At 39.8% G+C, this 72089-nt stretch overlaps 1 protein-coding gene across 1 annotated transcript; it reads left to right on the top strand.

Annotated features, from left to right (window-relative positions):
• Window positions 1-29925: 29925 nt before the first annotated feature.
• Window positions 29926-58248, top strand: LOC120550662 (germ cell-specific gene 1-like protein). Its single transcript, XM_039787309.1, has 5 exons — window positions 29926-30363; window positions 31429-31476; window positions 34519-34671; window positions 53313-53424; window positions 56718-58248. The coding sequence occupies exons 1-5, from the start codon at window positions 30063-30065 to the stop codon at window positions 57016-57018; spliced, it is 915 nt and encodes a 304-aa protein (XP_039643243.1). The 5' UTR covers window positions 29926-30062; the 3' UTR covers window positions 57019-58248.
• Window positions 58249-72089: the final 13841 nt, after the last annotated feature.

Here is a 72089-nt window from a genome sequence, read left to right as displayed (position 1 = left end):
GATAGACTTATTTGATGTAACATTTTCAGTTATTCTATTCCATAAAGGTATGTATGCACATCAGAGTTTAAAAATCTGCTAATCCGCTAGCATCAATAATGCACATAAATGCGATTACTTTATTGTCATTGTGCAGAGTACAAGTACAAAGACAACAAAATGCAGTTTGCGTCCAACCAGAAGTGAAACAAAATCAAATATGTATAAGTGTAAGTAATGAACATGTACAGATATGTGCAATGTAGTAGGAGTAACATAGTAGTAAGAATATAGATGTATATGCAGGGTATTAACAGAATATATTATAAGAAAAACGGAATGAATATGGATATTCAGTATGAACCATATAGACAGATATGTGCAGTGTGGTAACAGTACCATTGTAGTGCAGAAACGGTAACGTAAGAATAAGTGTACTGTATGTGCAGGAGGAATAGTATGAAGTGCAGTAGAATATGGCTATATATAAGTAGTTACAGTATGTACATTAATTATTTTGATACAGTTTATTTGTGTAGAAAACACGACTATAATAGAAGTGTATAATAATATAATAGTGTTATAAATTACTCTCATCTAAACATACTCTGGTCTGTTGGCTTGGAGAGGGCCATACTCCTGCCTGAAGTTGAGGTATGCTACCTGCAGCGAGAACGGGTTGAGGCAGCAGGCATCAAAGCCGGGATGGAGCGTCAGGCAGGTAATGTCCGTGGCCGGGACTAAACCCTCAGCTAGTGCCCAGTAGGCATCCACCTCTCGACAACACATGCTGTCCGCCGCCGACGCCATAGCCTCATGTCCGCACTAAACACCTAGCCAACAAAACGACTATGTGCTAGTGCTAACCTGCTTCTCTTAATACATCCATGGCTCTGATGGACTCCACAGCTGTCTGAGCATTAAAATCTTTGGTTGTAGAATATCACAAGACAAAACGTTGCTGGCTTAAATTAAGACAATCTACATGTATGTTTAATCTAAAACATGGTCGAAAGTATGTTTGCTAAAGCAGATTTTTTGTATTACACCAATGTACTAGCTTAGATGAACCAGAGTTAGGCACCATACTACACACTAACTCACCAAGTCACTTGCCCTATTCGCCACTGGTTCGCAACTCTACTTCTCTCTTCTGCCCATTGTTCCTCCCCCTGATCTCCCCCTGACCTCTATCTCTTCTAGGAGGCTCATAATTATAGGCCTGTGTGCCATCATAGGCATAATCGCCAACGTTGGAGAGCTCGGTTTCTTCATCCACGTCCATTGTAATTTCAGCATGAACTTGACCAGACTCCCACGCGTTACGTCACTTCCAGTCAGTGATAGATAGATGCGGAAGTTATTTTATCACAATTTTATCTCAAAATATCGTTTATGACGGTTATATATTCCTCCAGTTTTGAAAATATAGTTGTTTATCATTAATATACACTATGCTGTATAGGGGTGTCCAACCTGCACATTGCTCTTTAAATCCCGACTATGGCGAGGAATGTTGCTAGGACAAATTTCACCCTGCTTCACGCAACTTTTTCTTGCGTAACAGGTTTTATAAATGAGGCCCCTGGATAAAGTTTGAGAAGTGTATTAATATACACAGAAATATGGCATACATACAGATAAAGCACAGGTATGAAAAATAACAACTAAAATAATAAAGTGTGCACATAAAAGAAACCCTTTTCAGTTCTATGACCTCAATTGTTCTTTGATGACAAGAGTTCAGAGATGTTCAACGTTGGAGCCCATATTAGTTTGGTTTCTGTTTGTCCTACCACCATAAAGAAGGAATCCAGGGCAATCCGTCTAAGTTCAGAGTCTCGATCCTGTAGCTTGCCACCCAGCCAACTGAACTGGGAATCTCTAAACCCTGGAAATTTCTGGGATCTGAGTCGATTTGATGCAATATTCCGCTGTGGACCGGACCTCCCCTGCATGGCGTTTCTCAAATCTCCACCTCCTCCACCTGTAGATAAAGCCAAATAATTTATCTAAAATACTATTCAGTAATAAAATCAATTTCTTAGGCTACGATGAAAATAGAATGAGGTAATATTTTAGTCATTATATTTTAGCATTTTTCATTAGTTTTTATTTCGTTTTGACTTTGTGTTTTGAAATTCAGTGCAGTTTTAAAGCAGGTTTGCTAGTTTAGTTTTTATTAGGGCTGGGCAACAATGGCTGATTAATCGCATTGTTACATTATAGGTCATTTAGCTGAGGCTTTTTATCCAAAGCAACTTACAATTGCTACATATCAGAGGTTGCACACCTCTAGAGCAACTAGGGATAAAGTGTCTTGCTCAGGGATACATTGGTTGATGTATGCAGTGGGAATCGAACCTGGATCTCCCACACTAAAAGCACTTGTCATATCCACTGCGCCACCTACTGCCTCTTCTTGAATCAGAGGAGGCAGAAGAACTGGGTCAACCTATTACGTTAGAGGAATTCAAATCAGCGTTAAAAACAGCTAACAAAGGGAAAAAAACGGGATTGGATGGAATTCCATCAGAACTTTTACTACAGTACTTTAACATACTAGGAACTATCATTTTACAAACTTTAACCTCGGCAATAGAGAGGGGCACCTTTCATCAACAAACCAACACTTCACTGATTTCGGTCATATGCAAAAAGGGCAAAGATCCCACAGAGTGCTCAAACTACAGGCCCATCATCCTCATTGGGACTGATATTAAGCTCTATTCCAAAGTCTTGGCACTACGCTTAGAAGTTTTTATTGAAAAGCTAGTCCACCCCGACCAATCAGGTTTTATACCAAAGCATCACGCTGCAGACAATATATGCAGATTACTCCATGTAATAGAAGAAGCCAAAAATCTTCCAACAACGGCAGCAGTTTTATCACTGGACGCGGAAAAGGCTTTTGACTGCCTAGAGTGGAACTACTTCTGGCAAGTAATGGAGAGACTTGATTTGGGAGTCAAATTCATTGACATGGGGGGGCTCGAGACAGGGATGCCCGCTATCTCCCATGCTATTTGCGATCTCTCTCGAACCGTTAGCCCAGGCCATAAGGCAAAATAAAATATGTAATGTCAGATTAAATCCAATAACAACTCAATATCATTATTTGCAGATGATATCTTGATTGATATCTGACCTTGAGGACTCTGTTCCTTTTAACGATTAATAGAAATCTTTAACGAATTTGGCTCAATCTCCGGCTATAAAATCAATTGGAATAAATCTAATGTTCTTCTTTTGAACAACAGACAGGTGACATCAGCTATTAGTGACACAATACCAACCCAAAGCAAAATTACATATTTGGGTATCACCATTCACGCATCGCTACAGCAAATTTTCCAAGATAACTATAAAAACTATATTAAATTGTGTTCAAAGGGATCTGGCCAACTGGTCTGCGCTGCCGGCATTGCTGCAGTCCAGGATTGCTGTTGTTAAAATGAACATAGTTCCTCATGTGAATTTCTTAAGTACAATTATCCCCTTACCCCCACCAATACATTTTTGGAAGAACCTTGATAGTGTAATTCAACAGTATATTTGGAATAATAAACAACCTAGGCTAAAATACTCTACTCTGCAATGTACCACAAACACGGGAGGCCTGGCCCTCCCTAACCTTAAAGGGGTGATAGAATGCTAAACTGATTTTACCTTGTCATAGTTGAATAATGACAGTTTAGTGGGTAACTAGGACATACATAGAACCTCTAAATCCCACTGACACCTCTTTCCTCTGCAAATCTCACTATTTGAAACTGCCTCTGAAAACGGGCGAATCTCAACGAGCCCCATAGTTGACGTCAACTGTTGCGGCTCCTCCTCATTTGGCTCTAGTCTCTGTGTTTGTCACGCCCCAACATTTGCATAGGCTACACAACTGACCTGAGATCAGTTAGTCTTCTGAATCTACGTCATGAAGATCTCAGAAATTGTATACATTGTTCATGTGTAAATTCACTTCTGAGACTTTTTTATGCGAGAAATCAACTATGTAGAGGTCAAATATGGGCCGTTTTACGAAAATTGATGTCTAATTGCAAATTTTGTCCGACTGTGTCAGAGTTCAGAGGCCGGTGCTGCCTGTGTTGCTACCTCGCCGCCTGGCCTGCCTTCCTTCACAGACCCCGGCCTGCTGTGAGGTAGATGGAGCTCAGTCACGGCTGGAAACCCACAGCACTCCATACCCGCGCAAAGTCACCGTTTTGGGCTAATGGACTACGAAACGCCGCTGCTCTGACAGAGCTCCAGGGCCTGCAACTCCCCTCTTCCTGCTAGCTAAATGCCCGGTGTATGTGAGTGAAAGCGTGGTCAGCGAGCTTGTTACGCCAGCATTCTCTTACCACAGGTTCCAGTTACTCTTTTAATGTATGTAATTATAATGTGTTGAGTTATTTAAACAAACGATTGGGGAAATAAACGCCGCTTGTCCGTGAGTCACACATAGGCTTGAAGGGACAGTCGCAGCTAACGAAACCCTTACAGTTCACAAATATTCATTAACTTGAAATCGGACACCATTGTTAGCTTTATAAGACATTTAGTTAGATGTTGTATAAGTGGCGTGACAGAATTCAAACTGTAAATATACTCGAATTACGACCAAAAATGAAGCTAACTAGCCGCAATCTTGTACACATAAGCTTGAAGGGACAGTCGCAGCTAACGAAACCCTTACAGTTCACAAATATTCATTAACTTGAAATCGGACACCGTTGTTAGCTTTATAAGACATTTAGGTATGTTGTATAGCTAAGTGGCGTGACATGTGTCAGAGATTGCTGGTGTAACAAGCTCGCTGACCGCGCTCTCACTCTCACACACGGGCCATTTAGCTAGCAGGAAGAGAGGAGTTGCAGGCCCTGGAGCTCTGTCAGGGCAGCGGCGTTTGGTAGCTAGTCCATTAGCCCAAACGGTGACTTTGCGCGGGTATGAGGTGCTGTGGGCTGCCAGCCGTTCCGGAGCTCAATCGAGCTCACAGCAGGCCGGGGTCTGTGGAGGAAGTCAGGCCGGGCGGCGAGGCAGCAACACAGGCAGCACCGGCCGCTCAACTCCGACACACAGTTTTACCAAATGTGCAATTAGCCATCCATTTTCGTAAAACGGCCCATATTTGAGCTTTATATAGTAGATTTCTCGCATATAAAAGTCTCAGAAGTGAATTTGGTAACGAAACATTGCAGTGTCTGGAATATGAGATTCTGTAGCGTCTCTAATGTGTGTAATGGGGATTCGCTCAACCAATCAGCAAGCGTCTCTAATGCTTGTGTATGGCAATTCGCTCAACCAATCAGTGCGCGTCTCTACGTGTGTGTACGGGGATAAGGCTCAACCAAGCAAATATTTATGACCATACCATATTTGGAAGAAAAGCTCTTGTTACAAATAGGGCCAAAACACAGGGATGCATAAGAGCCAATAAAATATCAACCAGGCCATTTTCAGCCCAACTAATGTTACATACCCCATTGGGAGACCATAAGGAACAGTGTGAAATACCCTATATAATCATTCTATCACCCCTTTAAAGTATATCACAGAGCCTTTCAGCTACGGGCCCTCAGAGTGTGGATGAACCCCTTATCTACAGTCCAATGGAGAGAAATAGAGCAAAACCTCACTGGAAGTCTAAGACTGCAAGACCTTGCCTTTGCAGGTGTGTGTCCAAAAAAGTGTATGCTAGCCTATGGCCCTATTATCACCAACACGTTGACCAACTTTACAGGTGGAAGTGGAAGCAGCAGCTACGCTACACCAATAAGTGGCATTTGAACACCCCAATTTGGCACAACATGCACTTAAAGGTCCCATGGCATGAAAATGTCACTTTATGAGGTTTTTTAACATTAATATGAGTTCCCCCAGCCTGCCTATGGTCCCCAATTGGCTTGAAATGGTGATAGGTGTAAACAAAGGTGTATCCTGCTCTGCCTTTGAGAAAATGAAAGCTCAGATGAGCTGTTCTGGAATCATGGCTTTCAAACGAGAAAAGTGGCAGTTGGTCAAGGCCACACCCCCACCCTCCACCTTACCCCTCCCTCTCTCCTCCTCAATAGCTACAGACACAGAAATGGCATGTTCTGAGGAAAGCTCATTGTGGGACTGGCTCTAGTGGCTGTAATTCTGCACCAAGGCTGAATTTCGGGAAAGAGACTTCAGATACAGTATTAGGGGACCACTAAGGTCTATAGAAAAGCATCCAAAGAGCACCATGTCATCGGACCTTTAATGTCTGGTAACAGACCCTTTGTTTGTAATCAGTGGAGTGACAGAGGTATTTATACTTTAGACCAGCTATTCAATGAGGAAGGTATGTTAAATTTTGAAGACTTGAGAGCTAACTTTGAGGTCACTAGGACATCCTTCTTCCTTTATCTTCGCTAAAGATCAGCCCCAAAATGTTATGGAGTGCCATGCGGCGTCTTGAGACGCACCGATTAATTAAATGGCTTGTTGATTCACCTGTGAGAGGATTGGTGTCCAGGATTTATGCTAAATTGATGCAATAATAATAACTCCCAATAGTAAAGAAATGGGAGCGAGAGCTGAGCCATGAGGGGAACGTAATTAATTGGGAGACAGTTTGGGACAACATTTCCCACTGCTCCAAGAACCCAAATCACCAGAAGATCAACTTCAACATATGCCATAGGACATGTCGTACTCCTCAGAAGAGATACGTCTCTAAAGTTATTCCTACTCCCTATTGTACGTTTTGTCAACCTGAACAAACTGGAACTTTCCTGCACATGGTCTGGGAGTGTGAACAAGTGCATGAGTTTTGGAATAAGACAACATCAATAATATCTGATGTGATAGGATGTCGAATTCCTACTGAGCCGAATGTTTTGTTACTTAATGATGACTCTAAATTACATCTGCTTGGCAGACAGAAAAAAATTTTGCTAGCCAGCTCAACTGCAACCAAGAAAATGATAGCTCAGCGCTGGCTCTCCCCACACTCACTTTGTATAAAACAGTGGTTGGCGTACTTCTAGGACATAATTATGCTGGAGCTCTCTACAGCAAGGATTAACAAAGCCAAGTCATCGACTATAGACCTATGGAAAAACGCAGCAGCACAGGTATCAGTCCTAATGACCTAAACACCACAAGAGTTAGAGGAGAGCGACTAGGCAAGTGTGATTTTAGTTTTCTTGTATATTGGTTTCTTTTGTTTTACCCGAGACTGCAGAGGGTGGTGGGTGGGAGAGGGTTTTGGTTCTTGTATGATTGTATTTGTTTGTTCTGTATGTTCTATATTCTAAAATATAAAAATAATAAAAAATTGATCATAAAAAAAACACATTTCAGTCAGTATTTTGTATTGTTGACTTATATCACAGAAATGTCTTAATATTTGTGTGTACTATAATGCCGTTGTTTTGCTTGACTCATATCTCCTAATGTTAGTTTGACTCATCCTTCACAAGCAATCTAGCTAATTTAGCACACAGCAGCAGAGCATAACGTACGGTCTATGCAGCCAACATGTCATCTGAACAGGTCTCGCAGCACTGTAGCTAAATTAGGTCTTGCAGTGCGAGACTGAACAGCAGTAGGCCTACCTACATGTCACACTACAGTAGAGCCACATGTACGTAGTTTTTCATACTTTGGTTACATTGCCGTGTTTTTTTACCTGAATTCTGTTGATCTATTAGCTTGCGAAGGAGCTATCCGTTGCTAACGCTAATTTATCTCAAAAAGCAGAAACGTTAGCTAACTACTGCCAAGATATGGTTTCACTGAAGACCAGAGAGGTGTTGTAAGACTTGTCAAGTGTTGTCATCTCAATGTGCATAGTGTTGAGAAATGTTAAGACGTGTTTCTTTGATTGATGAGGAAGGATTGAGGCTTGGTCCAATGAAGACTAAACAAAAGATTTATTTAAACAGAATTACATAACAAAAACAATATTACACTGCAGTGGACTGAAAATATGCTTCTCCCTTGTGGAGTCACATCAATCAGCCCTGAAAAACCTCAGTTTCACAATTATATTCTTTAGAGTTGTGGGTTGTTCCTCAAATGAAATCTATCCCTATTGGTCAGATGATAAGGCGCACCTCTGAATTCTCAGGTTACTCCAGGTCAGGATGAAAGGTTTTGATGTGTGAATGTCAACTTACAAGAATACACATTTCTTTGTTCTAATCAAGCCTGGCCCAGCAGGGGGCTTGGCTCAAGTCGGAGCCAAAAAGATCTCTTCCTGCCGTGAAACAACAGGTTTCTTTCAATATGCTAAATGTTTGACTTTGAGCTGATCTTATCTGACAGAGACAGAGAAATAGAAGAGAGAGAGAGAGAGAGAGAGAGAGAGAGAGAGTATGAGGTGTGAAATTGCAACAGTATTTGATTCAATCCTTTTTGCCTAACCCGGCTGCAGCATACATGGAATGTGAGAACAAATGAAAGAACATTGTTATCAAACATCAGCATTGTTTTAACTTTTTTAAACTCAACAATAGTATATCCTTATTTATTTTTTAAGTATTTAAAATTAAACCATATCTTGGCAGTAACATTAGTTAGCTACTGCTTTTTGACATAAATTAGCTAATGTTAGCATTAGCAACGGATAGCTACTTTGCAAGCCAATAAAATATAGCCTTGGCAAACAGAAATAAGGTTAATAAAACACGATAACTATTTAACCAGTATTACAAACTTCTTACATGTGGCTGTATTGTGACATTTTAGGTTGGATGCATAGACTTTATCCATGCTGGGCTAACGTTAGATTGCTTGTGAAGGATGACGTTAGTCACACACGGAGATATGTTATTGTAATTCAAACACAATGGTGTTATGATTAACACAACTATTAAGGCATGTCTGTAATATACTGGTCGGTCAATAATATAAAATACTGTAGATCAGTGCTTTCCAACCTTTCTGGTCTGAGGTTCCCCCACAGCCCTGTCATATTAACTTACATAGCTTGCCCTATCAATTCCCAATGTGTTCACACAATTTATTATATTAAAGTGAATATTCTTACATTTTCATGCAATTGAACTGTAAACATTTAGGTTGGTTTGGTCAGAAATTCTACTAGCTAGGCCTACTACTTGAAGTGTGGTTAATGTTTCGACAGTCATCCATTACTTGGATTAATTCATAATACTTCTGCTCCTCCTCTGATAAGATTTGTTAGGCTACACTCTGCTCTGAAAAAACAACACGGGTAACTAGATCAGCCACAAGGGGCGAATGTAGTCTTCCACAATGCAAAACTGCATTTGGAAGGACATCATTCTCCCTTGTGGCTATAAATCAGTGGAATACTCTTCCTACAGAGCTAATTTCATGCACTAACTTGCACTCATTTTCAAACTTAGCAAAACATTGGTTGTTAACAAAGCAGACTTGTGTGTTTATGGGAGGGGGGGGGGTAGCTTTAGATGGTGTGATAGGGGGACAATAATGTCTGTAGATTTTTCTGACTTTATGTATTGTACACTGTAAATACTTTGGATTTTATTGCGCCATCTAACTGCCCAGGGACTAAGGGGGGAAACTAGCAATTTGCTACAACCTGGCACAAGACATCTATTAATGTTTTTTGTGCACTGTCCCTGTTCAAATAAATGAATTACAATTACAACTTTTAGCTAATTTGAAGATATGTGTTTCCTTTCAGTTGCGATCTCATTGGAGATGAACAGCCAATCAGAATTTACCTTTAATTCTCCGATTGGTTGGTTTTGTGGCACACTTGTAACGCTGTGAAAATTTGAGCGAGTGTGTCAAGAGTTGAGCGTGCAGAGAGTAAGAGGTTGAAAGCGAGGGAGACATGACCGGAGCCCAGCAGCGTCTACCTGCGCGCAGAGAAAGAGTTTGAGAGAGCACATGAGTAAACTGCGTGAGAGAGGTTATTATTGCATGTTAATATGGATAATAGCAAACATGCCAATACATTTATTGAGCACAGAATACAGTTGGTTTTAATTTGCTAAAACTAAATAATTTTTTTAATTTCTGTTCAAAATGCAATGTAATGTGCTTGCAAAATATAGTTCTCTGTGCTTAAAACATACAATTACTCGCTCAGGAATGAGGCACATATATAACGCCATGGGGACGCTGGGAAGAATGTGAAGGGGGCTGAAATTGACCGACCGTATTGTATCGCTTTAAGGAGTACAGCAGCATGAAACTGTGTGTGTGTGTGTGTGTGTTGAATAGGGTGGTGTAGGTCAAAAGGAGGGGGAGGGAAAGGAGGAAAGAATGATGAATTTTAATCTCACAGGACAAGCGTTTGCAGTCCCCCCACCCCTCAGCACTCCACCGCCACACACACACACACACACACACACACACACACACACACACACACACACAATCTATTTTACTGTTATTCATATCTACTGCATGTAGTCAGAGGAAATCACTGATGGACGTCACAATGTGCCATGTATCCTCTCAGACAAGCAAACACTCATATGTAGAATATTTGCATAAAGATAAAACTCATCACATTCGGGACAAGCTGGGTATTTTCCCACCTCCAACAATTTAACCACCATCATTGATTTCTCTCTATCTTGGTCCCTGATTGAATGTGGTCTTGCCTACCCTGACCCAATACCAACAGAGCTATTTGTATTGTTTACAAGAAGGGGATGAGCAGACTCTTTTTCCTGAGGAAGCTGAGATCCTTCAATGTGTGCAGCAGAATGTTGGAGATGTTCTACCAGTCTGTTGTGGCCAGCGCTCTGTTCTCCTCCGCCATCTGCTGGGGCAGCAGCATCGGACCCAGCGACATAAACAGAATGAACAAACTGATCAGGAAATCTGACTCCATTATTGGCTGCAAACAGGACACATTTGAAGCTGTGGTGAAGAGGAGGTCACTGAACAAACTGTTATCTATCATGGAAACCCCGACCACCCTCTCCACCCCACACTGGTCCAACACAGGAGCACCTTCTCTAAGAGGCTCTGACAGCTTCGATGTCACACGGACCCCTACAAGAAATCATTCCTACCACAGGCAATAAAACTTTTTAACACTTCATCACTGAGTGTTAGATAAGACTCATATACATCACAACTGCACTAAGTGCAACTTGCACAATAGGTTTATTTACATATTTATCAATACTAGTTAAGTAGTTGTACATTTTAGGGAAATCCAGCAGATTCCGAGATTCCGGAAAAGGTATTCAGTTGGATCCAGTGTGTGTCCAGAGGTTGAGTTCGAGAATCCAGAGCCGTGTGTGCAGGAGTGGAGGCGGGAGTCTGACCAGGCCACTAGGGTACAGGAAAACAGAATTAGCAGGTAACAAGTTATAAAGAGGCTGGAAGTGTAACTGACTGGGTAGAGTAGTTTACGATCTGGCGCCAAGTGACGGAATGAACAGTGTATATCAAGCAGAGTGGGATGAGGCTGATGAATACTGCCCTGCAAAGGCAAAAGACCTTAACTCCCCAGAGTGTGAAACTGAGAAAAATGACTTTAAAGTGTCTTTGTTGTCTAGCCAAATGTATTATAGGTAGGACACTGGAAATCAGGCTATTACCTGTTTTAATGAAGATAAGTCTGTACATAAAAAAATCTTGAAAATCTCAAACTTGACCTGTATTATCTGCCAACAAATAAAGAGCCATGCCAAGGCTTTTCCATAATAATCAATATACTGTAGACTACAGTATATAGATTATAGTTGTTGCACTATGACAATTAATTGCACTTTATTATTTTGTTCTATGCTCTATTGAACATGTTTTGTATGTCTTGTTATGACATTTTGATATTTTTCAAATATTTAAAATAAAGAAGTTCAGGGATGTCGTTAGGCCTATATTTTAAGCTACCCCAAAATGTTTCTAAGCCCCCGCAAATAATAATAATTATTATTAATTAATTAAAAAAAAATTTTACGGTGCACTCTATATAACTGACTACTTTGAATCAATCTTCCTTAACCATTCATCTGTTTGTGTCGTCATGCACTGCAGTCTGTCTGTTTTATTTATATTTCACGAACTGTCAGCTGTTGGAAAAGGTAGAGACAGAGGCTCAACGAGCCCGCATGCACGTAACGGTATGTGGACGAGCGAGGTAGAGAGTGACTGAAAAGAGAAGAGCGCCTGGCGGCATTAAAACAAAGCAGTAAATCCGAGAAATAAACGGGGAGACTGGAGGAAGTCTCTCATGGGTCCTTTGTTCTAGACATCCTACTACAAAAATGCTCAGGAAACTTTAGTTCCGAGTAGCGAAAATGGAGGAGAAATTAATTGTGGCGGTTGCAGCATTTCCAAATCTATATGACCCATCTTTGTTGTCCTATAGGGACAATGACCAACGTAATTCTGCCTGGAGGGGGGTGGCAGAGGTTGTTGGAGTCCCTGGTGGGTTTTTTGAGTTTATGTGTAAAATAAAATGTTAATTCAACAGAGTTGTAATGGTAGCAGGCAGCACATGTGCATCTGCAGATGTTCTCATATGCTAGTAGTACTTATGATAGCAGGTAGGTTGGTAGGTAGAGAGATTCTGACGGACTTAAAAAAAGGAGGTAGAGTACAAAACAGAACAAAACAAAACAAGATTCAGGCACAGATGGAAAGGGAGGGCGGCGTGGGGCTACGGATAGGCAGAGGTGAAGAGATGGGTCTTGAGGTGGGACTGGAAGATGGTGAGGGACTCAGAGGTCGGATGGAGAGGAGACCAGCTTAGGTTGATCTGAGGGACCGTGAGGGTTGGTACGGGGAGAGGAGGTCAGTGAAGTATGAGGGGGCCAGATGGTGGAGGGCTTTGTAGGTGAGGACCAGGATTTTGTAGGTGATCCGGTGGGAGATAGGGAGCCAGTGGAGTTGTTTTAGGACTGAAGTGATGTGGTGCCAGGATTTGGAGCGGGTGATGAGTCGGGTGGCTGCGTTTTGGACCAGTTGGAGTGAGTTGCAGTAGTCCAGTCGGGAGGAGATGAAGTTGTAAATGAGTCTTTCAGCAGCGGGGGGTGTGAGAGAGGGTCTGATTTTGGCAATGTTGCGGAGGTGAAAGAAGGAGGTTTTAATGACTTGATGGATGTGAGGCTCAAGGGAGAGGGTGGAATCAAAGATAACGCCAAGGTTGCGGGCCTGGGGAGATGGGGAGACAATGGTGCCGTCGATGGTGAGAGTGGGGTTATTGGCTTTGCTGATTGTGGATTTGGAGCCTATGAGGAGGAATTCTGTTTTATCGCTGTTGAGTTGGAGGAAGTTGTGTTGCATCCAGGTTTTAATAGTTGACAGACAGAAGTTGATGTGGGAGAGGGGAGGATTGTGGGGGGATTTGGTGCTGAGGTAGATCTGGGTGTCATCGGTATAGCAGTGGAAGTCCAGGTTGAAGTGGCGGAGTATCTGACTAAGAGGGAGGATGTAGATGATGAAGAGGAGGGGGCCGAGTATGGAGCCTTGGGGAACACCTTGAGTAACTGTGGCTGTGGCAGAGGTGTGGTTATGGAGAGAGATGAAGTGGGATCTGTTGGATAGGTAGGAGTGGAGCCAGTTGAGTGCAGTACCTTCGATACCGAGGTCTTTGAGTCTGGTGAGCAGGATGTTATGGCTCATGGTATCAAAGGCTGCACTCAGGTCAAGGAGGATGAGGATGTTGAGGGAAGTTGTGCGGCGACTATACGTTCCACGGTTTTAGACAGAAAGGGGAGGTTGGATATTGGGCGGTAGTTGTTGAGGTTTTTTAAGGATTGGGGTGACAACGGCAGTTTTGAAGGCAGAGGGGACAGTTCCAAGGGACAGTGATGAGTTGAAGAGGTTAGTGAGGTAGGGGCATAGGACGGGGAGGCAGGACTTCAGGAGTGGAGTAGGTAGGGGGTCAAGGGAGCAGGTAGTGGGTTTGGAAGAGCTGATGAGTTTGGAGATTTCAGGAGGAGTGACCGGGTCAAACTGGGAGAGGAGGCAGTGAGGAGAAGGGGTCGCGAGGTCAGGAGAGATGGGGAGAGGAGGGTCCATGGTGGGTGCTGGAGTAGATCCTGGGAGGTCAGATACAGGGGATAGAGATTGGTAGATGATGTTGATTTTGTTAGCGAAAAAGTGGAGGAATGAGTTGCAGAGATCCGGAGTAGAGGTAGGGAGGGTGTTGGTCTGAGGCTTATAACTAAACAAAAGTAAGTGGAAAAAAGATAACTGACAATATATGTATTGTATATACACGGAATGAAGAGTTTAATGACAAGGGTGGGTTAGAACAGGTGAGTTGTCACAAGGGGTATCTAGTAGTGTAAAATCCCTGTAAAATGTTTATTTAGTGTGGTTGTTCAGGCTAATAGGGCTCTATGTTTTTCCGAACAGTATAAGAGGAGAAAATGCTGTGTGTCAACTACCCTGAAGAGGTAGTTGGCATCGACCACTGCCTGGATGATCATGTGCTTCCCATCCACCGAACCAAGACAGTTAGGGAAGTTCCAGCGATGGCTGAACCCTTCTACAATGGCACGTCAGTCCTCCATGCATGGTGCAGGCAGGTACTCAGGCAGCAAGTCATCCCAGATGGCAGCTGACACCTCTTTCACTACTCATCCCACAGTGCACCCTGTAACTGCTGGATATTGTCCTGAACGAACATCCTGTTGAGAGGTATCTGTGAAGATATGAAGACATATTGAGTTACATTTGCATGTAATATATTCAGGTGGTACACATTAACTAGTATATGTAATCACTGTTTTAGATATCACACTGTAGCCTATTGCCCTCATAAGAAAATTTGAAAACAAAAATGTAGTGGTCCTAACATGATCATATACTACTCATTGAAATACCATATTCACTTTGAGTAGCTATTCATGAAACAAAGTGTGAGTGAACGTCCACTACTCAATTCAACTAGTATTGAAAATAAAGCGATGTATTCCGATAGTAAATCAACCTGCCATAATCATTCGATAACTGTATTATCTGTGTAGGTGCAGTAGCCTACCGTAGACAAATAGCAAGGCGCTGAGCAGGACCAATTGCCTGAAAAAAAAAGGTGTTCACACCCAAAAAGGGTCCCACTCGTGCCAGCAGCTCGTCGAACAGCTCCTTGGACAGTCTGAAATGTTCCCTGAACATGTCATCGTCAAGCTGGAGCTCCATCACAAGGCGGTGGTACTCCCCACACTCCCGCTGGGCAACTTCACTCCGCATAGGGTGAACCCAGTGGCGACGACGTGGCTTCTTCCTCCGGAGGTAGAGCAGAACAGCTACAATGATCCTTCTCTGTTTTCGATTCATGGCTAAATGACTGCTCAACGAAATCCATATTTCTACACATCACTTCTCCCTCCAAATTTCAAAATTCAAGAGGGAAGAAGTTGAAAAGTGGATCTGCGGCGTTTTTTTACTGTTGATCAGTGTAAAAAAAATTTGTTGCATTACAAAGGCAAGGATAGACAACAGGGGTTTAATGAAAATATGTTATAGGTTGCATTATAGGAAATGTAGGATTCAGTGTTTTTGAAGTTTGGCACATCTCTTTATCACACTCTTCATTTCACGTCATCAATGTATCATTAAACACAATTTCAGAAGGTACAATGATCATATATATGTAAGCCGCGTGAAATGGAGAACCCCAAATAAGCTACTAAAAGCTTTTTGGAGGGGGCCCGATAACAATAAACAAACAACAGATAATATACAAACCAAAAACTCAATTTACCATAGACACAAAATAGACAAATACAGAATACAACAGGATACAGACTAACAAACTATAGCACTTATGGAATAATCAACAATAATATGTTATGAGTCATTTTTCCTTGACACTTTTCTTGAAGATGGAGATGGAATGCGACACTTTAAAGTTTTCCTCAAGCTCGTACCAAATCTGCGGTCCCTTACTATGGAGGAAATATTTATTCATAATTCAAATTGAAAGTCCAAAGAGAAATTGAAAGTCCAAAGAGAAAACAAAGCGAGATCAAATTAAAAATATAATTTTTTTTTAATTTTCCATTTTCCATTTGGCTTTGGCTTTTGAATTTAATATTTGGCTTTTGAATTTCAATTTAACATTGGCTTTTAATTTTCATTTAATATTTGGCTTTTGAATTTCAATTTAACATTGGCTTTTAATTTTCATTTAATATTTGGCTTTTGAATTTAAATTTAACTCCTTTAACCTATTAACTCGATAATAAAGCCGTAAAGTAGGCTTTCAACTCAGGACAGCGCCACTTCTCACAAATACAGATAGGATTGGAGATGAGAAGTTTAACTGACAAGTAACCGCGATCAGCTTCGTGGGAAATTAAGAATCAATGCCACCGACATAACCAATCACACTGTGGCAGACTCTCCTCTTAGCACCAACTGCAGTGTTTAATTGCACGGTATCAGTGGCTATGAATGGTGTTGATTTTGGATTGAAAAAGTGGGATAAAAGAGTTACATTTGTCCACTGTGAAGGTTGTAGAAACTTTGTCAGGTGGGTTAAGATGTTTGTTTATTGTAGAACACCAGGGGAGCACTTGTGGCGAAAAACATCATAATCGGATGTTGAACAAGAATGTCAAGTTATGTGCTGATAACATTTATTTTGGCCGAGATATGATATGATATGTGTGTGGTAGCTAGCTAGGAAAACTTGTTTGGTCGTCAAATGCACACACTTTAACATAGCAAAATTCTTTGCATAACCTTTGGTCAGGTCTATCTGGAGATCATATCTACAAGGTTACGTGCAGATCGGTCGCACGGCCTAGGACGAGTTCGAAACGGTTGGTTTTGCGCATTGTGCCATATTGCGGAAAAACTTTTAAGCGGAAATGGGCGTGGCCTATATGAAATGATTCAGCTGGATCCAGGGAATACGTGGATGTAAGAATTTCTAATGTGCCATGTGTAATGTGGGAGTTAAAGACAAAAAAACATTATAGCGCCACCTAGTGGTCCACATGTGTAATTTTTGGTAGGTGTAGTCCATGGCCCATTGTCCATCTGCCCTATAAGTTTAAAGTTGTTCACATTAGTGTAAGTGGTAAATTTAGACATGGGTCCCATAGGCCACGCCCACTTTGACCCCTCAGTACCCCACTCTAGGGTTGGCCTCAGGATTGGCCCTAGATGGTACCCATCAAATTTTGTACGTTGTGGAGTTATAGGGCCAAACGTGTTTTTTCTGCTATAGCGCCACCTAGTGGTGGAAGTGGGTGAATTTTTGCGCCTGAGGTCCTTGCAGAGTTTCAGACCAGTCCTGAAAACGGCAACCCCCCACTATGAACGGTTTAGGCTGTAGTCGGAGTTTTAGGCGGAGAAGAAGAAGAATAATCAGTAGAAAAACAATAACACAGCTCCATTGGAGATGTGAACCGCGTTGCCTTGCAACACGCGGTTCCCATTCCCCCTCGGGCTTGGACCCCTAATAACACAATCAGGATTCAACAGGCTATCTAAAGCAAGCAGTAATAGCTAGTAAAATCATTTGATCAAAAATGAAGAAAAATCCATTAAACTTACAAAAAGCTGCTCATCATTTGAAGAAAAATTACATCCACCTTTCTTTCATTAACTTTACATCTGAAACTTGAAACAAACTTGAGCTAACGTTACTGCTACAGTAATGTGACACTAGCTAGTTTTGCTTCTCGGCCACAGTATACTAACTGGTCTTTAAAAATGCCGTTTTAGGTGCAGATTAAGCCATCTAAAATGTGCCCTTCCAACCAGAAGCCAGCCAGCTATCAGCTAGTTGCCTTCCATTCTCCAGCCTACTTCAGTCACCCCCCTCCTCCTGCATCCTGACAGGGTGTGTCTAAATAAAGATCGTTGTTTGGATTAAAACACTCCCGAGGAACGAACAAGCGTTTCCTGGGTGAAAGGGTTTTGTTTTCGTCGCAAAGTGAACTTTGCTCTCCGGGTTGAGCGGTGTTGACATCGCATTGTGCTGTTTCATTCTGAGATTATTTTCCATTGAATATTGGTACTATATTCATGAAAGGGGGATTTATTTATTTCTTGCATGTTTTGTTTTGTTGTGCATGATCAAAAAACATCCTCTTTGCTTTCTTCATAAATCGCACCCTGACAGCGTCCATATAGGCTACACCAGCGGATAGGTTAGTCCGCGGATAGAGTCATAAAAATGAACGTTCTGATTAACAGTTGTGGGTGAAATCAAGTTGTGGGTGAAATCAAGTATAATCAATGAGGAAAATATAACTGAACAGAGCAGAGCTGCCGTTTCTTATTATACATCTTATTTTACGTTTTATGTTCACATAGGAGTTATGTTAAGTTACTGTGGATGAAACCCAACATTTCCTGATTTGGCTGGTTCAAAATAAAAGCATTGATATAACAAAATAACGGGGGACTGTTAATGTGAAAAACAAATAGGAAATGAAACCGTTCAACAGCCGCAGCTTTGACCACTCAGACACTTTTCTCAGTGCTGTGGATATATGGCAATGTGACACTAGGCTAATATAAAAGTAGACGACATTAAGAGCAGGAATGTTTGTAGTAATATCATGGTAAATTCTCGGAGGTTTTATGAAACTAAAAATAATGTTATTGGATACCGGCTGCAAGCAAGGCCAGAGACCCCCGGGACAGGCAGCACAGGGACACAAACAGCCAGGCCTGTTTACTGAGCCCTTCAGTAGCATCAGAGGGAATGGTTTTTCATACCCTTGCGCACAAAATAAGATCACAAAAAGGGCACTTATTTTACACAGTGTGGGCTGACTGACACACACTATGAGATTCTGCCAGACAGAGTTTTTGTTGTTGTTGTGAACTTCAAAGTTATTAGGTGGAAGAAGTCCTGCATTAAGAATAAGTTAAAGTACAAGTTATCAGCCTTAATAACCATATAAAATACAAATACGTACACATGAGTGTTGATGGAAAAAGAAATAATGAATGAATAATATCAGGGGAAAAAAGAAGCTTTTCCACAGGTCGAGTCGAACCTGAGTGGCCACGATATTGGTAGCCTATATTGAGAATGGAATAATCTCAGTTTGCATAATGCAGTTCATATTTTTTAAGAATATTCACTCACTTGTACTTAGTCATTCATAATCACACTAAGGTATATGCCTACAGTATTCATCCTATGTGTAAATTATCAGAACAATTACTGCACCGGGTGGCAGCTTAAAAATATGTTTTTCTGAAATAGCACATTTTACACTGCTAAGAGTGCACCAGTTTAGTGTGAGTTTAAACTGTTTGATACACTATCTGGCATGTAGGGTGGGGGTTGTTTTTCTGCTGCTAGCACTGAGGGTGAAGTGTTAATGACCCATCACCAACACAAAAGGATACAGACACTCTTATTGAGGAAAATGCAAGAAACATTTCACCTTCAATGTTGCATAGCTGACAAGGGTAGCCTTTGAGCAGCACAGTGAATTCACATTTTTCTCAGTCTATATTAACTAGTGAAGTTGACAAAGCAGCAAAACATCTTTCATTTTATAATTTAATTTGGCTACAATGTATGTAAAATTGCCACCGTAGGAACATGGTTATATAGCCTAGCCTTTGAAATGACCGTCATTTTAACCGTGCACGGGTAAAATAGTGCACGGGTAAAATAAACAAATGTAGGCGTTATGTAGGGCTAAATTACGATAACTAAATAGACTAACTAAAAAAAAATAGCTAGAGTAGAGAACAATTACTACAGTAGTCTATAACTATAGACATCATTGACTTGGAATGAACTTGATTTCCTTCCTGTCTCTGGAGGATTGCTTCAGTGTAGTAAAGCTTAATTTAATGTATAATAAATGATGGATTAAGTCACTCACTAATCTTTGTGAAGGAAGCGCCATCTCATGGTGAAACCCTGCAAGTGAATGAATGGGTGTGGTTACAGGTGGAGCTTGGCAGTGCCGGTTATGCTGCATTCTATTGTGCTCGGAAATTGGAAACTTCCGACAACGAAAGCTGCAAAGAAACGGTACGTTAATCGGGCTGGGTGCTACATTTCAATACTGCTAACTCACAGTGGTGGACCAACAGACAGAGAATGAAGACCATTCAACTTTGAGTCCAAATTTAAAAAAAATAAACTTACACACCACACCTACAACAGGACCGAGCTGATGCTGGCTGAGATTACATGTCAACCTCTTCCATCGACTGCAGTCGGTCTGTGTGCAACTCAGGTGGGACACAGACACCTGACACCCGGTCTGTACTCCCTGTATTGAACCACCCTCTCTCTGAGTCGATTTTCGGGACAAACATTCAGGACGCGACAGCTGGCTTGGCTCTCATCTCCGCCCACAGCAGCAGTCAGGGCGCAGCCAGCGGATTTGGCAGCGCCACTAACCCGGAGAGAGCTTCGGGGATAGGACTGCCACTTGCCATCCTGGACTTGCTCACTCCCTACCTTGGGCTTCTGGCAGGCCCATACCATATCTTATGGAGAAGGCAGCACCACCCCTTATTCCCCTTATTTAATCAATAAAGGGCGTAAAATTTGTATAGCCTCAAGAGTTGCTGAGGTTGGTTTAGATGTTAGCACTGTTAGCAAAGTTGTGTCAGATAATATTTTAGCAATGTGAGGCGCTGCACTCGCTTGTAGGGGACGGTCGGCCCTTTCCTCCCCGGGTGAGGCGAATAAGGGGAAGACGGTGCTGGCCGCTCTTCCTCAGCCTCCGCTTCATCAGCTAAGGTTATATCACATTCTGCCTCAGTGGCTAGTAGGGTGTTTGTGTCACATAGGTTAGATTGAATGCTATCGCTACGTGGCTAACCGTGCTAATACAAGCAACAGTGCTAATGCAGACAAGACGGCCTCACTGTGGAAATCATCGCGCCTCCCTGATAGCCTTGGTGAGTATTCCCACTGGCTGCGTTAGCACTGTTGACCGTGTTGGCACAGTTAGCCACATTAGCTAGCCAGTGCCTCCCTGGCTCTATCATTTCCACGGCTGCGCGTATCCCCACACACGGCCTGTATCTTCATGGATATATTAGCTCTTAGATCATTAGCTCATCTTAGATAAATTGCTATCAGTGTGGACTGTGAAGGCATCACACTGGTAATGTACTGACGACACACAGTCGACACCTGCCTGCAATTACACCTTAGTGCCAAAGCTGCCGCTAGAAACAACCTAACTGAAATCTTACGGAAAACAACTTTAAACAGCAGAGGGATTCACTCAAAATTCTGAAGGCCTCACAGCACAAAGGGGAAATCTGATTGGATAAAAGTTCTAATTTATGAAATGCACTGGAAGCTGCACAACCAAGGTAGAGCATAGCAATGCTATTAGGTAATAGACTTGTGGGAACGGACTTTGTAAAATACAAATTAAATTAATAAATATATACATTTTAGAAATTAATATATTAAAAATATAATTTTCTGATTCTGACAATCTCTTGGCCAGCAGATAAGTCCTTGCTGTATGAGGGGCCGTTTAGGCCATATATCAAGAATGCATGCACATACTCACCTCACACGCACACACATAAAAAGCATGCACATATATTTTATATATCTACAGTCCTTATTTCATGTTGGTTTATGCTCAGTCAGAATCTACAGTTATGACTACAGTTATGACTGAGTGCAGAGGCCGCCCCTCGGTACAGAATCACTGCACAACAGATCAGTTATTGTCTGGCTATTGGCATGAACTGACAAAGAATGTCAGTTTTTCATTGTTTATCTATACAGTCCTGATTTTCTGTTGGTTTTGGGAACGAAAAAGACATTTGCACATTTTTTGAATAATGCTCCTCAGTGTGTTGTTGCGGAAATACAGAGAAAGGCTCCAGATGGCTTGAGTATAGAAAGACTCTATAGAGAACGACCATGCAAGAATGGTTTCTGCTTTTCTGTTTGTTTTCAGCTTAGGTGACGAGCCAGCAAATAGAGATGGTGTAAATTCCTTACAGGCACTGTATGTGTATTTCCGCACCATGCTGAGGGACTATTAGGCCTTGCAGCAAAGTAGGGATTATAATGCCCTGGTTCCATCTACAGGGACTGGGATTGAATCACGACCTTCCAATTGGTAGATGACTGCTCTACCAATCGGAAGGTCAGAGGTTAGATCCATGGCCAAGCATTACCATTTCGAAGGGTCCTTGGACAAGACACTAAACCCAGGTTGCGCCTTGTATGGCAGCCTCAGCCACCATGGTATAAATTTTATGTGTGAATCGTGCCTGTAAAATCGGTTTGAGTAGTCGTTAAGACTAGAAAAGCGCTATATAAATGTAGTCCATTTACATTTATAAGCCTTACAAGAATATATACTTCTCCAGCATTGGGAGTATGCTGGAGTATGACCAACATTTCTCTGTACAGGTTCTCATTTGACATAGTTGTATATTCAAGGATTTGAAGGTGCATTGTCACTGTCTGTATTAAGTATGATTCCAAGGAGCGATACCATTCTTTGCCAGTTCATGCCAATAGCCAGACAATGACTAATCTGTTGTGCAGTGATTCTAGACTGAGGGGCAGCCTCTGCCCTGTCATAACTGTAGTCATACCAGGAAATAAGGACTGTAGAAAAAAATGAAAATAATATATAAACCTATATAACATTCAGCTCAGGGGTCTTCAGTGTTTTTTAGGCCAAGGACCCCTTAGCTGAAAGAGAGACGGAATAGGGACCCCCTACTACTGTACATATATTGTATAAAATTGAGTTGCATGTTAAACTGGGCCGGATGGATGAAAATGAATAGATATATAGTATTTATACATCATGTTTTAATGTTAAACATATATGTGGAAAGCACAGTGAATTCTTAAGCCTAACTGTATGGCTACCTATATTAAGCTTATCTTCAATGTGTAAATGAAATGGTTTTCTTTTCACAAATAGGCCAAATTATCTTTCCTAATAATAGGTTGGATTCATATTATTGTATATTTTCAGACATATTTGAATTTTTGAAAAAAGAAACTTTCAAAAACATTTTAGACATAATATGGTGGCCCCACTGCACTTACTCTGAGGACCCCCTAGGGGTCACGGACCCCCTGTTGAATATCTCTGATTTAGCTGATGCTTTATCTAAAGCAATTTCCATTCACACACACAGATGGGGCAGCATCAGCAGCAATTTGGGGTTTAGTGTCTACCCTTAGGACAACTGGAAAGATTGCAAGACTTGGGATCCATTTGGAAGACATTTGCATATTAGCGTGTACATACTACTTCTTTTTAGCTGACACGCAGACAACTTTTTATCTTGCACACAGACAAGTTTTTGTGAGAGAAAGTAGTGACAACAAGTAATGTATGTTTATGCTTTTTATGTGTGTGTGCATACTTTTTTTGTGTGTGCGTGAGAAAGTGTTATATGTGCATGCTTTTAATGGGTGTGTGCGAGGTTAAATTGGTGTATGTGCATGCTTTTTATGTGTGTGCATGAGAAAACGTGGTGTATGTGCATGCTTTTGATGTGTGTGTGAGGTAAAATTTGTGTATGTGCATGCGTTCTTGATATATGGCCTAAACGGCCCCTCTTAGTGCTGGCCCTGGTGGCCCACCTTTGCACTTGTATATGTAAAAGGAAATTAAACCTATATATCAATCTTCACTGGAACAAATAATTTTAAGTAATTAATAGCCTTGATACAAGTGAACTGCATCATTCTGCTTTGTTTCAAAGTACTAAGGCACGAACATTCCTTAAATAAAAGCAGCTGCATTAAAACAAAATGGCTTACCAAGTAGGACAAAAGTTGGAAAAGAAAAGCAACATTTGATAATGTTATATATTTTTTAGGACCGCGGTGAAGATAGTTTAATATTTGACATTCGTCGGTTTTCGCGGATGTTACCTTCAATAGCTCCGTGTCAATACTTCGATTTCCCCCAGTTTCTGGGTATGTTGTAGAGCTTATTTAGACAGACGTTTCACACTTATTTTTAACTCAAAATCACCAAAAATGTGGACACAGTTTAGAGCGCAAAGAACTGAATGTCTGTCCAACGCGCCCGTCACAATAGGCGTACTTAGGGACCGTCGTAAAATTGCAACTCCACTAATTTTAATCTTCATTAACTTTTTTGTTTTACAACATAGACATCTCAAACCACTTCCATTAAAGAGGAGGAGAGCCATTAAACATTTCACATTTGTGAATTAGTAAAAATAAATGAATGTAAATAAAGATGTAGGCTAAGTTACCAATAAATATGGTAGTTTCAACCATTTTCTAATTAATGAATATATTGACATTAAACCACCTGTAATATGTCTCAGACATCTTATCACAACTTTCACAGCTGTTGGTTTGTGAAAAGGTAGTTAGCAAATCCCATAGCATCCTCATCAGTGACCTATAGTTTATAAATGCATATTTATAGCTTTTCAATTTAATGGCTTGCTCATTTTTTATATAATCACATCAAACCACCTGTAATATGTCTCTGGCATCCTATCACAAGTTTCACAGCTGTTAGTTTGTGAAAAAGTCTTTAGCAAATCCTATAGCATCCTCAATGCATATTTAAAGCTTTTCAATTCATTGGCTTCCTCATTTTTTTATATAATCACATCAAACCACCTGTAATATGTCTCTGGCATCCTCTCACAAATTTCACAGCTGTTAGTTTGTGAAAAAGTAGTTAGCAAATCCCGTAGCATCCTTATCAGTGACCTATAGTCTATGACTGCATATTTAAAGCTTTTCAATTCATTGGCTTGCTCATTTTTTACTATAATCACATCAAACCACCTGTAATATGTTTCAGGCATCCTCCCAGAACTTTCACAGCTGTTAGTTTGTGAAAAAGTCTTTAACAAATCCCGTAGCATTTAAAATGCATATTTAAAGCTTTTCAATTCAATGGCTTCCTCATTTTTGAATATAATCACATCAAACCACCTGTAATATGTCTCTGGCATCCTCTCACAAATTTCACAGCTGTTAGTTTGTGAAAAAGTAGTTAGCAAATCCCGTAGCATCCTCATCAGTGACCTATAGTCTATAAATGCATATTTAAAGCTTTTTAATTCAATGGCATCCTCATTTATGAATATAATCACATCAAACCACCTGTAATATGTCTCTGGCATCCTACAACAAATCTCACAGCTGTTAGTTTGCGAAAAAAAGTCTTTAGCAAATCCTATAGCATCCTCAATGCATATTTAAAGCTTTTCAATTCAATGGCTTCCTCATTTTTGAATATAATCACATCAAACCACCTGTAATATGTCTCTGGCATCCTCTCACAAATTTCACAGCTGTTAGTTTGTGAAAAAGTCCTTAGCAAATCCCATAGCATCCTTATCAGTGACCTATAGTATATAAATGCATATTTAAAGCTTTTCAATTCATTGGCTTCCTCATTTTTTTATATAATCACATCAAACCACCTGTAATATGTCTCTGGCATCCTCTCACAAATTTCACAGCTGTTAGTTTGTGAAAAAGTAGTTAGCAAATCCCGTAGCATCCTCATCAGTGACCTATAGTCTATAAATGCATATTTAAAGCTTTTTAATTCAATGGCATCCTCATTTATGAATATAATCACATCAAACCACCTGTAATATGTCTCTGGCATCCTACAACAAATCTCACAGCTGTTAGTTTGCGAAAAAAAAGTCTTTAGCAAATCCTATAGCATCCTCAATGCATATTTAAAGCTTTTCAATTCAATGGCTTCCTCATTTTTGAATATAATCACATCAAACCACCTGTAATATGTCTCTGGCATCCTCTCACAAATTTCACAGCTGTTAGTTTGTGAAAAAGTCCTTAGCAAATCCCATAGCATCCTTATCAGTGACCTATAGTATATAAATGCATATTTAAAGCTTTTCAATTCATTGGCTTCCTCATTTTTTTATATAATCACATCAAACCACCTGTAATATGTCTCTGGCATCCTCTCACAAATTTCACAGCTGTTAGTTTGTGAAAAAGTAGTTAGCAAATCCCGTAGCATCCTTATCAGTGACCTATAGTCTATAAATGCATATATAAAGCTTTTCAATTCAATGGCTTCCTCATTTATGAATATAATCACATCAAACCACCTGTAATATGTCTCTGGCATCCTATAACAAATTTCACAGCTGTTAGTTTGTGAAAAAGTCTTTAGCAAATTCTATAGCATCCTCAATGCATATTTAAAGCTTTTCAATTCAATGGCTTCCTCATTTTTGAATATAATCACATCAAACCACCTGTAATATGTTTCAGGCATCCTCCCAGAACTTTCACAGCTGTTAGTTTGTGAAAAAGTCTTTAGCAAATCCTGTAGCATTTAAAATGCATATTTAAAGCTTTTCAATTCAATGGCTTCCTCATTTTTGAATATAATCACATCAAACCACCTGGAATATGTCTCTGGCATCCTCTCACAAATTTCACAGCTGTTAGTTTGTGAAAAAGTCCTTAGCAAATCCCATAGCATCCTTATCAGTGACCTATAGTATATAAATGCATATTTAAAGCTTTTCAATTCATTGGCTCGCTCATTTTTTTACTATAATCACATCAAACCACCTGTAATATGTTTCAGGCATCCTCCCAGAACTTTCACAGCTGTTAGTTTGTGAAAAAGTCTTTGGCAAATCCCATAGAATCCTCATCAGTGACCTATAGTCTATGAATGCATATTTAAAGCTTTTCAATTCATTGGCTTGCTCATTTTTTACTATAATCACATCAAACCACCTGTAATATGTCTCAGGCATCCCCCCAGAACTTTCACAGCAGTTAGTTTGTGAAAAGGTCTTTAGCAAATCCCATAGCATCCTCATCAGTGACCTATAGTCTATAAATGCATATTTAAAGCTTTTCAATGCAATGACTTGCTCAATTTTGAATAAAATCACATCAAACCTCCTGTAATATTTCTCAGACATTTTATCACAAATTTCACAGCTGTTAGTTTGTGAAAAAGTACTTAGCAAATCCCGTAGCATCCTCAATGCATATTTAAAGATTTTCAATTCATTGGCTTCCTCATTTTTGAATATAATCACATCAAACCACCTGTAATATGTCTCTGACATTCTCATCTACAAATTTCACAACTTTTGGTTTGCAAAAAGTATTTAGCAAAGCAGAATCCTCAACTGCATATTTAAACTTTTCATTTCATGGCTTTCTTCCATTTATGAATATAATTACATCACTGAAATCACATCAAACGACCTAGAATATTTCATACTATCACAACTTTCACAGCTGTTAGGTTGTGGGGAAAAAAACTTTAAAATACATTATAAATATACCTGTTCGTTGGCTATTTAAAATATATTTAAAGGTTATTAACATACTTATTTTATTTCTGAATATATTGACATCAAAAACAACTTGTAATGCCTCAGACATCATCTTATCACAACTGTTTGTTGTTTGTGAAAAAGTCTTTAGCAAATCCATTAGCATCCTCATCAGTGACCTATAGTCCATAAAATGTTTAAAGATTATCAATTTATCAAAAATGACTTATGTAAAAAATATTTACAAAGAAAATGCACACCACATCATAGAGGCTAACCTGTTGTGCTTTTGAGACAAGTCTACCTTGCTAGAGGGCCTCCTTATGTACTCAGGCCACGTCGCATCAGAATATTAAATTCTGTGTTCAGCAAAAAACTGAACAGCGCAGACTGCCATGTCGCGGTGCCAGATTCCCCCACAGGAAAACACAGCCACACTCCACAGCTGCCAGCACCCCAACCACTGTGTCCAATCCAGCCACCAGCCAACGGCAACGCAGCGCCCCACACATCGATGCTCCAGGCACCAAAACAAGGAAATGAAACCCCCGTCCCTATTCGGCCCCGCCACCACCATCAGAAATGAGAAATGTGTTGAAATAATAACCTTTATATATGCATTAAATAGCCAACAGATCAGGGATATTGATAAGGTATTTCAAAGTTTTTTTTCCCCACAAACTAACAGCTGTGAAAGTTGTAAAAAGATTTCTGAAAAATATTACAGGTGGTTTGATGGCTATATATTCAGAAATGAGAAACCTATTAAATTGCTAACCTTTATATATGCATTTTATAGCCTAGTCAATAGGTCAGTTATGTGGATGCTAAGGCATTTGCTAAAGACTTTTTCACAAAATAACAGCTGTGAAATGTATAACCGGATGGCTGAGACATATTACAGGTGTTTTGATATGAATATATTCAAAAAGGACCAACCTACTAAATTGATAATCTTTTAATATGCATTTTATAGACTATAGGTCACCGATGAGGATGCTAGGGGATTTGCTAAATACTTTTTCACAAACTAACAGCTGTGAAAGTTGTGGGAGAATGTCTGAGACATATTACAAGTGGTTTGATGTCAATACATTCATAAATGAGAAACCTATTAAAATAATAATCTTTATATATGCATGTTATAGACATCATGTCAGTTATGCGGAAGCTAAAGGTTTTGATAAAGACTTTCACAAACTTACAGCTGTGAAATTTGTAAAAGGATGTCTGAGACATATTACAGGTGGTTTGATGCCAAACTATTCATAAATGAGCAAGCCATTGAATTGATGACCTTCAAATATGCATTTTATATATAATAATAGGTCACTGAACAGGATGCTACGGGATTTGCTAAAGACTTTTCACAAACTAACAGCTGTGAAATTTGTGATAGGATGCCAGAGACATATTACAGGTGGTTTGATGTGATTATATCAAAAAATGAGGAAGCCAATGAATTGAAAATCTTTAAATATGCATTGAGGATTATATGGGATTTGCTAAGGACTTTTTCACAAACTAACTGCTGTGAAAGTTTTGAAAAGATGTCTGAGACATAATGCAGGTGGTGTGATGTGATTTTATTCAAAATTGAGCAAGCCATTGAAAAGCTTTAAATATGCATATATAGACTATAGGTCACTGATGAGGATGCTACGGGATTTGATAACTACTTTTTCACAAACTAACAGCTGTGAAATTTGTAAGAGGATGCCAGAGACATATTACAGGTGGTTTGATGTGATTATATTCAAAATTGAGCAATCCATTGCATTGAAAAGCTTTACATATGCATTCATAGACTATAGGTCACTGATGAGGATTCTATGGGATTTGCTAAAGACTTTTTCACAAACTAACTACTGTGAAAGTTGTGAAAAGATGTCTGAGACCTAATACAGGTGGTTTGATGTGATTATATTAAAAATTGAGCAAGCCAATGAATTGAAAAGCTTTAAATATGCATTTATAGACTATAGGTCACTGATGAGGATGCTATGGGATTTGCTAACTACCCTTTCACAAACCAATAGCTGTGAAAGTTGTGATAAGATGTCTGAGACATATTACAGGTGGTTTGATGTCAATATATTCATTAATTAGAAAATTGTTGAAACTACCATATTTATTGGTAACTTAGCCTACATCTTTATTTACATTTATTTATTTTTACTAATTAACAAGTGTGAAATGTTTAATGGCTCTCCCTCTCTTTAATGGAAGTGGTTTGAGATGTCTATGTTGTAAAACAAAAAAGTTAAAATTAGTGCAGTTGCAATTTTACGACGGTCCCTAAGTACGCCTATTGTGACGGGCGCGTTGGACAGACATTCAGTTCTTTGCGCTTTACTGTACTGCCACATTTTTGGTGATTTTGGGGTAAAAAATAAGTGTGAAACGTCTGTCTAAATAAGCTCTACAACATACCCAGAAACTGGGGAAATCGAAGTATTGACACAGAACTATTGAAGGTATACATCAAAAAAATAAAAATAATTTTTAAACTTTTTTTTTTTTTTAAAAAAAAAACGCGAAAACGCATACATGTAAATATTAAATATTTACCCTTTTTTAAAAAAAAGGCTGGACATGTGTTGTGTGTGTGTGTGTGTGTGTGTGTGTGTGTGTGTGTGTGTGTGTGTGTGTGTGTGTGTGTGTGTGTGTGTGTGTGTGTGTATCAGATGGGGGTAGCCGACAAAATGAGTCAGCTGCACTGGAAGGAGCAGATGTGAGAGGCACACTGTAGGGGCCAGACGCACTACGATAATTAGCCGCTGTTATAATAACGGGAATAACCGGATTATGAAGATTTGAGGAGGAGAAATCGTCAGAATACGACGTCATTCAAGCGAGGGATTAAGTTAGGGGTCTTCACTCAACTGGTCGCCGTAATGGGGCTAGACCGGCGCCGGAGAGCATCGTTGGCTCTCACGTTTAACTTCCTCGCTTTGCTACTGGCAGTGTTGGCTCTCACCACCAGCTACTGGTGCGACGGGACGCGGAAAGTGGTCAAGCCGTTCTGCACGGGCCGGGTGACTACCAAGCAGTCGTTCTGCATCAGGTTCAACAGCTCCAACATCAACGATACGCGGCTGGTGCAGTACATCTGGGAGACCGGGGAAGATAAGTATGTGATGAGGAAGTTTCACACCGGCATCTGGTTCTCCTGCGAGCAGAACGTCAACATGATCGGTACGTTTTTAAAGAAAGGCACCCGGCCGATGTTGGGACCGGAGCGCAGCGAGGCGCGCAGGCTGTGGTCAGCACATCGATCCAGTAACCCATAAAAATAAAGCTAATAGCTAAGTCCTGCTTCTAGTATAATATCTTCCATCATACAAGTTAGACTAGATTTCGTGATATATCTGAAAAATTAATTTCAAAGTTACATTAAAAATATCAGAAACTAAATCACACCTGGTCATAAGCTTTGAATACAAAAATAGATTATTAAGGTCCTCCTAAGGATATTAGATGCAGGGTGGTTTTAGTCAACTGAGAATGAGGATGTTAGGTCCATAAAATGTCAGAAAATAGTAACAAAAAAGTACAATATCCAAGTTGACATATAGGCCTATATCATGTCTGATCAACATCTAATCCACATTTGAGAAATTGACACCAGAGATTGTTTGGCAAGTGTGATTAAAAAAACTTTATCAAACGAGGTTAACTAACTTCCTGTCAGTTGATTAATTGAATCAGCTCTTTTTTGATGTCACTGGAAAACATGGAAAAAGTGGGGTTTAAAGGCTGATTATGTCCACAGTTGATGTTTTATTCTTTTAGCTACAGCATTTAGTGTTGGGTGTGAAAACTGTTCAACTGATTTATGGTCTAGTTCCAGATAAACCCACTGAGAGCTGCATGGTTTCCCAATGCTGGATCTAGGAATGTGTTCCCAGTATAGTGTCTGTCTCCACACGCATTTGTCCTGTTGACAGTAAAACCCCACTGAATTTTTGACCAGCACACTGCTACAAGCTGAATTTGATGCAGGAGATTAGGACATGTTGGAGATAGTGGTAGTGCTTGTCTTTACACAAACACACAAAGGAAATGCCTTCTCAGATTGGATCAAATGGTGTTTTTTAATTTTACATCACAGTTTATCTGTGTCACACAAAGTGGAATCTCTATCTCAATCTGGAAAATTGATGGAATGCAGATAAAGTTCCTGTCTCACTTATCAGCATGTTCCAGTAGTGGTTATACTGTCACTGAGTGTCAATTAAATGTCTAATCAATCTTTTCCAGGTGAGAAATGCAGAAGTTTCCTTTATGTTGCACCTTCAAATGAAAGAGGTAAGCATATATGTTTTAAAATAGTATCACTGACACACATACAATTCATACATCCTAGTCCATCACTAATTCAGTAGCATGTGCTGGTGCAAAGGAAACCTGGAATAATAACTATTTTTTTCAAGATTTGTAAAATCAAGCTTCAAAAGCAGCAAGAATCATCCAATCTAATGAAAAAAGTTTACTGTACTGCTTTGCATATACACAACGTAAGAGCTGTGTTCTGATCACTCAAAGTAAGATGCTTAGCGCTGTGGTGACCATTTTGACTGAAGTAAAAAAAAAAAAGGTATTTAAGATTTTTTTGTCACTGTAATGAAATACTGGCAATGCTCGTACCAAGCAGACAGTAGACCATCTGTCGGCCGCCAAGAGCCACACTTTTCATCTGTAAGCATCCATTACATTTTAAGCCTTATTAGTAGGCTCTACTGCTGGTTACTTTAATTTCACTATAAGTTTGTAAGGGGCATTAGCTTATAGTATCCATGCCTTAAACAAATAATTGATAATAAACATGATCAAGCAGGGGCGGAGCCAGATATTGTAAACATTTAGGGCTCAGCCCAAACCTAGCGGGTGGTTTGGGGGCATGCTCCATTTAATGGCTATGTGCACTATTTTTCAAGCCATTTGATAGTAGAAACCCTAAAAATCTGTACATCCATTGGAAAAAAACATGATTGTCGCCAAGGAAAAGAATCTTCCTGTATGCATCTAGTATTTTTTATGGGTATCTGTCTAATTATCTAATTGTTCTCCAACTTCCAGAACACAACACATGTTGAGGATGGCTAATTTCCGCTCCTGCTACCTAAAGTGAGGCACATAGCCGGATGTTACTAATTTTAGGTTACATAACCTAGGTAGGGGAGGAATTTAGCATTAACAGCATTACAAATCGTTAAACATATTTTTAGTAGAGTTCACAGAATGAATGGCAATATTTCCCCAGTAATATAACTTTTGCTCCATTGATTTGCTGGTCCAGTTACAGAGACTGAAGGGAAAGTTAAAGCTACTTTAAACCCTCAAAGATTTGGGGCTTTTGAGAAAACATTCGGGGCTGGAGCTCCAGAAATTTGCTTTTCCCCATTGTTTAGCCAGATAATCAGACAGTTGTCATTTTGTTTCAATATATAAGTCAAGTCTAAAACTGTGTTCATGTTAGCTGTTTTCTGTTAGGGAGGCATTTTGCCCGAATCAATGAGTAGCGAGTGACATATGCATCCCACTAATGGCATTTTTAGTCTACATGGAAGCTGCAGTCAAGGTTGCCAGAAGTTTGTTGATCAAAGTAGTATAATAATTTAAAAGTTGTTATTTCTGTAAGTCAGCTTACAACATATGTAGCTGCATTAAAGGTTAAGGCTGGGTAATATTCTATCTCTTTCTTATTTTCAAGAATAAAAACATTAAAAGAAACAACAATGAATGTATCCTACTGAAAAGCGTATAGCCGAAGCCTGATATATTTTGTACCTATGTGTCATATTGCTCTATTCTTGTCCAAAAACCTTTTTTTGTTTGAGAAATAAATAGGTTTCTTATTTTTTTTAATGTATTATGTATAGGGCTGGGTTAAAATAATAAGTTTTATTATTAACTTTGTTTAAGTGATGTACTGAACTGATGAACTGAAGTACTGATATCGGTTATTGACTTTTAATATATGCCTTTTCACCATGGATATATAAGTATATAAGTACTGTAAACTAAATCTTTGGGGATACATTTTTTAACCTGGTACATTATTAAAAAATATTTGAAGGTTGCTTCGTGCTAGTACAATTTACAGCATAAGTTCTCTGATAATGTATTTTATATCCTTTTATAAAACTGGTATTGCAACTGAAATTTCCCTAACCTAATTGATATTGAATCGAATCAGAATAAATCGAATCGGGGCCTTGTAAATCTGAATTAAATTGATACTGGAAATCATTGGCGATACCCAGCTCTAATTATTTTTCAATAAATTACACAAGGAAAAGCAGAGGCTGACAGGAATCCAATTAATTATGAGGGCATTGGGTTAAAAAACAAGGAATTGGACAAACTAAAATCTTGACTTGATGATGCCAGTCTAAAAGTAAAAAAATTATAATAGGCCTAACAATAATAATAAGCCACACTATTGTGCTGGGTGATATGTTCCTTCAAAAATTAATCCCACAAACACCACCTTGCTGCCGTGAATAATCCGGAATTAATCCACCACTGAAAATAGTCCCCCAACAAATGCATTATTACTACTGCTTACTTACAACTACTGTACATTCACTTGAAAGCATCTGTCTCTTTTGCTGCAATTTCACCTCCATGCCGCTCTCCCACATGCTGGTATCATATTATTAAAATATTAGATATATCAAAGCAAAATGAGAAGAAATAGTTTTAAGGAATGGACTTAATTTCTGCCTGTTTTAACACTTTTAATGTCTTCTAATAACATTCTCTTCAACCCTCTACACCCTCCTATAAATTTATTCAAAGAAATATTTGTGTCGAATTCAATTTAGGGCAGCTAAAAAGACCTTTTAAGCTGAAGAATGTAACTCTATTCATAATTCATACTGAGATATTTTCGGTAACAGGAATATTACTTTCATCCACCTTGTGATTATTTAACCACACAATAACTACCTGCCCTTGGGTGATATATGCAATTACATCACAGCTTCCTTTTTTAAGTCTGTTGATATTTTGTCCTACCTCACGCACGGAACTGAGCTCAGGATGTTGAACGTCCCTTGCTAGATGATACTGTATATCTTTTCTCCGACTGTGAAGGCTAATGATATGGGTGACAGGGTCACTGGTTCACCTTTCCTGTCTCATTCTCCTCCTTATCCTTCTTTTTCAGTCCCTATTCTCTCCCTTCGCCCTGACTTACCCATATTCTTTTTCAATTCCCCATCCCCCATCTCTCCCCTCTCTCAATTCCTATCACTACACCCCCTCCATAATTCACTCAACTGTGTCCACCCCACCCCTTTTTCCTCTTTGCTATTCCTTTGCTATAATTAATTCTCTCCGTAGGAGTGCTGTGGCTGTGCATTATTGCAGAGTGCCTGTACATCCTCCTGCTGGGCACCGGAGGAATTCTCATGTCCATAGAGGTGTGTCAATTTGGCAATGTCATTGACGGTCTCAAGCTTAACGCCTTCGCTGCCATATTCACTGTGCTTTCAGGTGAGTAGAATCATAATCTTTGCCATCAAATTGAGTACAGTACAAAATGTTGAATTTAGATGGTCGCAGATAATCCGCAGCATATAATCTCCTCATTTTTAGTGTGAGAAATATCATTCAATATTCATTTAATTTATTAAAGGAGGATTCAAATTGTTTTGTATGTTTGTGGGACAAGTGTGTCCAGGCTTCGGGCCTCTATGTGGCTGACATTTGAGAGCCAAATTCCCCTTTGTCTTTTTATTGTATAGTCTAGTATTCAGAAAATGCTTTCGAAACAAGTTGAGGGGCATGCATGAACTGTAGTCATTGCCAACCACATTGGCAATGACTACATTATTTTGACTATTCATTCTTTTAATCAGAATGTTTTTTTATTTAGCCAAAGATTATTGTACCGACAGTAACATAGTTGAATCAGTGCTCAGTTTTGTAGGAAAGTAAAAGTAAGATTACAATTAATCTGTATAGAACATTTGGTAGCCTACAAAAATACAGAATTGCTTGCTCTGTAAATATCTAAAAAGTTGTTTAATGTTTAATGTAATTTATGTAATTTTAAAAATAACATTATTTGTCATTGGACACCTTAGAATGTGTAAAATATAAGGATTCTGTCAATATTTTCGCTCCGCTTGTATGATAAAAACTTGTGAAGCTACAAATCTAAATACATGACATATTTATTTTTATCCTGCTGGTCTCCAGAGGGTTAAATACTGTAGCTACTTAGTGTTAATGTTGTAATAAAAAAAAGTATTATTCCGTCATTTTCCGACTTTTCCTAATCTGCTCATTCCTATATTGTTATAGTTTCCCATTGCTAGACCTATCTCCACAGCGCTGTGGAGTAAATTCTGGCTACACCACAGATGCATTCTGGGATAGGAGAAAAAACGCTCTGGGTTGTTTCGATTTCTTTAAACCAATCACAACTAATGCAAACTTCCGGATGCAGCGATGATACCTTTGCAGCTCCTCGGGAAGTAACTTCTTTTGGTGGAACATTTGCATACCGCAAAAGAAAAAGCCACATTAATATTAATATTAAATTAATTTCACTATTCACACAATACAGTAGCAAGAGCTAGAAAACCAAATAAATATGTTTTTGGTGTTGTTTTTCACACACAAAAAAACAATAAAAAAATAAAATAAATAGAAATACAAAATAAATAATTTAACAGAATATACAGTACCGTATCAAACAATCCACTGCAGGAATACAAACATTTATAAATACAATCAAATTAAATAATTGCACACAAAATAAATGATAGGAACTTATTTCAATCAGGAGAGGCTTTGTTGCAGATATGCAAATATTTATTGTAAATAAGCATAATATGAAATGTACAGAGTCTTTGGGGATTAGACTCCATCATTAAAAATATTTAAAGGGGTAGAGAAGCCAGACATATTCTCCCCGATGGAGCCTACACACTGGTGATGGTGGAGAGGGAACCTGGAGACTGAACGAAGGACCTGTCTGCCAGAAAGGGACTCAGGTTGCAGTGGTTGACAATGCCCGAAGGTGGAAGGGGAGTAGGACGGTTGCACGTTTGCCTGAAAAGACAGCTGATAGCAAGGAGAGAAGACATTTAAAGCAGGATGTCATGCTGTGATTGGATCATGAATTTCGTGGCCAATTCTGGTTGGTTACTGAAAAGTGAACACCTCTTAATAGCTGAATAGTTTTAGGGAGAGAGACGGTGATTGAAGTCATTAAGAAGTCTTCCTGAAAGAATTTGCGCTGAGCTTCATTACTTAAAATTCTACAAACAAACTACTTATAGGACACAAGTGCAGAAATCAAGATTTAAAATATAATTAAATAAGAGTATTGCACACAAAAACATATTATAGAAACCTGTCTTACAGATTGTGTTCACTTTACAGTACAAAACACCCCACACAAAATAGGTGGATGATTGCATATGAACTAAAGTACAAGCCTTGCAGCAAAGTCATATATGACATCATCATAGGACAGCTGTTGTGAGACAACATGATTGAGACTTATGACAGAAAGTCAGCTCAGACGTTCTTGTGCCATAGTTGCGCTGAGGTAGGTTTTGATGAGTTTTAGTTTTGAGAAACTCCTTTCAGCAGCAGCCACTCTCACAGGAAGTGTGGCAGAAATTCTCAGAGCAACCCAAAAATGAGGGTAAATTTCATTCAGCTGCTTCTCATGCAGGAAGGTAGGGCTGTGACAGTATAGTTTTAACACTGCAGCTTAACCTTTAATGTGTCCATCTCAGATTAGAACGGAGAAATGTCTTTGCCTTCCCTACCATGTATTATATTAAACATTACCTTTAGAAATAATTTATAATAATGTGACACACAAAAGAAATCCCCCATATAGCCTATTTAATGGACTGTCCATCCAAAGCTAAAGTGACAAGCAACTTCTCTATAATCTCTTGATATAGGATAGAAGACAGTCGATGAGGATAACTACACAATGATTATTGCTTTCATTATATTTCATATCACACGACATCTGTTCTCCTGTAACTTTTGGCAGCAAAAAGTAAAAAAAAAAAATAAAAATGCTGTGGTCGCGTCACCGCTGGTATTGCTGTGATGCAGTTATCGTCACAGGAAGGTAAAGAGTTGCATGTTAGTCATCTGTTTTGATAGTAAATGCGGACATTTCTAAAGCAAGTCCTTTGCCATCTGGTTGCCCGTCATGGGTTAGAGTAGTTAAGAAGTCATTTACATTTCCTTGGTTCTAAAATCAAAACATTCTTAATTTAAATACAAATTTTAAAAAAGAGAGCTGTGTCCACTACCACTAACTTTTTTTTGGTGACGCACATCTGTGATGTGAAAAAATGTGTTTCACCAATATGCTCATCTGGAGATTCATAAGCAAAGTGCCTTCTGGTGCTTTTCAGCCACTTTTGTTTGATATTCATCTCCTCGCATCTACTTAGCATCAGAAAACCCAGTGTTTTGACATGTTTCATGAGGATGACCCATCTATGTGAGGAGGCTGAGAAGAGTTTAAATAATTTAGTTAAATAGTGGCATCTGGTGAGCTCTTAGCAGCATCAGCTACTACCAGATTGCGAGTGTGGGCAACACATGGTACACAAAAGGCTCTTGAATTTTGTTAAAGCAGTCGGGCCTGAACACCTGTTCTTCCCCTTCATGTTGGCACCGTTGTCATAAGACTGTCCTCAAAGGAGATATTAAGTTCCTCCAGCCTTTTAAGGATAAGGGTTGACAAACTTTCAACTTTTGACTGCTCTGCCACAAGAAAGACCATGAAATGTCTTTCTTTTCTCCAGACAGTTGCTAGGGTAAGGGTCACTAGTCGTTATTTTGAAGCTGCCCCCGCTGCTATACAGAGGCCTGCAATCAATGAGCCGTCTAGTAAGGATGTAGCAACTCCCCGCCCCTGCTGCTGTACTGGCATGTGGGACACACACACACACACACACAAACACACACACACACACACACACACACACACACACACACAGTAACAAGGACTTAGTTTCAGTGTCCTACAATTCCCTCCTTTCACATTTAATGGAGGGCTGTCTGTATTGTGTAAAGATCTATCAGCGTACAACAAACTAATAAAATGGTTAGTTATTAGATAAGGAGCCTATGATCCAAATTATAAAGTTACTGTTTGAGGCAGGACACTTTTCTTCATGTAGTGGTCAGTTTTGAGATTTTGGCCCATTTTGCTTCCATGTCTTCTTTTACTCTATTGAAAGGAAAACCAAAATATACATTTAGATGGTGTTTGTTTTAGGCCTACTACCCTCCCTCTGTTTGCATCTGTAGATTATTGCTAAATTAACCAAACAAGCTAATCTGCATATTTAAACATACCATTTCAGGGGAAAAGACTCTTGATGTAAATCATTAAGTGGGGAAGTTCTGCGGTGACATGTTTTAGATATTTTGTTATTCATATTTACCTGCAGTGCCTTGTCAAATGTATGCAAATGAGTGGATTTTAGTTAACATATAATTTGCATACCAATGTGGCAATTGTGATGACATTATTATATTACTGTATTACCTGTAGTGTCTCCATTAAGTATAGTACATTAGCCTGTGTGGCCATGATATATTGGCTTAGCTAAACCTTAGCTAACTTATTACATTAGCTAGTAGCTCATGCATGTTAGCAAGACAAGTTAGCTATATTTGTTTTTGTCTTTTGGCTAATTCGCTGTAAACTCGAGACACTGGCAGCTTAGTCTTCTGTTCTCACCTCACACAAGCCAAGAAAAACACAACTGGTATAGGTGCTGGGAGGTGCTGTCAGACTGTCAGACGTGTGCCCATGTATGGTCACTTCTGCGAGGGGGTGCAGAGGGAGAGGGGGAGGGCACTGGAACTTGACAAAATGTCTAATCTCTCGACCTGATATTTATATAGATTTTTTATATTCTAAATAAATATATACACCACTGGTCAAAAGTTTTAGAACACCCCAATTGTTTTTGTTTTTTATTGAAATTTTAGCAGTTCAAGTCCAATGAATAGCTTGAAATGGTACAAAGGTAGGTGGTGAACTGCCTGAGGTAAAAAAAAAATAAGGTGAAAAATAATGTACATTTCAGTATTTTACAAAAAGGCCTTTTTCAGGGAACAAGAAATGGGTAAACAATGTAAAGCTGTTCTGCAGCAATGGAGGTTGATCAAACTTTGAAAGTTGGTGCTACCAATTCCCACAGGTGTTCCAAGTTGTCTGGATTACTTACAAGTATTGTTGGAACACACTGTGGTACTATACCCTCGTGAGCAATATTTGAACAGTATTGTACTGCAGAAAGTAGTGTGTTGCTATAAAAATGGCAGGAAAAAGGCAATTAACAATGGAAGAGAGACAGACCATCATAACACTGAAGAATGTTGGTCTTTCCTATAGAGAAATTGTGAAGAAAGTCAAGGTGTCAGTGAGTACAGTATTCTTCACCATCAAAAGGCACTTTTCACACCACCTGTTTCTCTCAGCTAGTGTCATCTCATTTTTATCAATTGCCCCTTTGCAAAATGGATCTCAAAATCTTTCCAAATTGTTATGTGTGTTGTGTTCCAGGCCAGCCTTATGGGTCTTAAACACATTAAAGCCTAATCTTTCCCTAATGAAAATACAGTGGTAGTAACGTTAATTCTAGCTTTTAATGAGCTAAATTAGGAAACATGAATACTGTCATGCGTAAGGTTACTCGCATAGTGATGAGGCTGCCACAAGGGGGCGTGATACACATTGCTTAAGGCAGTCGGGAAAATGTCCTAGGATGTAATGCTGCATGCTACGGCCCATACTGTTCACATGTCAGGAGACAAATAAAAATTAGAAGCCTCTCGAGTTGTATAAACTTGTCACAGAGCATTCATTCCGCAAGTAGAAACTTGTACATGGTGTCAGAACGTGGACTTAACTTAATTCAACCCCCCTGAACCGATGGACTTTACGCGGCCGGAGAAGTGGCCAGAATGGAGGCAACGGTTTCAATCGTATGGCTACTAAGCTAAACGGGGATATATATATATGAATTTCAGAATTTCCCAATTCATATAGCGGCGTGCAGGTTAGCAAAAGTCTGCAGATATCTTAGTTACACCACAAAGGGGTAGCAAAGCAGTATTGTGTAAATATGTGCGCTATTTATTCGGTTTGGGAAATCCCACGATCTCGACAAAGCTAACTTTTATTTTGTTAGTAACGTTAACAGTATAATTATGTTGGCTTACCGTTTGAAGAACCCACATCACCTCTGCCCTTTGAGTTTCTGGCAACGATACAAAACCACTCGAAGCCGCCAGTTGAGAAGCAGCTAGGGAGTCTGAAATTTTTGTTCTGCTTCGTTGAAACAACGCAGGCATTAACCGCCACTGTATACCATTTGTTTTAGCAAGGTCATTTGGGATTCAAGGGCTAACACTCTAATCGTTGTTTCCTGCCGCCTCCAACCACCCCTGAAACCTATTCTCGTCCACTGTCACTAGCTAGCTAACGTTACATAAAAACCTGAAAATGCTGCAATTTCTCATCTCTAAAAGACTACAAATGGCTACAAGGTGAGGTAACACAAAAAACATAAGATGATTTACGGTAGACAAATTACCCCATCATCTTAAAAACACGGTCAGCAAATTTAATACCTACAGCAAATTTACAGTAAATTTAAGACATTTTATGACCTTAATTTCACGAAATTTAATTTCAGACATTTTAAGACTTTTTAAGGACCCGCAGGAACCCTGACCAGAGCAGGTTTACCTCCCATCCCCGAATGCTAACCTCCTCTTATTAATATCAGATCCCCTTCAAATGAGAGGCATGGAAACCTTTTTTATTGTACTCTTCTGTGGTCTCATATTGTATACTTGTAAATTTGTATTATTTTCAGTATTACATGTGGGTGGCTTCATTGTTGAGCTATGTTTTCACCTGGCATACGTTTTTATGTTATATTTGTCCTTTTTTGTACTCTTATGAATTTGCAAAAAGCATTAAAAATATAATTTTCAAGTCATCGCAGGTTTCATCAAACAAACAATATATGTTAACATCAGAGATTACAACATTAAGATGTACAAATCTGCCAACTATAGGCTTGTATGGCTAAAATCGTTAATTTAAGAATACAAATCGTTAAAGGTGTAATATGTAATATTGTATGTAATACTGGCAGCTAGCGGTTAAAATAGTTACTGCACTACCAATTCAAAATACTGGAGAGTCGTTTCCCCCGCCCCCTCCTGCCCAGACTCGAAGTTCACGGGGGTTGCCAGGCTGAGACCGCAGCATTCACAACAATGTTGCTAGACGCTTTTCTCACATAGCCAGACATTACTTCACAGCACAGCAGAGTAGCTAACGTTAGATGCTAGTCTCACATAGCCAGACATTACTCCACAGCATAGCAGAGTAGCTAACGTTAGATGCTAGTCTCACATAGCCAGACATTACTCCACAGCACAACGGAGTCTTTTATATATGTCAATGAGCGGAGTAGCTAACGTTAGATACTGGCTATATTGACAGTCATAAAAGCACGTGCTCACACGGAGCTCTGTAACCAACTGACAGACACACTTTTTCGGCTTAAAATTACAGTATGAACCGCTAAAAACACAACAACCTCACCGTCCTCTCCACACGCCAGTCAGGCACACTTCCTTGGCTTAGAATTACAATACGAAACGCTAAAAATACCACTACCTTGCCGACGGAACACACTTCATTGGCTTAGAATTATGGCAACAATCGCTAAACACACTGCAAACTCACAGTCCTCTCTTCCCGATTTACAGCCCCCCTCTCGTGGCTTAAAATAACTCACCGTTGTCGGCTCCAGCCGCTGAACTACATGTTGTAAACAGCCATGGCCCGCTTGCCTGGTCCTCCCGGTAACGTTAGCAGTTAACAGGGTTAGCCTGGCGGCGTTAGCCAGGACCAGTCGGGATCACTTTACTGGCTATGTCTCAATTGTTTTTGCGAGTACTCTAGCTATATAATTCAATGTGAGTACACAAATGTTGAAATGACATAAAATGCCCGTCCCTAGTGGCTGTGACAAATTAGCCTGAAGCTATGCTTACCTGTTCAGGAGGAAATAAGCCAATTCTGCGTCCTTTTGGGATCTAAGCTGTCTCCATCTTTCAAATACATTTTCAATATTTACCAGGGGGATGTCACGCAACTGTTAGAAACATGCTGTTTTCTTTTTTTTAGGTCGGGTAGAATCTATCTCCGTTGATCCTGTTCGTTTGTGTGCTGCTTTCATGGCTGTACTACCGTTACAGCTGTAGGGCGCTGGGTTTACGTTTTTACAGGTCTATCTGGCAACCCGGCCTGGCTGTCAAACTGGGCAGTTGATAACAACACAAAACATAAACATAAAACAAAAAGAAAAAATACTGACATTAGCATTGTTGTCAGAAAAGATAGTATTTCAGTTTATCATGTTTCCTTAATATCTGATGAGGCATTGGTGTCATTTTTGGATTTATTACAGTACAAATATTACATATTGGACCTTTAAACGGTTTTCAATTAATTGTAACATGCTCACTAACTTAACCCCTAACTTAAACCCAATTTCATATCTTTGAACCTCTGAATTTACCGTTGGAAATGCCCAGGCATGAAACGGAAGGGCATGAGATGGGAGCAGACTGACGCCGATGCACCTATTCCATCTCAACAAAAAAATTGAACAGCACATTTCACAGTTCCACATCCACTTCGTCCAATGTTTTGAAATGTAGCGCGGAAGTGAAGGCAAAAACATTTTCGGAGGAGAAACTGAATTACGTATTTCCTGTTACGTAATTTCCGTCCTGACAAATGAGATAAGCCCCAGATTGCCTGGATCCCCACAGAGGAGGTCTGCAGCCAGACCCTATTGGAAATTACAGCTAACGTTAACGTTAAACATTTTCTTAATGTAGCTAACTTTCGACACTATAAATTTAGCTAAACTCTTAACTTTCAACATGGCCAAGTTAACTGCACCAACTTCACCTTAATAACACAAAACTACAGAAGAGAGCTGTAACATTTTTACGTTAGTTGAAATAAAGATGTTAGATATAAAAAAAAATGTTAACAAACCTTCAGACTGGAACAAACTCTGCAGAGTTTCTCTTTTTCCTCAAGAAGAAATTTTCCTCAGGAGTCGTTGTGGTGGCTGCTCGCTGTAACGTTAGGAAGAGAAACACAAAATGGCAGAAATGGTGCCATGCAAACTGACGAATGACAACGAGTCTGTCATTCTCTACTGTTCTGTTTAATGAGCTTAAACGATACCACGATGGCTGTGGTTTGCACCATGCTTGCACATCTTTACTTTTAAAGTGATATTTGTTTGTTCTTATTTCTAAAAGAAAATGTGTTTATTAATTTAACTACAATGGAATACAAAGGACATAATAAAGGACTTTTTTTTTTTTTACTTTTTTATATTTATATTTAAATGTAAACATCATAATCTGTACTTTAGACGGAATAGTACCGTTTATTTTAGGGTAAATACATGCCTGTGACATAATGGTTTGGTTCAACAGTTATATACTATTTTGGATTTTACGGTTTTTATTGCTGCTATTTGACCGTTTTTTTGTGGGGTTTTTCTAGATAAATTTTTTATTATTTTTATATTTTTTAACATACAGAACATACAGAACATACAAACACAATTGAACAAAATCAGAAACCCTATATAATACTTGGATACTAGGGCTGAAACGATTCCTCAAATAACTTGAATAATTTGATTACAAAAAATCCTCGACGCAAAATGACTTGCCTCGAAGCTTCGTTAAATCAATGTTACCAACGTTGTATGCTGACGGACGGTGTTTCCGCACGGATCATTATTACTGTCGCACACCACATGCTGCTCAGTCTGCTGCTGGCGACAAATGCTAGAGCGTAAATAGTGAGGGGCTAAGAGAAGAGACAGGCTGGAGAAAACTACAGAAAGTGTCCAAAGTTTGGAATCAGTTCAAACGTAATTAAAACTAGTGGTGAACACAATTTGATCTAAAGAGCTGACGCGTTGACTATCCCTTTGGAAAAACAGCTGATTGTTGCGCACCACTTTCTCTCTCTCTCTCCACGGAGAAACAGCCTATGGAAACAGCTGATCAACGATCTACTAGCATAAGTGTAACAGAGCTGTTTAGCATTGTAATCAAATATATAAATGAAAATAGGTTTAGTATAACTAATATTTTATAGGCCTATATACAGATCAGTCTCAGGTTGAAACTGAAAGTTAAGTTGCACAACTTAATGTAATGTTTATGTATGTTTAATGTATGCCTTAGTTTGAAGTTGATATTATTTGAAAAAAAATGTTTTCTTTAAAAAAACAATGTAATATGGCACTTGAATGCACTTAATATGTTTAGTTTTTTGAGATATATTTTAAGCAATGTAGGCATTACAAATGTAGTTTTTTCCGAAAATTTAACCAAACTATTGTTTATTATAGATCTTCAATAAAACAAAAGTATTTTATTTATTTTTTTATACGATGGATTAAGTAGAATACTCGATTACTAAAATAATCGATAGCTGCAGCCCTATTGGACACTGGACACTAATCCTCCCACAGGAGAATCAACAAGCCATTTAGTGATTGGGTGCATCTCAAGACTATTCCCCCATGGTACTCCATAACATTTTAGGGCTGATCTTAAGATAAGGATAAGGAAAGAAGAAGATAAGGGAAGAAGGATGTCCTAGGGACCTCAAAGCTAGCTCTCAGGTCTTCAAAACTTAACATACCTTCATCATTGAATAACTGGTCTAGAGTATAACTACCTCTGTCACTCCACTGGTTATAAACAAAAGGTTTGTTACCAGACATTAAGTGTATGTTGTGCCAAATTGGGGTGTTCAAATATCACTTATTGGTGTAGCGTAGTTGCTCCTCCACCTGTTTAATATTGGTCACTGTGTTGGTGATAATAGGGCCATAGGCTAGCATACACTTTTGTGGACACACACCTGTGAAGGCAAGGTCTTGCAGTCTTAGACTTCCAGTGAGGTTTTGCTCTATTTCTGTCCATGGGACTGTAGATGATGGGTCCATCCACACTCTGAGGGCCAAAGCTGAAAGGCTCTATGGTACATTTTAAGGTTAGGGAGGGCCAGGCCTCCCATGTTTGTGGTACGATGCAGGATAGAGTATTTTAGCCTAGGTTGTTTATTATTCCAAATATACTGTTGAATTATGGTATCAAGTTTCTTCCAGAAATTTATTGGTGGGGGTAAGGGGATCATTGTACTTAAGAAATTCACATGAGGAAATATGTTCATTTTAACAACAGCAATCCTGGACCGTAGCGATGCCGGCAGCACAGACCAATTGGCTTGATCCCTTTGAACACTACTTAGTATAGATTCATAGTTTTCATGGACAATTCGCTGTAGCAGTGCGTGAATGGTGATGCCCAAATATGTAATTTTGCTTTGGGTTGGTATTGTGTCACTAATAGCTGATGTCACCTGTCTGTTGTTCAACAGAAGAAGATTAGATTTATTCCAATTGATTTTATAACCGGAGATTGAGCCAAATTTGTTAAAGATCTTAAGAATGTTTGGAACAGAGTCCTCAAGGTCAGATATGTACTGCAAAATATCATCTGCAAATAACGCTATTGAGTTGTTATTGGATTTAATCTGGACATTACATATTTTATTTTGCTTTATGGCCTGGGCTAACAGTTCAAGAGAGATTGCAAATAGCATGGGAGATAGCGGGCATCCCTGTCTCGAGCCCCGTGCGATGGGGAATGGCTTAGAATGCAGGCCATTGGTTGAGACTATGGCCATGGGATTCGCATATAAAGTACGTACCATGTCAATGAATTTGGCTCTCAAACCAAGCCTCTCCATTACTTGCCACAAGTAGTTCCACTCTAGGCGGTCAAAAGCCTTTTCCGCATCCAGTGATAAAACTGCTGCCGTTGTTGGGAGGTTTTTGGCTTCTTCTATTATATGGAGTAATCTGCGTATATTGTTTGCAGCTTGATGCTTTGGTATAAACCCTGATTGATCAGAGTGGACTAGTTTCTCAATGAAGCGTTCTAGGCATAGTGCCAAGACTTTGGAATAAAACTTAATATCAGTTCCAATGAGGCTGATGGGCCTGTAGTTCGCGTAGGACCGAAATTAGTGCAGTGTTGGTTTGTTGATGAAAGGTGCCCCTCTCTGTGGCTGAGGTTAACGTTTGTAAAATGACAGTTCCTAGTGTGTCAAAGTACTGTAGTAAAAGTTCTGATGGAATTCCATCCAACCCCGGTGTTTTCCCTTTCTTAGCTGTTTTTAATGCTGATTTAAGTTCCTCTAACGCAATAGGTTGACCCAGTTCTTCTGCCTCCTCTGTGTCGAGAAGAGGCAGGTTTAGCTCTTTCAGGAACTTTTGGCACTGTGTCGGATCCTGATTGCGAGGAGGATTCATACAATTTTGAATAAAAGGATTGGAAAGTGTGATATCTTTAGGATTCGTTGAGATACCTCGGTCTGTGCAGATGTGAAATCTCTAATAAATCCTTTAGTGGCTTGCCAGATGTATGCCGGGTCCAAAACTGAGTCAGTATTGATTGATATAAACTCCACCAGTTTGGCTCTAAACTCTGCATAAAAATCTCTGTTTTGGGGAAGGGAATTATTAAATTGCCACCTTCTAGATCTTTCTCCTAACATATCACAACAGAATTTTGTTATCAGCGCATTGTGATTAGACAGGATTGCTGGTTCTATTGCTATCGTGTGGAACATTGCCTTAAGTTCACTGGAGCACAAAACATAATCAATGCGGGAGTGGGTGAGGTGACGTGGAGAAAAATGTGTAATCCTTGCTAGTAGGATTGTGCATCCTCCATATGTCTGTTAGATGGTGGGATTCCACAAGTGCATTGAACATTTCCGATATGTGATTTTGGGCTTTTGTGTGGCTGACCCCTGATCTATCCTGATTTAAATCTAGTACCACATTCATGTCTCCCCCTATAATTAATGAATATTCATTGAGAGAGAGCAATTCATTGGTTAGGCTGACAAATCTGTAGCAAAGGTAGTAAACTGTTAGCTCTGAGCAAGGTGTGACAAAAACATAAAAAGGAAAATAGATCCCCTAACCCTCTGAGACCGCAGACCCCCTCCCCTATTTGTAAGATGCGTGACCACATCAAACGCAGTTTGCGCAAAACTCCAGCTCAAAACTACACTTCCTGTCTTAAGTCACAGGTTAATTGAAACAGGTCTAGTGAATTCTTATGTTAAACATGAACAATATTATAAACACATTCTAACAATTTCTGGACTAAACTGTGTCAAAAACAGACCAATTTAGTTGGAGCAATAAGCAGACTATGAGCTGAACAGACCGTATCCATCATGTTCTTTCAGTCTAGCTTAACTGTTAACAAACGTAAACTGTAAACTGACCAGCCAGCATTTATCATGTATTTTCAGTCTGGTTAAAGGGATACTTCACAGACTTAGCATTCAGCTTTGTATCAGTAGAAACCCGATAGTATTTCTGAATGACCGTGCCTCCCTCCCTCGTGTCCCCCTGAGACGAGAGATTTCTGCATTTGGGGCCTGGAAAAAATCTTCCGATGACGTAAAATGACGATTTTTGCGTCATTGGAAGATTTTTGGGCCAGAGGCAAAGGACTACAGCCAGTAGTAGGATTCATCTGCGTATGTTTTCAACACGCCCACAGGGGTTGGACTGCCGAGTCTGGCCGAGGTATTCCGAATGAAAACGACTGTCAGCCATCTTGAATCTTCCGCAACAGGCTTTCCGGTTTTCAGCAGAAAACATTTACAACAATTATCTGCATTCAAACTACCGGACGTGTGTACCACCGGGATACATCGGTACAGATCGGAGAATATGGAGGAAACGTTATTATACAGACGCAATACCGGCACACTACGTGAGCTTCGCACCGCGAGACCAGCGGTGTCGCTCAATGCCGCTAGCCGGGCAGGGGACATCCTCATCGGCTAGGTGGAAAGCTAACGATAGCTGTCCACCTGTCCCAGCCATCCTGCTTGCAAGTGTCTGCTCATTAAACAACAAGCTGGACTACATCCTCCTTCAACGAAAATCCCAACGTGAGTTCATTGACTGCTGTGTTTTTGTTGTTGTGGAAACATGCCTGAACAACAGTGTACCGGAACCGGGACTATCCAGCTACCAGGCTGCTCTCGCCGGCCCGTGGAGGTGGGCTGTGTTAAACGGACTGGTGTAGAAATAAAATCCAACTAGCTACTGCTAACTGCTGATGGAGCTTGTGACTGTTAAATGCCGACCATTCGACATTCCACGCTAATTCACGGCTGTGTTTATACTCTGTGTTTAGCTACACAAATGCTAGTATGGCGTAGCTGAACTTTACGGATCCTGCTTGCAAGTGTCGCTGCCATTTAGACCACAAACTGAACTACATCCAACTTCAACGCAAACCCCCAACGTGAGTTCAGAGACTGCCGTGTTTTTGTTGTTGTGGAAACCTGCCTGAATAGTGTACCGGACTGTCCAGCTACCAGGCCTGCTAGCCCTCCGAGCTAGAGATGCTCTGTCGCCAGGTAAAAGAGGTGGGCTGTGTTAACACCGAGTGGCGTAGAAATGTGGTGATTTGTATCCATTTAACTGCTAACTGCTGGTGGAGTTTGTGACTGTTAAATGCCGACCATTCTACATTACACACTAATTCACGGCTGTGTTTGTGCTCGGTGTTTACAGCCCACCAAGTGCTAATGCTAGTATGCGTTAGCTGAACTTTACGGAGCCTATAAACTGTGTGTACTAAATGTAGCCTGTTTTTATATAATGTCGTTTTTATATATGTTAAATGTGTAACACCACTTGAGTCACGATGAAACGTTGTTTCGTGTATATGGTTGAAATGACAATAAAAGACACTTGAGTTGAGTTGAATGCCTCTGTCGGTCTGTCAAGCGGTAGGCGTGGCTTGGGAGTGGACTCAAAGCAACGAAGCAGGTGCATTCTGGGATTTGGTGTTTTTCATCCATATAAGACCAAAACACATTTTCTGGCTTTTCTCGGCCTAGAAGGCACCAATTTCAATTTTTTTTTCACATTTCTACTACATAAGTGACCCAATTTAAAGATATATTCAGCTTTCCAGCGGTGAAATATTCCTTTAAGCGTCCCTTTAAAGCTCGGCTTCAAAACTTGCATACAGTATCCTTAGGATTACCAGCTAGCATTTGTCATGTATTTTCAGTCTGGTTAAGTGTCCCTTTAAAGCTTAGTTACAAAACTGACATAGCGCATCCTCAGGATTCATCATGTTCCCTTTTTTCAGCCCGATTAAGTGTCCACAAAAATATAGATTGTAGACTGAGTAGCCAGCATTCATTAAACTGACCAGCCAGCATTTATCATGTGTTTTCAGTCTGGTTAAGTGTCCCTTTAAAGCTTGGCTTTAAAACTTACATAACGCATCCTCAGGATGGACTGAGTAGCCAGCATTCATCATTCCTTATAGTCTGGTTAGATGTCCCTCCAGGGATTAGCAGGGATTATAACTAACTATTAATTGGATCCGTAGTTAACATTGCTGCCTGGAAGTGAGAAGTCCGTCCCAGTTTTGATAACTATGTTGGTTCTTTTTTAGATGGGAAAGTTTGTACTTATTTGAACTTGGAAGAGGTAAAAGGTAAATCTTTGTATAAAATGATGGCTAAGTGTCTAAATAAGAGTTCGGGGTGACACACCTTGGCAAGGTCATCTGCGCTTGGGAGATGTCGAACCTGTTTGGAGGGTACACTTTATAGCCTAGTAGCAGTCAATGCTTTTCTTTCTTTCTTGTCCTGCCAAAGAAACTGTATAGGGCTGCAGCTGTCAATTATTCTAGTAATCGAGTATTCTACCAAATATTCCATTGATTAATTGAGCAATCAGATAAGACATACTTTTGCTTTATTATATAGCAATAGTAAAGAGAAGGGAAGAAGGGACCGGATACACACTTCTACCCTCAGTCCACTAGGATCCTAATTGAGGACACTGTCTAAGACTGCAACCACGTAGAGCAGTAGTGGTAGTGTGCACATCCCCACCGGTGAGGTGCAGGGCAAAAAGGGGCTGGATACAACTGAAAAGAATGAGATGCCCGCATACATTGAGACTGCAACCCCCCATCACAACCCAATGGGTTTGGTTGTGAATTGAGAGGGAGATAAAGTTGAGGGTGGCACATGCCAGTGCCCAGGGTGAGGAGGGGATATGTGAGTTAGCCTTGCTCTTCGTCATTAATTCTTTCAGTCTTCCACACATTGCTTCCCTCTAGTGGTCATTGTTGGTGATGACACTAAACCACTTTTTCACTGTAATAGAGCTGAATAAGTCAGTCACATGTATAACAATAATAATAATAATAATATAAATTTATACTTTATTAAATCCTGCAAGGCAAATTACAATGTTTTCACTCTGTTTTATTATATCCATTACACACAAGCCTGCATTACACACACATGCTCAGTACCTATACATGCACTAATGGAGAGATGTCAGAGTGAGGGGGCTGCAGCTGTCGATTGGCAGGCGCCCAGAGCAGTTGGGGGTCCGGTGCCTTTCTCAAGAGCACCTTGGCCACCCAACTCCCTACAGACTGAGCTACTGTCACCCCAAATTATGCTGTGTGTCCTTGTTAAGTGCTTTGGCAGTAACAACCTGGATTGACACTTTATTGACTTCATATGCAATATCCTGACCTTGTGTGAGCAGAGCATGCATCATTACCACATCACAGAACGTTCTAAGGTCTTAGATCTAAGCTTTGTTCCGCTTATCCTGACACAAAGCTGCTTCTGATCTGCTTAACATTATGATAATATTGCACTGGGATATATTTGGGAATAAACATGAGCATCTATAGGGATGAGATAGGAATTTAGGTTTGGTTCTGAATCTGGCGCGCTCTTGTTCAGTCAAGGGATTTGGGGGGTTTATGTGGTAATCGGATTGGTGGGCTATAAATGCTGGTTTTTATTCCTGCTCTATTTTATAGACATTGAGAAGTCCAGTGTGAAGAGAGCCACAGCCTGTGCTTCAGCTAATAAAATCTTGGATATAACAGAAAACAACATAGACACAAAAGGAAAAAATAAATGAAGGGGAGTAGAGAAAACCAGCCAAGAGCTGGAAAAGAAGACAATGAGAAGTGTATTTGAAAAAGGAAATGTGGTATATCTGTTGATTAGTTTGTTCATGTCTTACATGGCAGTCACAGAAGGTAGAAGGCAGGTTTGTTGTGCTGTTTTAAAGGGTATTAAGTCTAGCATAATAAAACACTGCCACCAGGTGGGGACTGAAGAGAAGTGCAGTGATTGGCCTTCTAGTGAGTCGGGTATGGCTGTAGCTTGGAGACCTCCCATCTCATTTCTCACATCTCATGCCTGGGCGTGTCCAACGGTAAATTCAGAGGTTCAAAAATATGAAATCGCAAATTATTTTCTAAATGGAGTTAGGGGTTAAGTTAGTGAACATGTTGCAATTAATTGAAAACCGTTTAAACTCTTAAATTAACGATTTTTGTTCTTAAATTAATGATTTTAGCCATAAAAGCCTATAGTTAAGATTTATGCATCTTATTGTTGTTATCCCTGATGTTAAAGTGCTCATATTATGCTAATTTTCACATTCATAATTGTAATTATTGGTTATCATAATTGGTTTACATGGTTTAATTTTCAAAAAAAACACCATAATTTTGTTGTACTGCAGCTCCTCTTTTCACCATGTGTTGAGCTCTGTTTTAGCTACAGAGTGAGGCATCACACTTCTATTCCATCTTTGATGTGAGTAGCACATGCGCAGTAGCTAGGTAAAGACTACTACCCAGTAAGAAGCAGAGTATGAGGGCGTGCCATGCTAGCAGCTAGGCGAGCATTATAATATGTGTTACAAAGTGACGCACGTTCGTCATGCAAGTAAAGGCTGGACTACAAATAGAGCTGTTTGGAGCAGTTTGTGAACAGTGTTTTCTGTTGTAGATGATAAGCTCTTTGGGGTGAACTTTGGGTTTTTCACTTTGTAAACCTATAACGTGCACAAAACAGATGTATAACACAATAAAGGAAAGGGAAAAAGCCAAAAAGCATAATATGAGCACTTTAACGTATATTGTTTGTTTGATGAAACCTGCGATGACTTTACCATTTAAAAAATATATAATTTTAATGCTTTTTGCAAATTCATAACAGTACAACAAAGGACAAGCATAACATGAAAACGTATGCCAGGAGAAAACATAGCTCAACAGTGAAGCCACCCACATATTATATAATACTGAAAATAATACACATTTATAATCATACAATATGAGACCACAGAAGAGTACAATAAAAAAGGTTTTCATGCCTCTCATTAGAAGGGGATCTGATATTAATAAGAGGAGGTTAACCAATATTTTATTATAAATCTTATTTTTCTTCTAGAATTTCTAAAGCTGCATTTATGGATATGAAAGAAAAAAATTATTAATAATTAAATATTGGTTAACCTCTTTCTTTCTGAAATCATAAAAACAAAGTACATTTTTAGAGGTAAAGGGACCATTTAAATCTGCATCAGCATTTAACGTTGACGTTTCTTTAAGCAGTATTACATGAGAGGGTTAAATTTCGAGGTCCGTATATAAGCATCACTAAAGTGTACCCTTGTATGTAATATTGCGATTTCTACAGTACAACAACTTTATACAACAACAGTTACCAACAAAATAAAGGTGATAATCAAACTGTATTCATATTGTGGAGCAATTCACTCCCAAAATAAAAAAAAACAACAGACAGGATTTCTAGTCTATTCCCTGTTAAGTCAGCCAGCCAATTTGTAGAGATCAAATTATTTTATTCATTAGCATGATTGCCGTACTGTGTAGTTCAAAAACATCCTAAACACAATGACATGATAATGACATAGTGGACCAGATGCAAGCTTTTATTTTGAAAAGTAGAAGCTCGGGGATGGCACCAGGCAAGAGGGCATAAGACGGGAGGCTCCAGGCTGCAGCCATACAGTCTTGCTTAGAGTAGAAGGTCGTGAAAGGATGTGATTTTCTTTGTCATCTCTTGTCCCCTCTCTGTTTGGCAGGTCTGTTGGGTATGGTGGCCCACATGATGTTCACCACAGCCTTCCAGCTGACTGTTAGTCTGGGCCCAGAGGACTGGAAACCTCAAACATGGGACTACAGCTGGTCGTACATGTGAGTACACATACAGCATTTTACAATCTGCAGATACAGACAGCAACGATTGTGGTACAAGTGAATAAAGGAATATACTTTGTAACAAGTAAACTTTAATTACATTATTAATTTAAATCTTTAAGGAGCTTAGGCATTAGGAATATTGAGTTGGCTTTGTGCCAATCAACTAAATTTACATGTTTCTTTGTCTTACTTTGGTCAGTGAGTAGAGGAACTGCAGTGGTCAGACAGAAAGAGAGAGAGAGCGAGAGAGAGAGAGCAACCCGTTCTCATTCCGAACTCGTAAAATAAGTACGTTTGGTCAGTGTCCTTCAGCGTCTGATGCGACAAAAAAAGGCACCCTTCGGCGTATTTGTGGAACGTACTGGGGAGAGCCGCAGTTGGATGAGACTTAGCGAGTGGTATGTAAGGGGAAATTGCTGGGTAAGGACGGTGTTTGGGGTGGCGGATGGGTAAAACACCGGACTTTCATTCAGGAGACTCGGGTCCATGCCCCGCGTGTGGCGTTTTGTTTCCCCGTCTCCGGCGTGTGTTTCCCGGCTTTTGAGGCGTCCTTTCCCCGTTGTTTTTCTTTTGTTTCCCCGGTCTATGGCGTTTTCTTTCCCCGTCTCCGGCGTGTGTTTCCCGGCTTTTGAGGCGTCCTTTCCCCGTTGTTTTTCTTTTGTTTCCCCGTCCCGGCGTGTGTTTCCGGCTTTTGGCGTCCTTTCCCCGTTGTTTTTCTTTTGTTTCCCGTCTCGGCGTGTGTTTCCCGGCTTTTGAGCGTCGCCTTTCCCCGTTGTTTTTCTCCTAAACCCAACCTCCGCGATTCCGTTATTGTCGCGCTTCACCCGCGGTGTGTTTCCCGGCTTTTGAGGCGTCCTTTCCCCGTTGTTTTTCTCCTAAACCTAACCTCCGCGATTCCGTTATTGTCGCGCTTCACCCGCGGTGTGTTTCCCTGGTTTTTGAGGCGTCCTTTCCCCGTTGTTTTTCTCCCAAACCTAACCTCTGCGATTCCGTTATTGTCGCGCTTCACCCGCGGTGTGTTTCCCGGCTTTTGAGGCGTCCTTTCCCCGTTGTTTTTCTCCGAAAAAGGGACGGCAATAGTGGCGACCAAGCACGTTTACATGAGACGCTAAAGGAGACTTTTAACGTCAAATAAGAACGAGAAAGGCTCCTGACCGAACGTCCTTATTTTACGAGTTGGGTGTGAGAACGAAAAAGGGACGGCAATAGTGGCGACCAAGCACGTTTACATGAGACGCTAAAGGAGACTTTTAACGTCAAATAAGAACGAGAAAGGCTCCTGACCGAACGTCCTTATTTTACGAGTTGGGTGTGAGAATGTGTTGGAGAGAGAGAGAGAGAGAGACATTAAGGCGTTTTTGTAGAACGTAAAAAACAACAACAGCACAACCAACCCTCTTTTAATGATTGTATTATGTTTAAACAGGAAATTACTAAACACAAATTTGGAAGCACACTAAAATTTCTAAATTAACAACTTCTATAGGTTAATATGGAAGGCCTTCAAAAATAGGCATGTCATTATTTTAGGTTTGTTAACTCCACAGACGCACGTCGGTAAATTAGGGAATGTATTTGCGCTCCCGGGGGCGGTTCAGCGAAAAGAGGAGGCGTGTTCCGGCGCAAACGTTCCCTAGTGCTATTGCAGTTTCAGAAAACATTTCCGCCACTGATCAGGAAAAACCTGGTCTAAAGTCAGTGGCGCTAGTCTAAAGTCAGTAGCGCGTTATTCAGATGCTATTTTAGGGGCGCATGCTTGGCCATAATGTAGCGTGTGCACAACGCGCATACACTTTGCTTCCCTCATCTACAAGGACGCAGCAGTTCCCATTTTTGCAAACCATACATAATTACAAGGGAAAATATTACTGAAAATGCGCTTCAGGTGTTTGGATAGATCAGCAGGCACTTTACAGTACAGTCCTCAAAAAGTCGCAGCATTCTTTGTGGCTTATTGTGTTTTACACAACATTCCATGAATCATGGATGTGTTGATGACATAAATGAGGAAATATTAGAGTGGCAATGCGCGATGTGCTCCTGGTGGAGCGGGTGGACGGAGATGGAGTGGGGGGAGGAGGAAGGGGCACAACAAGAGCAGGTGGTGCGTTTGGAGGCCCACGCTCCATGGCTGCACCAATCCTCTCCAGACTGTGGAGATGCGCCCGAGAGGCCGCAGCAACATCGCCACCCGGTCAAGACGGGCATTTATTACTTTGCTGCATCCCGGACAGCTCCCGCTGGCGTGCGCCAGGCAAATTTGCCGTTATAATAGCAATCCGCCATGGAACAAGCGCGCCTGCTCTGAAAGGGAATGTGAGATGACGCTCTGATTGGTTTATTGCACGTTACGCCCAAACCACACCTAGCTACTTCAGACCAACCCATTTTAGATCCGCCCACAAAGCTACTTGCGTTTCACGTTTGATACTTGCGTTTCAGATCGTTAAAATAGGGCCCTAGTAATTAAACTTAAACAGCTAATGTAAGTCGAAACTGTGCAAGCTTCTCCTGACTATATGGTATATTACCTCTTTAGAATTGATACATTATTCAGGTTTTTGTTTGTTTAGTTTTAAATTTTTTAAAGCTTCCTGTGGACAGGTGTTAAACATTAGCAAGTGAGCTAAAACACCAATGTAACTGTTGTCCATGTCTAATCTAATCTAATCTAATCTAATTTATATTTTTTACAATATAACATGATACATCTGGATTAATAAGTCCAAGTTTGAATGAAGAAAAACAGGGTGTAGTGTGCATGCCCTGATTCTGATCATCAAAGAAAAAGAGTCATTGTGAACTTGTTTTTTATTCTCTTTTTTTGTTAGTGATGCCCTTTCTGTTGTAGGTATCAATACAAATTTTGGCCAATTGCTCAGCTTGCTTGACTGTATTACTAAAAAAAACTCTTTTTAGGCGAGTGATCGGTTGTTCTACTTTTTCATTGTGATTTTTATAACTATTTATTTTTTATGTTTCTTGTTCCTATTTCTCTGTTCCACATGTGGGTATCAGACAGCGTTAATCAGCTCTGCTCTGATTAGTCCAATTTGGGAGTAGATTGACTCTCAATCATGCAGATCACAATCACCTGAGTGATGAATGTGTTTGTGTTCTGCTTTGTGATGGTGATTGAACAAGGCCTGCAAAGATCTCTCTTAGATTCAAATGTTGCACAATTAAAATTGCTGGGAGTTTTTAAAACTATGTGCAGATCTTTTTACCTGATTCTTGCCCTAGTTTAAAAGAAGAGGCTCAAACTTTTTGTTTTATATATCCTTTAGTTTGGCATGGAGCTCCTTCACAGCCTGCATGGCATCCTCTGTTACCACCATCAACCGCTACACCAAAACCATCCTGGAATTCAAGCACAAGCGCAGGAACATTGAGAAGAACCTGAAGATCAAGCAGAACCTGCTGGAACTGGACTCTCCGGAGCAGGTGTGGGACATGTACATCAGCTCAGTGCCAAACACTGCTGAGGAGCTGCTAGATCTGTCATCCAATGGCCGCAAACTCTCCAGCACCTCCATCTTTCTGGACCTCAACGACCTGCCCGACCCACAGGGAGAGGAGTACTGCTAAGAGGAGCAGCGTGTAGCATTTTTAAACATCAGCAGGTCATTGTCATGTTAAATGTAGTACAATAATATAATTGCTGTAAACTAAATGTGACCATAGTTGAGAGCTCTGGTGATTAATTACCCCACAATAAGCTGAACATCACACACATATCACATATAAAGTTAATGTGCCTAACGTGTTAGCAAACAGTTTCAAAATCTTTTTAGCGTTTTTACATGCACACGCTCGAACCAAGCACATGCTCTGCTTGACTCGGTGCCTCAGCCCACGGCAGGGATTTGCATTTTGAATACAACAGAACAAATCCGCTTGGTTGTCTTCAGTGCTGGTGAGTCAGTGCAGACTGTTCTCATGAACCATTTGTACATACAGTATGACTATGAAAAGTAATGCACATGCGAAGTATGTTGAGACCGACCCACCAGCCAGATAATTAAATAATGAACAATTTATTGAAAGTTATTGAGTTATTGAAAAGATAGAAGAAAGGGCTTGACACGTGCCAGATGTCCCAACACTGTACCTCTGCTAAACCAGATTAATAATGGACTAATAATCTTCCATAGTCAAAATCAGAATCCTGTTGTTGTGGTATAGGGTGTGACGAGGAAAGATGCACACCGACAAAGCTCAAGGTAATTACTATACAGAAATAATACCCAATAATGTATGAACATAAAATTATTATTCAGCATTTTAAGTCATATTGTTTCTTTGCAAATGCTCTGTGGCCCAGTATTAGCCATCTCATATTAGAAACCCTCATTCATGCTTTTATCACATTGGACTACTGTAATGAAGTCCTGTCTGGGGTCCCTAGCTAAACCCTAGACAGGCTCCAGTATGTCCCAAACTCTGCCGCCAGGGTCTTCGCCCACACCAAGACCTGGCAGCACATCACCCCAACCCTCATCCACCTTCACTTGCTCCCAATCAAGGCCTGCATCAAATATAAAATCCTCCTCACCTACAAATCTCTTCATGCCCTGGCCCCACAGTACCTCTCTGACCTCCTCCATCCATACACACCACCCCGAAACCAGTGGTCCTCAGATGCTGGCCTGCTCTCTATTCCCCCACATCATCCCCACTCTGTACATTCAGAGACAGAGCCTTTAGTGTTGCAGCCCCATCCCTCTGGAACACTCTTCCTGCAGATATCCGAAATGCTCCATCCCTGGACATTTAAAAAAAAACTACTCAAACACCACCTGTTCACCACAGCCTACAACTTCCCTTAGCTAAACTTAATCACATTAATTTCTGTAAAGTGTCCTTGGGTTTCAAAAAAAAGTGCTATATAAATAAAATGTATTATTATTATTATTATTATTATTATTATCTGCCACAGGGTTGAGAATTAAGATTTTAAGGGCCCTACTAGCATACATTTTTGTTATATTTACATAAAATTAGACCTTTTTATAATGATCAAATTGTATAACCATAAGCCCACTGCTTAGGCATTATTAAAACCAGGCAAAAAGAAAGAAATCTTAACCTCCGTGTTTGTAAAGTCTTTCCTTTAACTTTCCTTTAACTTGCTCCATCATTTACAGTTACCATAAACTTTTGTTCCAGCTGTTGCAAAGCAAATTCCTCACCAAAGCCAGTCACATTAAGTGTAAATTGCAGGACAAATTTTTGCAGTCTGTTCAGCAGTGTTCCCAGTTGTCAATGTCTCAGAATTAATGTAGTGATAATGTATTGATGCTTAAATGTTACATGTAGGACCTTTTACGGACCAGTACACACCATATCTTTTAACCATCACATCGACTCTACAATTGTGTTAATAGGTGTAACCTTACAGTATACCTCCACCCAAGCACTCAGCTCACTAAGCTATACATATACATGTGGCTGGACAGCCCAGTAATAGGGAGCTCCACATATTGATTCTAACATGGTACACATATTGTATGTTGGAGTGATAATACACTGCCTCCCACCCATTATGTGAACCAAATGAAGCTCAGTGTGAATTCTTTCAGGAAGACTTCTAAGCTTCATATACCTCTCTTTCCTAAACTGATCAGCTGACTCGGGGCGTTCACTTTTCAGTGGAACCAAACAGAATTGGCCATGAATTCCAAGAGCCAATCACAGCACATCTCTACTCCCTTATAAAATATTATTTACAGAGCGATGAAGTCTAATTGCCAAAGACTCAATACAGTAGAACCTTGTGCATATGTGACAAATTAACCTTTTGCATTATTTGCAACAAAGTCTCTCCTGATTTAAATAGCATTAGGTAGCTTAAAACACAACCTCATCAGGTGTTAAAGGCAGGGTTGGTAACTATTTCCAAAATACACTTTTTTTATAAATTATTTGAAACAGCAATAAATAACTTATGGGCTCTGAAAAAGGAGTGAAAAAGATCCGTTATCTGTAGCTGCTGTAATCCTGTAAAAAACAATCACTGCCATGCGGTCCTCTTGGAAAGAACCAATGAAATGCCCCCATGCGTGTCCCTCCCGTCTACAAGCCTGAGCTCATAGGCCGTTGTCGCCATAGTTACGCAAGTCTACTGTAGAATGGAGGAGAAAACTCAGATAGATATTGCTGTCCTTTCTCCACTCTGCTTTGAAGCAGCGACGCTGTGGTCCTCGTGCATGTCTGTGTTTGGGACAGGAAGCAGGGGGAGGGTTTAGACGGAGCCCTAAGGAGATGCTACTTTCAAATAGAAATACTAGCCTTTCATCATTAGCAACCCTGCCTTTAATCCCAGTTACAGTATTTACAGAGTATTTGTCTCACCATGGAAGGAGGGAAGTTACAGAAGGTGAACCTGAGGAGTGTAGTGGAGCGTAGGTGAGTGTGGGTGAAGGATGCCTATAGACCATGCTGAGTGCCTTTACTTAAAGCAGCATGCCTCTGATCAAACAGCATGCTCTGTGCTCACCACATTTTAACGAGGGTGATGCTGTTTTTTCCCTCTAATAACTGCTTTGGAGGAAACATGTAGCTGTCCGTTGTTAGAATATATTTGTGAGAGTAAGCTAACAGGATTGTAAAGTTCATGATTTTGACCTTGTTGTCTCGTTTCCCTGGGTTTTGAGAGGCCATCTAGTTCTTCAGTGATTTGACATTACAAAAGTAGGGTGAGATAATGCCTGAAATGAAAAAGTCTTCTCTGATCAAGGGGGGAACAGGCAACAAGGTCAGTGTTTTGTAAGCGCGTGATATGTGACACAAAGTATAGTGGAATGACCTGACTCTTGGAGAACTCCGTAAGTTTGAAGGAGATTAAAAAAATTATTTGTTTTTTTTTTTTTTTGGGAATGAGAAGTCGAGGTCATTCGTTTATACAATGTGATACATATCGTTAGACGGATGAAGCAGAGAGAGGGAATAAAAAGTAAAGGTTCTGGGTTAGCCGGCATCAGATGCTGGGGGAATCTTTGTCTGTCTGCTAGGTTTTAGCGATAGGCTGTTTTGTCTTTAAGTAATCTGATCCGTATGCATACGCTTTTGTATTTTGCAATATCATTCACTAAAGCTTGTTATTAACTTTAACTGGACGAATCTTGAGTCTTAATTTGAATCCTGAGTCTTTTCCTCTGATCTACCAGTAAACGAACACTATTCAGTGACCATAGAATTGGAGTCAGATTAAGTCTAGCCTTTTTAGGGCCAGACCGGTCATCGGTCACATTTTAGAATAAAATCTTACATGGTGACCCCGACGTGATGGATAGATCGGATCATCGGCTTCTTGGAGCTATTCAGACTTTTTTGGCAGCCTCCACTACTCAGACTCTCGCCTCTCCAGGTCCAAACGGTACCGAAACGACTAACAGGTGAGAGAATTACCTATTGCTTGATATAGCTAAAAATTCTCATATTTGGCCCTCACACTAAATTTTTTTGGACCTGGGTGAGTGTGTATCATCTGAGCATTTCAAATTTAGCAAGAAAACATGTCTGGTGACTGATATTGCAATACTGATACCTCTATTGACTGTGATCATGTTGGATAGGGTTTGTTATTGGGCACTGTGAGCATGTGTGCCAAATCCTAGTTGTTGTGGTCATACATTCCGGGTAAAATAACTGTGATCATGTATGGCTAATCCTAGTTGTTGTGATCATACATTCTGGGTAAGATAACTGTGATCATGTATGGTAAATCCTAGTTGTTGTGATCATACATTCTGGGTAAGATAAGTCACTGTGATCATGTGTGGTAGATCCTAGGTGTTGTGACCATACACTTTGAGTGAAATAAGTGAATTGTTTTGCCGTTGTGGTCATATGGCTGAATCTATAATTGCCGTGATACGTGAATATGGATAATGTTGTTTTGCGTTATCATATCATATCTGTAATTGCCGTGATAACTTGTAGTTATACGTAATAGTTGTTTTGCCGTTGTGATCATATGGCTGGATCTATAATTGCCGTGATCGTGTAGTTATACGTAATAGCTGTTTTGCCGTTGTGATCATATGGCTGGATCTATAATTGCAGCCGTGATCGTGTAGTTATACGTAATAGCTATTACAGGAACCGTGATCGAGCTTCCTGATCCGATTGATACTGTCCGTTGTGATCATATGGCTGGATCTATAATTGCCGTGATCGTGTAATTATACGGAATAGCTATTACAGGAACCGTGATCGAGCTTCCTGATCCAATTGATACTGTCTTCTTTTGTATTTTTATTGTGACTGCTGTTATCACTGTTGTGCCTGGTGTTTGAGACATTGTGCGAGAGCATTCAGTTTCCTTTTTTCCTCTGCAAAGTGCATGAACACATTTGTGAACACGCAGTTAGGACTCAGATTGACTTGTACGAGTGTAAAATTAATTATAAACGGAGCTCTGGGCACTCCTGTCTCTACACCTGGGTGCTAACGCCTTTTCTGGTGGCAGTGTGTTGGTTTGTAGTTGTTTGCTGTGCTTTGTGTAACATCTGGCGCTGGTTGTTGGTTTTGCTTGTTCTTGTGTGTCATTTATATAGTCTGTTTTGCTTGTATGGTATCTGATTGTTTTACATGTGCTGTTTGCGTGGGTTACGGTGCTTTGTTTGTCTTGGTTTTGTTTTTGTGTTGGCGTTTTTGGTTGGGGTTAACGGTGCTTATTAATTAAATAACATATAAGGAGCCCCTACCGAGGTTATATTTACTGATTGTCGCGTTAATATAATAGTGTGTCTGTCTTGCTCCTGCCGCGCTCTGACTGTGGATCAAATTTCCCGCTGAGCTTCCGAACAGGGGCGTGGCCTGTCTGTGTCTGTCCTGCTGTAGCACCTCTGCTCCTGCTCTCAGCACACACACACCCCCTTTCTTACGCTCGGCTCCTGTTGTGCTGTAATGATTTGCCTTCTACCCGTTTTTACCACTCTTTACTATACTACAATATCTCTGATATACTTCAGGGAACACACGTTTGTGGTAGACCTGACTTATTCAGTTTATTACTGATATACCTGTAATCTCATAATAATAACAATAGTAATTAGAATAGACTTTATCTGTACTGCATTTTGCATTTAAAACTAATCTCAAAGTGCTACGGTTCATACTAGAATATACCTGTTTGGTTATATTAAAGAGGGAGAAGAACAGAGTGGACTAGCTTTGACAGGTGGGGAGGAGCTGTCTGCACGTAGCGCTGCAGCAGTAAGGAGGAACCCTGCGGGGCCTTCTGTCTCGAGCTGCTCCTCGCACCACCGAACATAACAGCTTTAACTGTAACACACACGATCATTTTTTTAATAACTTGAATTGGCAAAAATAAATTCAATTCAATTTTATTTATCAAATCATAAGTATCAAATCATAACAAAACTTATCTCAAGACACTTGAGATTGAGACATGTTGACCGCACTCATTTTAAATGCAGAAACTCCTGAGCAACAGGATGAGTTACTGCAAAAACTTAAAGCACTAAAAATACATATTCAGGCCCTACTAGTGGAGTCTTAGAAGCAACCTCTCTCTCAGCAGCAGGCTCCCCAAATCCATCAGCCCCCATTTTACGGGCCTCCAGCTCAATATGCTTATCAGACTCCTCAGGGTCAGTTGTGCGGGCGTGGTGGAGGAAGAGGCAGATCACGTGGTGGAAATCAGAGGCGGCCACAAAACCAGGCCCAGCGTTTGTGTTATACGTGTGGCAAACCGGGACACTTCAGCAGGAACTGTTACAGTAACAGGCAGTTTGCACAAGGATTGGTGCAGCAGGGCGTTTATTACCCCCCCGGACCAGCAGGACCCAAGTTGCCAAAACCAACAGGCTCCACAATGGCCTCAACCCTAATGAGGCTGCCCAATAAACCCTGCGGCCCCACAAATAGGTCTTGGAAGTCCGAAGTTGACATATCAAATTCTTAGTGCTCCTGTAGATATGCTGGTTGGCTGCGGTGCCAGTGTCGTTCGCAATAGACTTACATATCAACAGTTACTCTTCACTCAGAATTCAAATTGACCATTGACCTACTTTTTGCCTTTCCTCTGACTTATATATGTGACAGTTTTCCTATTAATGACGGAAAATATGCCTTCCCATAATGCCATTAACTGATGGAAATTGTGATATTAAATTGCAATAACTCGTGAAACGCACATTTCGTTAAAAGTTATAAGGTTAACTTCAACAATCACTTTCCTACCTGAAAACAGTACTTATCCGTGTTTACTTTCGGTATGCTTTTTGTCTGTCCCTGTTGGGCCAGATGAAAAAGGGGGAGGTAGATTTTAAGTTTAGAAACATTAAGAAACATTTTGAGTTCCCCCTCCCTGGCCTCACAGTGGTTTGGTCCACTGTCTGCTGCACGTTAGGATCTGCCCTCGATAGTGACAGACATGTAGTAAGTAGGTGGTTCAAGGCTATTTTATTCACATTAGATGAAGATAACTCTCTTCTCAAATAGTAATTAATAAATTACTCATGAAAAGTCAAATAAAAGTTTATGTTAGTATAATATAATGTCACGTTAGTTCATGCTTTACCAGTGGCGCACAAATTTACATTATGATCAGCTAATTTAACAATTGTATAAAAGCATTGTATTTCTTTTATATGGAGACACTTTTCCAAAATAAGACATTATGTTTTAAGGTATGTTTGTGGCTTGATTATAAACTTCAACATAAATATATGGTTTTAAAGAAGAATATTTTGGTAAATTTAGTCAGCTTTTTCATTGAGTCAAGAGAAAAACTGAAAAGAAGGATAATGGTACAGTCTCCATGCTACACTAATGGTAGTATTAGAATTTTCCTCTGTGGACACATGTCCCCTACCAGTATAGTTGTGGCTGTATTATTTGTGTCCCCTTAAAAATTGCTCTTCGGAAATGTTATGTATTGTCCCCATTATTGATTATAAGTCTCCAACCATTTTTCTTCAAAAAATAATGTTTGTTAACCTTTCCAAAATTGAATCCATTTTTTCTTTGTGTCAACTGATGTCTGGCTAGCCTCATTACCAGAACAGGACTGGCTCTCCTAATATTCTTGTCTGCGCAAAGACATGAGATCAGTAACAACTAGATTACTAACTGTGGCAGACAATAGTGATGTGTTGGGACTACAATCTACCTCAGGAGGGTAACCACTTATATGAAATTAAAAATGCTATATCACAAGCACCATAACCTAGAAACTTTAAGACAACTAAGGTTACTTTTGTATACATCACTAATTTAAGATTTCAAAGCCAAAAAAACAGTCAGTATCAGGATTTTGTAAACATGTTCAGATATTTTTGTAATCTGATATATTCTACTAAAACAGACAAATTAGGATTTTCCCTGTGTACACAAAATATATGAAATATGGTGTTTTATTATTTGAACTGTCCTGCTGAACAGATTACTTGTTTGAAACACTTATTTGTTTGATTTAACCATTTTGATCATTTTTTTTTTTTTTTTCTCGAAAATATGAGCACTTTTATGCATTACTATTTTTGTTTATTTTTTCCTCAACTTTTGGGGCATGATATCTTTATGAAAATACATATATATCTATATATTTTACTTAGCTTTTATTTGTTTTGCATATTGCTGGTGTCAGTTCGTTGTTTGCAATTTTATTTTAGTACTTCCTTACGCAAATGGTTTGACTCCTACTTCCACTCTGCTTATCTGCATTTTCTTATTCTGTTGCCTAAGATCGATTACAGTGAAATTTGTTCTTCACTGTTGTCAGATCAGACGTAGATTAGCTGTTTGTTCACATAGCATGAAAGAACTCCTTTCTTTACCAAACGCTCTGAAGACACTCACACAACACAGACACGAAGCAGTTTCCCCCCCACAAACCTATTATTGTGGAGTAGTCAAAACTGTTCCAAGTTGATAAATTATCTACTACATGACGGGGATCAATATAGTTGCTGTGTCTTGTACAGTCTCACGGTTCTGACAGTTTCACTCAGACTCCTCCCTGTTGTGGCTCTATCTGTCTCGGCTGTGTTGAGGTTCGCATGGTTTTGAAACTGATATCTTATATATATACCTGCACCTCACAATGTCTACTTCATTCCGTACTCTTTTCTTGTTGCTTATAGCTCTGAGTTGAACTTAGGTCTGGAAAAGAGGGTTTTAAGTTCCAGGACACAACGGCTGTCTCGTACATGGTTATTATCAGGACCTAATTGAGGGTTTAGCTTGCTTTTATTTAGTTTTATTTTTAGGATGGGGCACGTGTGTCAAATTCAAGGCCAGCGGGCTAAATAGATTTTTATCCGACCCGCATATCACTTTTGGTTTACAATAAATTTTGGCCCACCTGATTTTTGTTGCTTTTTGTATTTTGTTGATTTTTTTTTCAGACTTTTGGCCACTTTCTTCTATAATGGCTAACATTTTTGCTGACTTTTAACTATATGTAAGGAGACTATACAAGTTTTTAAAGTTTTTTGATTACATAAAAGTTTGTCCATAACCTACATGTCTGGCCCTTGATGTGGTTCTCATTTTCCAGTGTAGTCCTTAGTGACCTTGTGTTTAACACCCCTGGTCTACAGTTTAAGTTGTGTGCTGCTCGTTGTCTTCCCGGTGCAGTGGCTCAAATTTCAAGGTTAGCTACAAACGGGGTGTGGTTTCTTAGTGAGCCCTCTGGGAACAGTCAGGGTGGGGCTTCCCAGCTGCACAGACACACACACACATGCTCACATTTGACAGTCAAACATAAATTGTGCTCCTGTTGCTCACATTTAGCAATACTGTTAATACACTGAGGTATATTTTTTATTTGATTTATATGATTGTTACTTTCTGTCTACTGCCACTACCTCTAGGGAACATTTTAATTCATGATGATTTTATCAACGCCAGACAGCACTATTACTTTCTGTTGCGACCCAAATTATATATGAAATACACCTGTTGTCTTCGTCATTTTTTAAGCCCTTTATCCTGAAAGGGAGATGGGACACTGCCCCCCTGCTATATCTAGTGTGAATGCATTTGCATATTACTGGACCTATGTGTGGGGCGTACTAACACCCTGATATTTACCTATCTAGTGCATGGAATAACAAGTTATTACTATATCCTAAAGACTGTTTTGTGATTCTACAAATCATGTTTTAATGCTAAACATGCATGTGCCATGGTGAATTCTTAAGATTTACTGTATCTGTGGACGGCTACTTTAGAGACTACCTTCCCTGGAGGCCAGTGAGCAGTGGGGATTTATATTTGCTAATAATAATATACTGGACTCATGTTAACACTTTAATTTTGAAAAAAAAAAAAAAAAAAAGTAGAAAACTTTCAAACTAATTCAGGACCCCTTGCATTGACTCTGAGGACCTCCGAGGGGCCACTTACCCCATATTGAAGATCCCTGGAATAGACAACATGTTTTTGTTTGATTCATCTGAGTTCATTGGTTGAGATTGTAATTTAAGCCAATTCAGGTAGCTATGAGATTTCGTTTTAAATAGCTGTTCTATTGGACTCTGCTGAGTTTGTCAGTTACACTACACTACAGACTTTGTTTTATTTGGACTCGCTATATGACACATTTTTATATAATTTTTTTTTTACACTTTTTTACACCATTTTTGCAAAACATTTATCTCTGGGGATTTGTTCTCTTTTTCGGTATAATTTATTTCACTTCTGTTATTTTATACAGCTTTTGCTGTTGTAACAAGGGAGGGTGTTTAAGATAAATAATAATAATAAAAAGAAAAGATGAAAAAAAAAAAAAAAGAAACATTAACCATTATTTTGATTTGTTATTGAGTCATGAGTTTTCATGCCTCAAAAGAGGGATAGCATACCAAATACCAAATTTAAGTAAAGTGTTTTAATAAATAACGTGTTATTTTGGATTTTTGGATATTTTGGATTTTTATTTTTTGTTTTTTGGATTAAAAAAAAAAAAAAAGTTCACATTTGTTTTTACCAATTATTTTTGTTTGTTTTCATCGATATCGCTGAAAATTCTGTTTGCTTGTTTGTTTTATGGCTAAAAATTCTGTTTTGTTCTGTTTGACTTAACATCAGGAACCCGGTGGCTATATGTGCTCCTTGAAGTGATAAAGCGAAATATATGGTCCATCCCTATGTGGAATCATATCAAGTCCTACTCCCTACTGCTACCACTTTGAAATCACTGAAAGGACCACCTGGATTCACCTTCATCAAACTGTAATAAGGTATTTGGGTTGTCTGGGGGAGACAGAGCGGGCTGAGGAGTCTAGTCTCACTGATCCGAAGTGGGAGAGGGGAGTCTGGGCTACAAAGGGGGTCTTTTAGACTAGAAAATTGTTATTAGTGGACCGTCTCAAACCCAGTGAAGAGAATATATATGTATAAATATATACGTATGTCTATATATATAGATTGCATCCCTCAACCATATTAGAGGAGAAAGTGAACTGGACTCATCAGTAAGGGGTCTTTAACCAGAAGCCCAACCAAAAATGGACCGCAGACGCCCGTGGCATCCTTTTAGGCTTTCGGGACTGTGCGGTCTCAGGGGAACGATGTGTTTCCTTTTCCTAGCTGCACTAATTATACTACCACCAATAATATGGCACGACCTGCAGCTACTAAAAAACAGGAAAATAACCAAAATCAATGCTACGCAAAATTTGTTAATGTTACTTTTGGGGTATTTGAGACCTCCTTTATCATTTAAATAAATATCGTGAGTCAATTTGATTGTTTTCACGAGAAAATAAAGGGCTATGACAACCGTAACATCCAAAACCATACAAGAAACCAGCTATAACAGCTGTTGCGGCTCCTTGCCTTTGTTCCAGCATGCTGAAGTTGAGTTAAGGTGTTTGGACTTTGTTTAGCCAGGTATCAAGAGAGATGTTACTGTACCGCCGTGATGTTACTGTAGGCCAGTGTTTCTCAACGGGGGCGGTACCGCCCCCCAGGGGGCGTTCAGAAGATGATGGGGGGCGTTGGAAGCAATATTTTGGAAAGGGGGGCGTTGAGGTGCCCTTGGGGGGCGTTTGTTTGAAAACTAGTTTAAACCAAAGATTCACAATAACAATACATGTTTACACTTAAACTACTTGCAAAAAACAGTTTTCTGCAACATTAAAAACCTGCCAGTTCACGGCACTGCAACTGGACGAGACGGTGGATCATTGTTCGGCGCAGCTCCGTGCTGCCTTCATGGAAACGGGACGTCAGAGCATCGTCTTAAATGAGCTCCGTATTTCAGCGTGAAGCTGCGTTCAGAAAAAACACCAATCGCCGCAGGGTGGTGCGACGTCCTGTTGTATTCTTTAATCCCCCCAATGTAGCACAAGTATACTTTATATTTCACAGTAACAGTTTTTCGTCAGATCTTTTATAGAACCCAACGTTTCCTACTGTACCTGAAAGCAGCTTAATTTGACGAAGAAAAAGAGAAAAGAGACGAGCGAGAGATTTTTTTATTTTTTTTACGAGCGAGAGATATCGACTGTGCTTTGTTGTTTGGCAAACATTTAGCTGTCCCCCAAACTCCCGGGCAATTCAGGGCTTGTGTTTGCTGTTTTAAAACTTTCTTGTTGAAGCGATAGAGGCAGAGATGTCGCTGTTTACTGTACGGGACTCCACCTCCTCAAAACGCAGCGCGATGTGGGGTTGCGCTTCTCCAAACGTTTTTTTCTGCTATTTACTCGCAAGACAGGCGATAGCAAACCTAGACTTTCAAACCTAGACTCTTCAATCCTAGACTCTTCTAACCTAGACTCTTCTAACGTATACTCTTCTAAGCATCAACAAAGGGCTCTCACTAACTTTCAAAGGTTGTAAACTTATTTCCATTCGGCAGTAGGTGTCGTTTGTCATCACCAAAATGAAAACCTTGTTTCTGTGTGTGTGTGTGTGTGTGTGTGTGTGTGTGTGTGTGTGTGTGTGTGTGCGTGTAATCCTGCTTTTACCCCTTGATAAGTGCAAGCTTGTTTTCCGTTGGAACAATTTGAATGAAAAATAGATTTGAATGTTAAATTGCTAGCTGTTTCTGATTGGCTACTGTTAGTGTTTGTAATAATAATACATATTATTTAAAGCGCCTTTCATGACACCCAAGGTCACTTCACATCCAAAAAAGGACATTCAAATTATAGTCATCTTATAAATGTGCTGAGGTTCACACCATGCAGCATGCCTTTTGATAATACCTAATTATAGTTTGAATGTTACATATCTAGTAGTTCTGATTGGCTGCTGTTATTTAATTTGAATGTCAAATGGTTGCATTTAAAAAAAAAAAAAAACTGTAAATATTTATATTCACATGGCTTTTTTGATACCTGGGAAACTAATACATGTGTTGTTTGTCATTCAATGATTTGATTTATTGATTATTTTTAATAACAATAGTAACAACAATAATAGGCCTATATTAGGGCGTAATCATTAATATCTGGGGCAATTAGCCTACATAATATTTGATGGGGGGCGTTAGGGACCTGGATAATGGATAGGGGGGCGCTGGCACAAAAAAGGTTGAACCACTGCTGTAGGCCTACTTGTCATATTGTCAAAGTTTGCCGCTTTCAATTGTCACCAAACCACGTAACATACACACGACATATGTTTCAACTAAAGTTGCGATGATTCCTATTCTGTCAGTGTCAGTGACAGCCCGGAGCTAGCTAAATTTAATCTGTGTCATGTAGCGCTAACGTTGATGCTGATCACCTCCTCACTTGGTGGAGCCTCACATCAGACGCCGAAAACCATTTATTAAATACACAGCTGGCATTCTACATTTCCATACAATCCGATATCATCCATGGAAGATAATAAAAAGCAATGCACATCATCTGCTGTATCCACAACAATCCATACGTGTTTGAGCCATATTTCCTTCTTACTTGTGGTCATGTCAAATCTCACACATCCATAAAAGCACTAAGCTAGTTATTGCTAACGTCCGTACAAAATAGGCTAACCTAAAACTTATCTCAGAATTAAAAAGTAGTAATCCAAGTCAAGTTCGTTGACTGTGCATCTGGAGCAGTTTGGTGTCCCTTAACCCTTAACCAGGGGCTGTTCTAGGATCAGACCTTTAGGGGGGGCTCAGCCCCTAATGAGAATATGACACAAATACAGTGCCTTGCAAAATTGTTAAACATAACAAATGTATTGTTAAACAACTAATATACCTTTGTATTCAATATTGCTTCTATATCGTTTAAAACAAATACCATGATGACTAGACCTTGGTTAGGTGTTCTTATAATGGATGCACTCTGGTGAACAGATGGATTGATGTGGCTCTGACCAAAAAAGATCCCAAGAAAGATGCTCCTCCAGCGTACTCCATGCCCCTGTTGGGGATGGAGGACGGTGATGAGACTGATTCAGACAATGAAGGAAATGAAATCACCAATGTAATGCTATGCTAGATTAACCTTGCTTCTTTTTCCCCTAGTGCAGCCAATTGTTGAATAGTTTAGTGTGTTTAGTGGAAAAGCACCATGATAGCTTAGTCATGCAAAAATGAGAAAAGGATAAATGTTGTACGTGCAGAAAGCAGCACTGTATGACGGTGGTCAGAAAGCAACAAGAGTGCAGCAACAAAGTTAATATCAGTTTGATATCAGTTTAACCATGAAAGTAAGTTACTCCTCAATCTGTGATGGACAACAGTGGCGCATTGTTCTTTCTGACCATCAGCATAATTAGTCTGCCTAACAACTGATGAAGAGGGCGTGTGCCAAGAGACTGGGACAAGTCTGTGCACCAACCAGGGGAGGCTAAGTCTAAACCACGGTACTCCTCCAACTGTTTTTCTATCCTCTTTTCCTGATCCTACTTTGCTTCTCAGTTTTGCGTGTGGCCCCAATGGCTTTTTGATTTGAATTAATGTAACTGAAAAGCTAAAACCTAAATCTAATTTTAGTAGTTTTGCAGTCAGTATAGCCTTAAGCAAGGCATAGATTTGAAGTTTGATTTCACAATTTTAATAGAAGTAGATGTTTATATTGAAGAGATTTCCACAAATAAAAGAAAAAATGTAACCACCAAGTATAGTCATAGACGGCAATGTATTCTGCAGCATACATTAGCAGCTAAATTCTACATATAGGCTACACGCACCACATCGCACTGCTATTTTATTACCAATATTATAATTCATTTTTCTAATATTGTTGATCACCTTAAACTGTGTTTAGGTTAGCAGTTAGGTAGTTTTATGTTACACAGCGTTTGCTGTGTAAAAAGGGGGAGATGAAATTTTTCCAAAATTTTTACTGTTTTACACTTATTATGATATGCACCGCGTGTGCGGTGCATAAAGGGGGATTGTTAGAATATATTTGTGAGAGTAAGCTAACAGGATTGTAAAGTTCATGATTTTCACCTTGTTGTCTCGTTTCCCTGGGTTTTGAGAGGCCATCTAGTTCTACAGTGATTTGACATTACAAAAGTAGGGGGAGATAATGCCTGAAATGAAAAAGTCTTCTCTGATCAAGGGGGGAACAGGCAACAAGGTCAGTGTTTTGTAAGCGCGTGATATGTGACACAAAGTATAGTGGAATGACCTGACTCTTGGAGAACTCCGTAAGTTTGAAGGAGATTAAAAAAACACAGAGGTTCAAATTTAACAATAGCAGTCTGTCTTTATGAGCTGGGAATGA

This window comes from Perca fluviatilis, chromosome 21 (assembly GCF_010015445.1).
Source record: "Perca fluviatilis chromosome 21, GENO_Pfluv_1.0, whole genome shotgun sequence".
Classification (NCBI taxonomy): Eukaryota; Metazoa; Chordata; class Actinopteri; order Perciformes; family Percidae; genus Perca; species Perca fluviatilis.
This window is presented reverse-complemented; position numbering and strand designations above follow the sequence as displayed.

Bases quoted from the DNA above. Each gene is read 5' to 3' on its own strand.
- LOC120550662 (XM_039787309.1), top strand. From the start codon at position 30,063: ATGGGGCTAGACCGGCGCCGGAGAGCATCGTTGGCTCTCACGTTTAAC. The intron at 30,364-31,428 runs GTACGTTTTTAA...AATCTTTTCCAG, and splicing joins GCAGAACGTCAACATGATCG to GTGAGAAATGCAGAAGTTTC. The intron at 53,425-56,717 runs GTGAGTACACAT...TATATCCTTTAG, and splicing joins GACTACAGCTGGTCGTACAT to TTTGGCATGGAGCTCCTTCA.